The sequence below is a fragment of the Myotis lucifugus genome, unplaced genomic scaffold, assembly GCF_000147115.1.
Source record: "Myotis lucifugus unplaced genomic scaffold, Myoluc2.0 scaffold_235, whole genome shotgun sequence".
Classification (NCBI taxonomy): Eukaryota; Metazoa; Chordata; class Mammalia; order Chiroptera; family Vespertilionidae; genus Myotis; species Myotis lucifugus.
The window spans coordinates 994,590-1,057,338 of record NW_005871283.1 but is presented as its reverse complement, the minus strand read 5'-3'; the positions used below and the strand labels follow the sequence as shown (position 1 = coordinate 1,057,338).

General features: G+C 50.0%; 1 protein-coding gene across 6 annotated transcripts; it reads left to right on the top strand.

Annotated features, from left to right (window-relative positions):
- Positions 1 to 2,397: 2,397 nt before the first annotated feature.
- On the top strand, positions 2,398 to 36,821 carry JDP2 (Jun dimerization protein 2). 6 transcript variants are annotated; one of them, XM_023762167.1, is made up of 4 exons: positions 2,398 to 2,417; positions 7,657 to 7,880; positions 30,682 to 30,846; positions 35,664 to 36,821. In XM_023762167.1, exons 2-4 carry the CDS (start codon positions 7,680 to 7,682, stop codon positions 35,847 to 35,849), a joined length of 552 nt encoding a protein of 183 aa, XP_023617935.1. In that variant the 5' UTR covers positions 2,398 to 2,417; positions 7,657 to 7,679; the 3' UTR covers positions 35,850 to 36,821. The 6 variants fall into 6 exon arrangements, with proteins under 6 accessions (XP_023617935.1, XP_023617934.1, XP_023617933.1 ...); XM_023762166.1 differs by lacking the exon at positions 2,398 to 2,417 and adding an exon at positions 4,889 to 4,908; XM_023762165.1 differs by lacking the exon at positions 2,398 to 2,417 and adding an exon at positions 4,946 to 4,965.
- The last annotated feature ends 25,928 nt before the right edge of the window (positions 36,822 to 62,749 follow it).

Here is a 62,749-nt window from a genome sequence, read left to right as displayed (position 1 = left end):
GCCAGGACCCCAGACCTGGAGACCGGGAAGATGAGGAGGCCTTGGTTCTCTGCTGGGATGGCCGGGCCATGCGTGAGGCTGGAAATGAAGAGGCGGGTGGAAAGGAAATTAACTCGCCCTTTGGGTCAGCTGCACTTGCAAGGTTGCCTGATCCTGGCCCGGTGGGCAGACCTCCCTACTGGCATCGAGGGCATCAGGCTGTGTCCTGACCACATGTGCTTAATGCAGATGAGCCCAGGCCTGTCACTCAAAAAAGGGGCTTGCCGACCGAGGGTGCGTGCAGCCAAGTTGGTGGGCTCTCCTCAGGTTTGAGGAGCCTCAGAAACAGCAGCTTTGAGCCACGACTGGTGCCTGCTTGTCCTGGAAGGCCTTGCTGTGAATTGTGTTCACATATCTTCTCCCCAACCTCCCTTTCCTGAAGGTTTTTAAAAACACCTCCCATTGCTTTCATCTTTCCAGCAAATCTGGCTGCAGCTTGGAATGCTGCCTGATCTTCCTTTGCAGGTTTCTAGGGGAGAGTTTAGCCCGGTATCAGGTGTGAGCATGGCTCTGATTAACCCGAGGACCTGGGAAGAGAAGCAAGGTCTATTCTCGTGCCTCTGGCTGGTGAAGGTTGTGCCTTGTTTGAAACAGGGAGGACGGATTTCTCAAAGAGTCTTCTGTTCCCCTTCCACTTTGGCTTTGGTTCAGAGCTGCAGGCAGCTCCAGAATCTTCCTGAAGAGCTGGGTGCCGTGAGATTTGAAAGGCTGCTGGCAGGCATGGGTGTGGAGGCCTCTGACTTTTCTCCTACGTTGTTTGCAGCCACTTCTAAGGAGATGTGTCGATACGTGGTAATGGTGTCCCCTAGGGAAGGGTTTGGACCAGGATCTCCCCACTCACTCACTCACTGCCTAGCTTTTGCAGCCACCAGCGTCTGTCTCCCCCACCTGTTTGCAGGCTGTGTGGGCATCTTTTCCAACCTGCAGAACCCTTGGCAGGATGAGAAGGGCCAGGCGCTCCAGGCCTTGTTTGTCGTGGGTCTGCCGGTGTTGCAATGGGCTGTCTCTCTCACCAGGGTTTCTGTTTCCAGCTCTGCTCTGGAAGAGAGGGGTCAGTGCACACGCTAGGCTGGCCTGCTCTGTATTCATTCAGCCCCAGCTCAACTGGAGCACTCAGAGCCAGGGCTGAGGGCAGGCAACATTCTTTTCTGCTTTTCTGCTGCAGGATGCAGTTTGCTTTTTTCCATGCGAATGAATTATGTTTGAAACTGAAATGGGAGGAAGAGAAACATAGAGTGAGTGTGTATGAATATGCGTGTGTGTGTGTATGTGTGTGTGTGCATACCTATATAGGCAGGGGGAGAGCAGCAGACACATTATTTTTCCATTTTCCTTTAATTAAGGCTCTGTGGAGGTGTGTTTGAAAACAGAGGGTCTCCTATGCCTTTGAGGAGGGTGAGAACACTGTTTTGGCTGCGTCCCGGGCCATATGCAGCGTATGGTGGCCAATGAAACTGGGCCTGGCTCTTTCTGTTGCTTGTCTTGGCAGTCGGTTCCGTGGCTTGTGTTACCAGCTCTGGAACTTACGGGCTGCCAAGCTCCGTGTGCCTGTGTGTGTATGTGTGTGTGCACTCTGGTGCGTGTGTGTGGTTTGGCCTCTCGGTGCTCAGCGGAGACAAATGCCTTAGCGACCCAGGTTGGAATTTCGGCCTGTGTTTCTTTACACTCCTTGCTGGCTGTGGGAGGCCCGGCCAGAGCCCACCGTTCTGGGGCTTTTTTAAGTCTGTTTTCTTGCTGCAGCCCTTGGGGTTCCAGGCGTGGAGCTTCATTTCCAAAGCTTCAGCAGGGCCAGGGGCATTTTTAAAAAAAGGGGCCAAGGGATTTATCACACACTGTGTGTGTATGACTGTGCAATGTATCATGCTCTGAGCTCCTGCAGCCAAGGAACAGAGATGGGGCGAAGAGGGAGGAGAGGATAGAGGCTTGTCGGGTGGCGGTGCTTTCCCAGCTTCATCTTGCAGCTCGGGGTATGGATTCCTGGCGGAAGTAACTTCCTGTGTGTTTGCTGAACACCTACTACACCAGGCAGGGGAGACTGTGCCGACAGACAGGGCCTTGTTGAAAGCATTTCTCTGGCCTCCTGGGAGGAGCCTTTCCTGGGGAGAGGTTCCGGTTTCTTCCGCAGCTGGGATGCCTGTGCAGGGGTCATGCATGCCAGCGTGCCCATGCCTGGCAGCGGCTTCTGACCGCGATCACCCCTCTTTTTCTTCGTAGGCAGATCTGAGGAGCCACCCCTTCTAAGCAGGACAAGGATAGAGTAGGTAGAAGGACACAGAGGATGCTGGCCCCCTGCTCCTGCCAGCTGGTGGTGCCAGCGATCTATGCAGCTGTGTTCTGGAATGTAGGATGGAGGAGACCTTGGAGAAACTGGGGCAAAGGTCAAGTGCTGGGCCCGGGTTCTGCACCCTTGTACACAGCCCCGACCTGCCCCCTTTGTTTCTATTCTGCAGGAACCGACTGGGTACAGGATGGTCCTGGCCCCTGGGGGTTTAGAGCTGGAAAGTGGGGGAGCAGAGAGTCCTCTGGGGGGATCCCCTTCACGGCTGTAGGAAAAGGAGACCAGTGTTAGAAGTGACCTTGCGGGGTCGTCCAGCACGTGTGTCCTTCAGGAAGGAAGGCCCCTGTGGCTACACTGACTTCATACTCACGGGGGCAGGCACTGTTCCAGGTGCTTTCCAAGTTTTCACCACTTTCATCCTTACAGGGCCAATCACACTATGATTCCCACTTTACAGCTGAGGAAGGTGAGGCCCGGAGAGGTGAGGGAACTTGCCCCAGTCACACAGCGAGGGAGGGCAGAGCTAGTTTGTACATGGAGCTGACCTGGCTCCAAAGCTCCCACCCATAAGCTGTCTCACTCTCCTGCCTGTAGAGCTGGGACAGCCATCTGGAGAGGCCCTTTTCAGCTCGTCCTTGTTCTCAGGGGCTTTCTCCACCCATTTGCTCCTTGCCTTCTGCATCTCCAGGAGAGAGATCATCTCAGATAATTCCTTATCTCCAAGAACAAGTTTACTATTTAATTCTCCAAGATTCATGATAGTTATTACTATGTTCTGTGATCACTGGCCTGGCATCTTTCTGTACTGTCTCCCCTGTCCCTCCCCCCCCCCCCACACACACACACATACACAGTGTCCTCCTGGGAATCTTGCCACGCTCTGGCTCCCAAGACCACCCACCTGCTATTGGTGATTCCCAGGTACTAGCTACTGGCTCTCTCTCTCTCTCTCTCTCTCTCTCTCTCTCTATATATATATATATATATATGTATATATAAAATTTTTATTTTTTTAGAGGGAGAGAGATAGAAACATTGATGAGAAACATCATCGACCAGTTGCCTCCTGCACACCCCCTACTGGGGATCGAGCCCACTACTGGGGCACGTGCCCTGACCTGGAATCGAACCAGTGACCTCCTGGTTCATAGGTCAGCACTCAATCACTGAGCCACACCAGCCGGGCTGGCTACCTGCTCTTCCAACTCCACTAGTGCTCCTGGGGCCTGATCCTGTGGACTAACTCCCTCGCTCCTTGTCTGTCCTCACTCACCTCCGCTATTTCGAACCCTGCACTCACTTGCACACTCATTCCTGGCCCCTTATGCCCGCCTCGCTAGCTGTTTGCCTGGAGCGGAGCTGACCTTCTCAAAGAGGCCCAGGGACTTGAAAGCCTCCCTTAAACTTTTGTTTCTATGGACAGATCCTAACTTTCATGATGCAGATCCTAACTGTCTCTTAACCTGTCTTTTTTTTTTTTTTTTTTAAATCCATCTTTGCCATTCTAGATGAAATTCCAATTATTGGCACTTTCTCGTAAAAATTGACCCACCAAAGCAAGGCTGTTATTTGCAGATACTCCCATTTAAAAAATATGATATTTTATAGATTTACATACAGTGAAACAAGAGAAGAAAAGGGGGGGAAAACTCAAATTACCTGTATCTTTTTTTCCTCTCAGCTAAAAAAAATGATGTTTCATGTTAATATCTCCCAATAGGGTCCATTTTCTGGACTTGAAATGTTTTCTGGCTTTTCTGCTTATACAAGGCAGCACCCCTGACGGTGTGCCTACCATCCCTGAGGAAGTCAGAATAGAGAGATACCAATACCAGGTCTCCAGGTTCTTTCCCCGTCGATCCACACGCTCCCTGTTTCTCCGAAGCTGGCTTTTAGGGACCTGCATCAAATCACTCATGCTCTTGGGGGTCAGCAGCAGCTCTCGCGGTGACCTCCTGCACGCTTTCTGTCTTATTCATGCCTTGCTCGTCGGTCCCATCTTGATCTGTCCATTACCCAGTTTTTCTTCCTGGGCTCGTTTCCAAGTTATTCCTGGTCAGTGTCCCAAATTGCCAAAGTCTTCTTGGATTCTCAGCCTGTCTTTGGAGGCAGAAGCTTCATTTGCCAATTCTGGTCTTCTGCCAATGTATAGCACTTGCTCTTTATTTATGCATCCCAGTTACTAATGGAAACATGGAGGGTGTTTATCTGCCTTTTGGACCTCCTGGGCCCCGAAGGGGGGGAAAAAAAACTCTGGGTTCTTCCCCTAAAGCTTTTAGTGCCTAGTTCTCCCTTTCCTACTAAATTGTTTCCGTATGGAACAACCAGTTGGGAGATGATTTCACCTCTTGTCATCTTTCCTATGTCTTCCTTGAAGTGGGTGAATTCCTCCTGGCTGTTATTGGTTCCCCGCCACTGTCTCCCCCCCCATAGATCTCTAAATCACATCAAATTGTTTTATTTTTCATATCACCAAAGTGGCCTTGCAGCCTCGGATCATCAGCCAGCTCTTCCCAGTTAATGAGGATCCACTTATGAGAGGCAGGCGCTCCACCTCCTCCATCTCCTGCCGTTAGGATGACTTCTGGCTGGTGAATGTCAGCTGTTGTGGTTGTCTCCTAGGAATGGCATGTGTTAAGGACTTTGTGGTTTGTATCTGAGCAGTGAGGGGCGCCCTTGCGGGGGAAGGAAAGAGAGGGGCATTTTTTTATTTTTTTTTTTTGCTTCTGCAAAGGAAAGCCTGGAGCCTGATCCCCTGAGTGAGGCTTGTCATTGGGCTGGGTTCACAGGGAAGCAGGAATGGCAAGAATTTATGAGGCTGCTGCTCCCAGAGCGTGGTTACCCCTCTCGGAGGGGGGATTTCACAGTAGCAGATATTTTGGGACCATTTGTTAGTGTCTCATTTATACCATCTGTATGAAAATAAACAGAAGCTGCAGGCAGAGCCTATCATTCCCGGAACAGAGTGGGGTCTGGCTTCCATCTCTCAGAGATGGCTCAGGCAGGGAAACACACAGGAGCCTCGGGGTGTTTTTCTTGGGGTCCACTGTGGGAACGAATCATCGGGAGGTTGGTGACGAGCATCCAGACTTCCAGAGATAGATCCTGACCCCGCTCACTGAATTTTGTTCCACCGTGAGTTTTTCATTTGTTCCTTCCTTCATTCACTTATTTACAATTCACTAAGTCTTTGTTGATTATTTTTTTATGCCAGAAATGATGCTACGCGCTGGGGTCATGTGGGTCAACCAGCCATGACTGCTGCTTTCCCCCTGAAGTCACCCCTCCACTTGCTCAGTGCCCACGTGGCACGTTCTGCCACGCAGGAACGGGTCCTTCCAGTTCAGGGAGGTCCGGGGCTTCTGGCCACGGAGGGGATTTTGCTCTGTGTTTTTGCTGGAGTATGGCACCCCCGGCCCTTCTTAGGGGTTTGTATTCAACTGAAGCACCAGGCACAGAGCATTTTGCAGCCTCACACCTCCTGTCTGTGTTGACTAGCTCAATGAAGCATCTTTTGGGGGGTCAGTGACTCCTTGGGGCATCCGTTCAGGTCTAGAAAAGGGGGTTTTGTAGGGTTTTCTCCTCTTCGGAGAAGGAAAGGTGAGTTTCCTCTGCCAGTTTGGCTCAGGTAGCCTAAAACCAGCTCCTTCTGCCCGCCAGGCATCCTCCTGCCTCACAGGAATGAGTCCTTACACTGGCCCTTTTCTTGTTTTCCCTGGAGGAAGGCTGGGGAGCCGTGCAGCTCACCCACCGTGCCCTGGAGCAGCCTCCTGCTGTGGCACCCTGTGGGCCTCTGCATTGCAGACCCGGCTCCAGGGGGTGGAGGAGAGACTGTCTTCCTAATCCTGGACTCAAGTCCAGCTCAGGTTTAGGGAGGGTCACAGCACATTGATCAGTCGCATGTGAGGCATCTCAGGGGCCATTTCTATGTCTGGGCTCCCACCCAAACTGCCATGGGGTTATTCAGGGAACTTCCCAGACCTGGATCTTAATGGGAGGCAAAGTAGAGGGCCCTCTGTGCAGGAGAATGACCCTCCACTATGGGCTCGTGTCTGAACATCTATTAGAAGGTCATCCCTTCTGCATTAACTCTGGGAACCCAGGAGGAGGGAAAGGGCAGGATCTGAAATCCAGGGCCCAGGAGTTCAGCCCTGGCTCTTTCCCGTTCTAGCCGTGTGACCTTGGCAAGTCATTCACTCTCTCTGAGCTTCGCCTTCCTCATGCGCAAAATGGAGGATGTGGTTTAGATAAGCACAGGGCCTCCTCCAGCTCTGAGACTATAAGTTAATGAGAATGAGTCTCAGATCCTTTTCTGAGGTGGCCTGGGGGACACTGGGTGCTCAGGATGGGGAGAAAGGATGTGCCTTCTTGCTCATAGTTGGATGGATGGATGGTTAAGTGGATGAATGAATGAATGGTAGGAGCCCTGAAAGGGACCAGATAAGTCTGGCTTTATTGGATGACAAGCTTTCTGCACCGTCAGCTGTGCCTTGAAGTAACCACTTCTCACCCACAAGCTTCTCCCAGAAAAGAGAGGGAAGAAATAATTCTCACGCTGTTGACCTGTCTAACTTCTGTCTTTCTTTCATGCCTGAATCTGTCTTCCCTTGCAAACCTTTTGGGTCTGGCACAGCCGGAATACGTGTTTGCTTTGAGAAACAGGAGACCCTGGAGGACTTTGCTGGTACTGGGCTCCGCTGGGGAAAGCAGAGGCTAATTAATTGCATCTCCTGTGCCTCAATCTCCTCCTCATAGAGACCAGAGGCACACACTCACCTTTAACTTCGATTTGCTTCATTTCATATTCAGGGTGTCTTAACAAGTATGCAGAACGGGATGTGTGATTTGAGGGGAGGCACCGTGCCAGGCCCAAAATAGCTCCCTCTTAAACAGGTGCGAAGATGCTTGAGATTCCACTGTTTTAAACCACCCTCTTGGGAGGCAGTAGGTTGTGGTTTAAATCCCAGCTCTCACAGTTTCAACTGTGCACAGTCTTAAGTGAGTTATCTTCCTAAGCCCCGGCTTCTTCCTCTGTGTCATGGGCACTGCCCCCGTCCTATGGGGCTGGTAGGCGGACTATGCAGTGCCAAGCACATGGCGAATGCTGAATCAATGAGCCGATGGTTGGAGTAAGCATTACCTTAAGTGCCAAGGGAACCTTGATATGAATTAATGGATTAAGATTCCCTCTGTAACAAAATAAGGGCAGAGAGAGACACTGGGACGGGAAGGGGTGAGGGGGACATTAGTGAAAGACAGGATGAGGTCCTGGCAAGACATGGGGGCTTAAGCCCCTCATAGCACTTCTTCTGGCTGACAGCACGCGTCCTCTTCTCCAGGCTGGACTGCCACTCCTCCTGCTATGATGCCCGGGCAGATCCCGGACCCTTCCGTGACTGCGGGCTCTCTGCCAGGGCTCGGCCCCCTGACCGGACTCCCCAGCTCGGCCCTGACTGCAGAGGAGCTGAAATACGCTGACATCCGCAACATCGGGGCCATGATCGCCCCCTTGCATTTCCTGGAGGTGAAACTGGGCAAGAGGCCTCAACCTGTGAAAAGTGAGGTGAGTGAGCCTGGTTCTTCCGGGCAGAATCCAGGAGCAGGACGCCCGGGTTCGAGTCCCAGGACTAGCCCCACACCCGCTGTGTGACTTCGGCATTGCTGTTCGTCGTGGGGCCTGAGGACCAGTAGCATCCGTGCAACCCGGTGGCTTGTGAGAGATGCAGAGCCTCAGGCTCCACCCCAGACCTTCTGAAATAGAGTCTGCATTTTAGTAATTCCCCTGGGGAACTCATGGGCATGGTAAAGTTTGAGAGGTCCGGCGAGGACAGGATGTTGAACTTCTCTGATTCTTTGAGGGGCCAAGGGAAGAGTGATTAATAACAATAATGAATAATAATATATGGGGCCCAGCTGGAGTGACTCAGTTGTTGAACGTTGTCCCGTGCACCAAAAGGTTGCTGGTTCAATTCCTGCTCAGGGCACATACCTGGGTTGTAGGTTGTTTTTTTTTTGGTGTTTTTTTTAAAAAAAATATATATTTTATTGATTTTTTACAGAGAGGAAGGGAGAGGGATAGAGAGTTAGAAACATTGATGAGAGAGAAACATCAATCAGCTGTCTCTTGCACACCCCCTACTGGGGATGTGCCAGCAACCAAGGTACATGCCCTTGACCAGAATCGAATCTGGGACCCTTCAGTTCGCAGACCGACGCTCTATCCACGGAGCCAAACCGGTTAGGGCTGGGTTGTAGGTTTGATGCTCAGTCGGGGAGCATACAGAAGGCAACTTATTGATGTTTCTCACATTGATATTTCTCCCTCCCTCCCTCCCTCCCTCTCTCTAAGCATGTCCTTGGGTGAGGATGAGAAAAATAATAAAATAAAAAATGCAATGTCTTTAAAAATAATAATGGTAATAGTAATATATTGGCAGTCTCTCTGGGGTGTTGGAAGGACCAAGGGAGATCATGGAACTGTGCACATGCTTTGAAAAGCACACAAGAGAACACTAATATTGCGTTATCTTTAAAATTACCATTAGTCATGTCATTGCTCTAATACCCTTGGCCCCAGGCTGCAGCTGAATGTGGGAACTTGGAGGAAGGATGGTAAGGCCTTTCTTCTCAAGGAGCTGCCAGAGCTGGGCTTGGCCTCAGCCACCCATATCGTCTGCCTTAGATGTTTGCAGGGGACCCACACACAGAGCACTCCCTCCTCAGGTCCCTTGCAGCTGTAGCTCTCATGAGCCTCGCTTGCAGAAGAGCTGCTTTTCCCTGGGGGCTGGTGAGAAGCAGAAGTTCCCAGCACAGGTGAGCATTAGTGCTGGGAACGTCCCCAGCCCACTTTCCCAGGGCTTGCCATTTGGCCAAAGGCTTGAGAGAATAGCTGCCCACCTGGAAGGGAGAAGGAGCCAGTGGTGGGAGGGGAGAGGTGGCTGGGGACAGGTGTCGGGGACAGGACGGGGGAAGCAGCTGAGTATCAGGTGCTCAGCAGTTCTGATGAGGAGCATTCACAGGCAAAGGTACCCTGGAGGGGGCTCATGCTTTAGGATGGAGCTCGGAGGGCTGGACATTCCAAAGAGAGGGGCTCTTGCGTGGAAAAGGGTGTTTGGGTACCTGCAGGGGAGAGTTGGGTATGTTATGCAGCTACTGCTCGGCCCTCGCTCTCCCCAGGAATACCATAAAAACTGCAGAGAAGGGCTGCTGGGGGCTTGGCCAGGGGTGGCAAACTGGCCATTTTCATCCTGGATCTGGCTCTCAGATGTGTTTTGTTTGGCCTGCACAATGTTTTAAAAGAAACTTGAACCAACACGTCACTTAAAAAGTTGGATTTTAATCTTTGATTAAAACCGTGGAAGATCTGCTCACAGGTGCCCCGTTCTGGCCTGGCAACAGCTACACGGAACGCCGAGACCCCTCACTTCTTTCCTCTTTCCAGTTTGCCACAGGCCCCCACACCTCCCTATTATTCTTAATTTTTCTTCCACTGTTGGTTTTGCTTTTGTTACCACCAGCTGCCTTCATTTACTTAACTGCTTGGCCCCTATTGTAGACATTTGCACTTGAAACACCTAGATTAGGTGCATGATAGATGCCCACTAATGATTTCAAGATGAGCGTTGATGGTAATGACATTCTTGTGAATTAACGTTGTAGATCAATGTGCTGTCGATAGCACTTCTTGGCTTACTTAGAATTCTCCTTCTCCCACCACTGGCTCCTTCTCCCTTCATGGTGGGCAGCTATGCTGTCAGATGGGGACCTCAGGCCTTTGGCCAAATGGCAAGCAAGCCCTGGAAAAATGGGCTGGGGGTGTTCCCAGCACTAATGCTCACCTGCACTGGGGACTTCTGTTTTCTTTTCCGAGGGCCCTTGCCTTTGGTCCTTTGCTATTCACCTTCCCAGGCTCATATCTCGAAAGCACCAGTTTCTGGGGTCGTTCCACAGTATAATCACCCTTTAAACCAGTACCCGAGGCGCATCACTGGGCTGCTGAGGCTTCAGTGCTTATGAAAGCCTTAGTCAGGGGCTGGCCCACCAGAGACTTGCCTGGGAAGTGGAGTTACCACCTCTTCCCTCTACAAAAGGTGCTGGAGAAGCCTTCTTTTTTTGGTGGTGGCGGGGGGTGGGGGGTGGGGGGCTTTATTTGGGTTGAGTATTTTTACATTTCACAGCCTCCTCCAAATTGGTGACATGTGCTCTGTACCTGACAGTGACGTGCTGTCTTCACAGGTGCCCACAAACACGTGCCATCCGGGCCGTGAAGATAACAAGCCATTGCTGGGGCGCATTTGCATGCCTCTCCCTCCCGTCACCCTGCAGCATCGCTGGGGGTGGGGGTGGGGTGGGGGGTGGCGGGGAGGGGGAAGTAGACTGTGCTGGCAGGAAGTAAGGCCAGCCCTGCACTGGGAACTGACCTCCAAATGCTTCCTGAGTTAGACTCAAGGTGGGTGGGTGTTTGGGGTGCTGGTGCTGATTCTTAGAGCAACTAAAACATAAAGTGGTTGCAGAACCTCATGCCCCAAATACTTCTTTGCATATGGCAAACTGCCTTCGGTGGGTTTTCACACAGGCATCTTAAATTAGCAAAGTTCCTTGAATTATAAGATATCCCAGTTCACATTTATTAAGCATTGACTGTATACTAGGATCTGTGCTGTTTAACATGCGTGATCTCATTTATTCCCTTCCTGATCCATCCTGGTGACTGGGTTTTTCCCATGTTAGAAAAGAGGAATATGAGGTCCTAGGAGGAGGGGGTCAAGTCACTCAGGAAAGTGGCAACACTGGAGTCTGGGCTGATGACGAGGCTGCTGCTGCAATAGCCACGTCTCAGATGCACTGAGCCAAGCCCCAGGCCCGGTGCTGGGTGCTCTTTGTGAAATATCTCATTGAACTCGCACAAGAACCCTTGTAAGTAATTACTGTTACTGTTATCATTGTTATGCCCACATGATGGATGAGGTTAACAAGGCTTGGAGAGGGCGAAGGTCATGCAGCTGGAAAGCTAACTTCAGAGCCAAAGCTTTTTAACCTTATGCTGTGGCTGCCTCTCTATCAGGTTGAGGAAGGGGGTGGGGTGGAATGAACCCGGCCCGGAACATTGAATCATTTTGATGACATGGCCCAATTAGTGCTGAGTCTGGCAGTTCTGTGGCTGCATTGTCTCCCAGGCTTGGAGAGAGAGTGGGCCGAGCGGCCGTGCAGGCAGCCCTGTCAGAGCAGGGTCTTGGACTGTCCACCTCAGAGACCAGTAGTCTCTTGGGCCATGAGCAAATCCACGAAGCAGTTTGGTAAAAGAAAACTGGCTGAATTAAGTTAAACGATAGGTGTTTTGTGCTGATGTTATTACTATGTGGTTGACACATAATGCTAAACTGTTTTGGTGCCAACTGCTTGCCTGCAGTCCATTTGTCCAACAAATATTTGCTAAGCACACCTACTATGTGCCAGGCACTGGGAACTGAGCCATAAACAAAGTAGACAAGCTCCCCCGTCCTTTCTCTTGGAACTGTATAGTGTAGTGGGGGCATCCAGAAATAAAAGGTCATGTAGTAGTCAATATGGTAAAGAAAAATTAAGCAGACCAAGTGGGTGGTGAGTGGCCAGACTGCTGGTTTTTATGGCTGGCTAGGATCCGGGGATGCTATATTTTGGGTTATGGGATTTTTAGAGTGAGCGCATGCTTCTTTCTTGCCTTTTTTAAAAAATTGAATTTATTGGGGTAACATTGGTTAATGATATAGGTTTCAGGTGTACAGTTCTATAACACATCATCTGTATATTGTATTGTATGTTCACCACCCCATCAAGTCTCCTTCCATCACCATTTATCCCCTCTTTACCCTCTTCTACCTCCCTCTACCCACCTTTTCCTCTTCTTTCTTGTCTTTTTGTTCTTCTTTCCTTTCCAATATTCCTTCTCAAGACAGTTTTGCTCTCTGGCTTTCTCTAGAGCTTTTCTTTCTACACACTTTTCTTTCTACCGTTTCAGCTGGACTCCTTAACCAGTCCCTATTGGCCTGAAAATTGTGGTCCTTCCTGGGTCATCTATGAGTGGGCTGCTGTGGCTGCAGGGGCCACACCCTGCCTCTGGGCTTGGAATGCATTTTCAGTGTGGCTGGTGGGGGCAGGGGGCAGATGGGAAGGCCAGAAGTTCCACCCTTCCACACACAGATACAAACCAGGCACTTACTTAACCACCTGCTAGATGGGACCCCTCCCTCTCTGTGCCACTGCAGGGCTCTAGAGGGGTCTCAAGTTCAAGGGAAGTTGGACTGGATGACCTTTTAGGAAAGAGGCTGCAAACTGTCATTCCATGGGCAGGAGTCAGCCTACAGATGAATCTTGTTGGCCCTCACAGTGCTTTTTTTTTTTGCTTTTTTTGTTTTTTTAAATTGAATGAGTTGCTATATTTAAAAGCCAGGAAATGTGAACTTTTTGGCTTCTTTTAAAAAACCAGACTATCTGGCCACTCTAGGCCCACACCCTTATATGCAATGAAAGCTACCGCTGAGTACTAGATGCTCACTGTGTCAGCCTGCAGTCTTCAGTTTACCACAGACCCCACTGCTCCCTGTTGCCTTATACCCAGCCCACTTCACACTGTGTCACCAGCCTGCTTTTGAGTTTGAGTCCTGTTTGTAGGTCCCAAAGGTCGGGACTAGATCTGACGTTTCTTTTTATTTCTACCAGCCTGTGTGCGCTGCCTTGCATAGACTGTAGTTTTATATACAGGCTTGTTGTTTTGAACATGAATTAGCTGTGTCAGCTTGGCAAGCCACTGAAACGTCCTCTGCCTTGATTTCTATATCTCTCCATTCTTACCTCCAAGCATTGTCCATTTGCTTTTCTGTTTTTTGAACTTTAGCGACTTTAGGCAGAAAAAAAGAACACAATGAAGATCCAACCAACGATTCCCAAACTTGGCTGATCACCAAAACCGCTTGGGGAACTTCTCATAAATAAAAATGTCAGACCCTGCTCAGGCCCGTGGACTCAGAATGTCTGAGGGCAGTCCCGGGAACCGGTATGTTTCGGAAGCTCAGGGATGACCTTGTTCATTATACGTCTCCTCAGGCTCTTCTGATCCTTGTCAGGGCACATTCCGAGGGCCTCACCTTCAGGATTCTGTGCATTCCATCGCCGACTGCCCTTCCAGGTCCTCGTCGTCGTCTTCAGAGCCCGAGAGGAGACTTAGCTGTCTGTGGATTTCGCGCTGGTCATTTTCCAGCTTCTCCCAGGGACATTGAGAAAGTTTTCACCTTTGCATGAAACGTGAATTTGAATCTGGGGACGGTAGGGTGGCCCTGGAAGGTGTGCTCACTCTCAGCCACAGGTGGTTCTCCGGAGTTCATTCCGCCAAAAAGACCAAAATGTTCAGCATGTTTAGCCTGAGCAGAAAGAGTTGCCCCCAACCAGCTGATGTGCTGGGTAAATGCTGGCGTGCGCATGCTTGTGCTTTTAGTGATTTGACACATAAAGGCAGCCCGCTGAGATTTTGCAGCAAGCCTTGCATAATTGGTTTTTAATTTGCGGCTCTTCGGAGTGGCGCTGGCCTGCTTCCCCCTGACTCAGACGCTTTTTCTGTCTCCTGCTTGTTTGGCAGGGAGAGCCATCTGCCCCTCACTTGGAACAGAATCTCCTGACTCGTCTTTGAAATCCTGAATTTCCACTTTAATTCCGTCACTGTGTTAGCACATTTTAAGAAGCTGTTAGCTTTTCCCCCCCTTTGATAGTTTAATTCGGGGGTGGGGGGTGGGGGGGGGTGGAATGAGTGATAGCTCAGAGCAGCTCTGACTGTTTAACACTGCCCCCTGTGGAATTGCGTCTGATTTGAGTCCATGCCCTGAGCACCCTCAGGGGTTCTGAAGCTCTTATTTAACATCACAGGTTGGCCACACCTGCTGTCATCCTCGCATGGGGTCACCTTGGAGAGCTGATGGTGGGGATATGGCTGGACATGTATGTTCTTAGCAGAAATCAAATACCTCTGGAAAGTTCAGAGTCCTGGGCTGCCTTCTTAGATTCTCTGTCTTTAAGATGGGAGTAACATTAGTACCGACCTCTCAGTGTTGCTGTGATGATTAAATGAACGCAGGCGGGTAAAGGGTCTCACATAATGCCTGGCACTTGCTGAGATGCACAAGAAGTGTGAGATGTGATTATGATTTACTTTTCAAATGTGTCGATTATGCAAATTAGTGTTATAATTTATTCAAACACTGTTACTTGGGCTCTCATTTCCTGGAGGGCACTTTGCCCTTGGAGGTGCTGAGCGGCCTGAGTGTGTGGAGGGGTCCAGGTGTCATGGGAGCAGGACACCGTCCTGGCTTCTACCCAGAGGGACTGCTTCTGGGGCCTGGGAAGAGCTCTGGGCTCGGTTCCAGCTTCTGGGTTCAAAGTCTGGCTCCTTCGCTCACTCTCTGTGTGACCTTGGACAAGTCAGCTGGTCTTTCTGAGCATCTGTTTTTTCATCTGTGTGTGAGGATGAGTGACGACAGCGCAGTGCGTCTATAGCTTACTTTATTAAGACTGAGTCCGTTTGCAGTGAATGACATGACAAACTGTGACCGTCTCGGCCTTCCCAGTGTGTTGTGCCTGTAACCTGGGTTTCAGGAAAGTGAGCAGACCTTCCTGTTTCTGGTTGTTTATGCAGTTTAGATGCAGCCCAGTTGTCCTTTCCATCACGAACTGTAAATGAGAAGGCTCCTCTTCAGCCCTCTGGTTTCCCCTCAGCTGCCTCGTGTAACCTCTTATCTTGCTTCCCATGGTTTTAAGGTCATTGCTGGATTTCCAGAACCATCAGTTTTTGAAAAACATATATTTTTATTGATTTCAGAGAGGAAGGGAGGGGAAGAGAGAGCTAGAGACATCAATGATGAGAGAGAATCATTGATCGGTGGCCTCCTGTACGCCCCACATTGGGGATTGAGCCCATAACCCGGCCATGTGCCCTGACCGGGAACTGAACCATGATCTCCTGGTTCATAGGTCGATGCCCAACCTCTGAGCCACGCCGGCTGGGCAAGAACCATCCATTTTTTAACAGCACTACCAAGTGGCCTTTCCTGTCAATGTTGGTCACCTGACCTTGGTGTCTTCGGATCCACTGTCAACAAGGACTCAGGGTTGGGAAACTAACTGAGTCCTCTCACAGGGGACCTCCTCTGGCTGAACAACTCTGGAGCCGGCCAAGTCTCTTTCCCTTCTTCTGTGTCCAAAAGACACCAGACAGCCCTGGCTGGGTGGCTCAGTTGGTTGGAGCGTGTCCTGTGCACCAAAAGGTTGCGGTTCGATTTCTAATTAGGGTACATGCCTAGGTTGTGTGTTCGATCCCTGGTCAGGGTGCACAGCCGAGACAACTGATCAATGTTTCTCTCTCACATCAATGTTTCCCTTAAAAAGAAAAAATCAATAAAAACATATCCTCTGGTGAGGATTAACAACAACAAAACACAAAAAAATAAAAGACACAGATGACCTGGCCTGAGGCTAGAGCTCAGTGATTAGGAGGACATTAGAGCAGAGTAGGGCCGGCTGCAGAGGTGCTGGGAGTGAGGTCACAGGCCTCCTCTGGGTTTAGCGACCCCTTGAGGCTGCTCACATCCTGCCCTGTGCTGTTGCTCATTGTGCTCTGCTCAGTGGCTGGTCCCTTTACTAAGAACAGTGCATGTGCATGTTCTGGGTGACAAGCTCCTCTGGGGGATCTGCCTCCGTAGCCCTGCCCCTGCCTCCTCTCCCAACCACCACCAATAACAAACCTTGGCTCTTTGGAAGCCGTGTAGCAACGCAGGGCTGCTGCATCGGAACAGGTCAGCTCTGGAAAGGTTACTAGCCATTTGAGCTTCGGTTTCCTCCATTATAAAAGTGGGACGGGGGGAGCTAGACCCCTACCTGACAACAGATACAAAAATTAACTCAAAATGGATCAAAGACCTAATGTAAGAGCTAAAACTGCAAAACCCTTAGAAGGAAACCGCAATAAATCTTTGACCTTGGATTAGATATGACACCAAAAACACAAGCAACAAAATAAAAGATAGATACGTCGGACATCATCAACGTGAAAAACTTTGTGCTTTAAAGGACACAACGCAAAAAGACAGTCCACAGAATGCGAGAACATTTTTAAAAATATATTTTTATTGATTTTTTTACAGAGAGGAAGGGAGAGGGATAGAGAGTTAGAAACATCGATGAGAGAGAAACATCGATCAGCTGCCTCCTGCACGCCCCCTACTGGGGATGTGCCCGCAACCAAGGTACATGCCCTTGACCGGAATCGAACCTGGGACCCCTTGAGTCCACAGGCCAACGCTCTACCCACTGAGCCAAACCTGTCAGGGCGCAAGAACATTTTTTGCAGATGATAGATCTGATAAGGAACTAGTATCTAGAATATGTAAAGAACTATTGCAACTCAGTAATAGAAAGACAAATAGGCCAGTTAGAAAATAGGCAAAGTGTCTGAAAGGACATTTCTCCAAAGATATGCGAGTGGCTGAGAAGCACAGGAAGCGATGCCCAGCATCATTAGCCATCAAAGCAAATAAATCAAAACCACAGTGAGATTCCACGTCACACCCACGAGGGTGGCTGTAATAAGAAAGGACAGATAATCACAAGTGTTGGTGAGGATGGGAGAAGCGGTAACCCTCAAACTGCTGGCAGGAATGTCGAATGGTGCAACCACTTTGGGTCTGGCAGCTCTCCAACAGGCTAAACATAGACCCATACCATATGACAGCAGCTACACTCCCAGGTATGCAGCCAATAGAAAGGAGAACATGCTCACACAAAAACTTGTACACGAATGTTCACAGCCGTGTTATTCATAATCTCTCCAAAGTGGAAACAACCCAAATGTCCAACGAATGACGAATGGATAGATAAAATATGATATGTCCATACAATGGGATATTATTTGACCATAAAAAGGAATAAAGCACCGATCCACGCTACAACATGCTCGAACCTTGAAGACATTACGTTAAGTGAAAGAAGCCAGTCACAGAGGACCACATATTGCAGGATTCCACTGATGTGAGATGTCCAGAATACACAAACCCATAGAGACAGAAAGGAAAGCCAGTTCCCTGGTGCCGAGGGCTGGGGGAGATGGGAGAAGTTGTGTGTGTGTGTGGGGTGCAGCTAAAGGGTGTGGGGTGTTTTTGGAGGTGATGAAAATATTCTAAAAATGATGGCGGTGATAGCCACAACTTTGTGAATGTACTAAAAGCTGCTGAATTTTATAGGCAAAGTGTCTGAAAGCACTTTTCTCCAAAGATATGCGAATGGCTGAGAAGCACAGGCAGTGATGCTCGGCATCATTAGCCACCAAAGCAAAGCAAAGCAAAACCACAGTGATGAAGTGGGCGAATTGTATAGTATGTGGTATCTTAATAAAGCCAATTTTTTTTATTTTTAAAATATATTTTTACTGATTTCACAGAGGGAGAGATAGAAACATCAATGATGAGAGAGAATCATTGATCGACTGCCTTCTGCACACCCCACTCTGGGGATCAAGCCCGCAACCTAGGAATGTGCCCTGACCTGGAATCGAACCGTGACTTCCTGGTTCATAGGTCAACGCTCAACCACGGAGCCACACTGACCGGGCAAAGCTATTTTAGAAACAGGGAAGAACAATAGCTACCTCACAGAGGTGTGGGGAGGATTAAAAGGGATAATGTATGTAAGTCGCCCAGCATCTATGGGTGCTCCAGAATTAGTAGCTGTAGTTATTAAAAACCCCCTTTCCGGCCAACAGCAGTGGAAAAGTCAGCCTCTGGTTAGGGGCATTTTCTCCTCTTTCTTTTTATTGCTAGTGGCCATCTAGAAGCAATGAGAGCAATTTGGCAGGATTTTGTATGAAACTCAGGAGGAAATATGGAGTAATCCTGGCTACTCATTAAAGTCCCCTGGAGAGCAGTTAAAAAAATATTGACGTGGAGCCCAGAGATTCTGATTCAATTGGTCTGGGTGGGGCCGGCAGGTGGTTCTAGCCTGTAGCCATTGGTTGAAACCCCTGGTATAGTATAAACTGGTCCGTCTCTGAAGGAATGAGGATATCTGCATTCAGGATAGAAGGCTCATTTGAGCAATGCACTTTATGGTTTGCAAACTACTTTTATAGTAATGACCTCCTTTGATCTGTTCAATAACTCTATGGGGTAGGTGTTATTAGTTGTCAGGGAATCAAGGCTCAGAGAGATGAAGTAAGTTGCTAGGGTCTCATTTTTAAAGCATAATTTTATCTATTTGTTTTTGCTTTTTTAAGAAAGCAAAATCCACACACATGCTCATACCTATTAGTTATCAAACCTAACACCCTGGAGAGCACCGCCAAGGTGGCCTCTGGTGCCAGGTTGATCTATTTTGCACAGGCTTCTGAACAAAGCTCTTTCTGCTACTTCCCTTTAACTGAGGAGCATCCTGAGAGTGCAAGGCCAGGTGATAAAACATTATTTACATATACAGCCAAGTGCTGCTTAAGGAATGACGGGGGATACATTCTGAGAAATGCGTCGTTAGGCCATCTCGTCATTGTGCGAACATCATAGAGGGCACTTACACAAGCCTGGATGGTACAGCCTACTGCACACCTGGGCCATGTGGGATAGCCTATTGCTTCCAGGCTACAAGCCTGTACAGCATGTTTTTGTAGAAAACAACACAAGAGTAGGTCAAACGCGAAAGAAAACGAGGCAATCAAGACACAGTAAACACGTGGTGTATGAGGCTGCTGTCGGCATAACACCGCATACTCTTTTACAGCAAACTTTATAAGAAACATACACATTAAAATAATGATAAAAGGTATAGTAAATGCATACACTAGTAACATAGTCATTTATTACCATTATCAAATGTTGTGTACTATGCATAATTGTATGTGCTATATTTTTATACAACTGGCAGTACAATAGGTTTGTTTACACCAGCATCACCACAAACACCTGAGTAATGCTTTGTGCTGCAATGTTATGACGGCTATGACATCACTAGGCAATAGGAATATTTCAACTCCCACATAATGTTATTGGGCCACTGTCATAGATGCGATTCATCAATGACCAAAACGTTATACAATGCATGACTGTATATGTGTATACATATATACACATAGATATATGTATATATATACACACACACTGTTTGTAACTACTGATCTGTGTGTGCAAGGAAAACATAAGACAAATAATTTGGATTCTGAGACTGTCAGATATCTGCAACCATTCCCCATAACCTCTGAGTTAAAGGCATCAGCCACAACTCATTGTATTGATGATGGACTATAAGTATATAATACAACTGTGAGCCCCTTAATAAAATATGGCCTTTATCTATTTAATATATTATGGTATCATTTCAACAAGAGCCTTCTGCTGAAACCACTCTGAAATCCACTGGTTTACATCAGCACTACTCAGAGTGGGGTCCGCAGGCCAGTGGCACCAGCATCTGGGAGCGTGTCAGAAGTGCAGATTCTTGGGTCTGAAGCAGACTCTCCAGCAGTGTGCCCAGAAACCTGTGATGTAACAAGTCCTCCAGGCGACGCTGCATTTAGATGACCTGAACATCCCAGCTCTGACTGTGAATGATCGCCTCTGAGCATGGCTGCAAGGATCCAGCACCACATTTTTCTCCAAACCTATATCTCAGGCTCCCCGGAGGGACCCTCACACCATCAGATATTCATTAACGTGTGTGGTACCTGGATCTTTGTCAGGCACGGTTGCTCCAAGTCAGCAAACACTGACGCATTTCCAAAGCGGTTATTTCCAGGTTAGAGATCCTCCCTGCTGCCAGCATTCACACCCTAAGGGACTTCCTAATTAATTAAGCTGCCGCGTTAATCAGTAGGCCGGCTTCTCTTTTGTTAAAGAAGGGAGAATCAGACAGGCTGGTCTGATGCCAAAGGAGCCCCCATTTGCTGGGAGTTCTCAGCAGCTCTGGTCTAAGAACTGGGGGGCGGAGGGAGGGAGATTTCTGCTCTGTGCCTCCTCCTCCCCCCCAGCCTGCCTGGGTGCTCGGAAGCCCTTCCCCCATCTCTGAACTTTATGTGCATCCACTTCATTACATACATCATTCATGATGAAATCCTTTTTCCATCCTCCAAGCCAGGCATCCCTGGTTGTGAATCCGTCTGGCCACGTCACCTGGGTGGGCTTTTTACTGGTTCGGTACCCGCAAAGTAGAGGTCGCTGTTCTCAGCGATTTGTCTGTTATCTGTGCCTCGTGCCTGAAAGAAGTTGGCTGAACTCCGTCCGTTAGCTGCACAGCCTGCATACAGATTAAACGGAACTGCGTTGGTGGAGAATAATTACGCCAAGGACCTTGGCTTTCACCTTCACGCTGAAAGACAAATGACTTCCCAGGCTTTAATAGGATGGTGGGACTTGAAATATTCTTCCACGTTGGCTAACTCGGGGCTTTCAGAACATCCCTGTTCATAGGTATTCTTTGCAACAACCGCATTTTCATTGAATTATAAGTGGTCGTTTTGCAGGAGCTCCTGTCTCTGTCTGTCAGGTGGTTTTATTACTGTTTTGTGTGTGTGTTTGCCCCAGTGTAATCGAGGTGCATTACACTGCTTGTTTGTGTTATTGTTAAAGACTCAGTTTCGACTGTCTTATTAACTCTTTTTGAAAAGAAAGCAGATTTTTCCCTGAAGCCAGATACAGCCTGCTTTGTACCAGGCTTTTGGAGGTGGGGAGAGCCTTGTCAGGGCCACCGTTTTTTCCTTTTCTCATCTTTGGAAGCGATTGTCAACTGGGCAAGAAAATCGGTTGATTGCCTAGTGGGAAACGAAACCTCAACTAAACCATAAGTACAAAATGGGCCTGAAATAGACGTATTTCAACCAAAAAGAGCCATCGTTCTCCAAATAGCTTTTCTCCAGCAAAAGAACTTCCAGTTAATCACAGTCCCCTTTTCTCTTCAATGTTAGCTTTTCTGCCCGCGTCAGGGTGATTTTTCCTTGTCTCCTGGCCTCTACCTCACTTTTGCAGTAACAGTGTTTGCTCTGTCCTTAACAGGAGCGTCCGCCAATGGGTGTCACCCTGCCAGCGGCTTTGTGGGGCTTTGTTCCAAACACAATGCCATCTTTTCTCAGCAGTGGAGACCAGCGAGCTGTCCTCCAGTGCTTTCTGAGAGCGTGGCCTCTCCCTGTTCTGTTCCTGTAAACCAGCCCTGAACCCCAGCGGCCTATTGTCTTATGGGTTCTCTGAACCCTGGAGAAGGTTTTCACCGAGGGGGGTGGGCTGAGAAGGCCAAGGTCAATGCTGCATCCTGCTGAGATGTGAGCAGACAGAGAAGCCTTTCGGATGGATCCCCCTGTGGGCTCTGATGCCCAATGACAGCAGAGGCAGGCTTTCTGTTCATAAGGAAGGCGTTCCCTGCCTCTGCAGAAAGCAGTGTGCTCTGGTTGGTACCGTCACTGCCTGACCCAGGGACCTGGGCAGACTCACTCCCTTTCTCTGAACTCGAGTTCCCTGGGCTGCGGGTGCAGCAGGGACCTAGGATCTCTAGGTCTTCTCGGTCCCAGAACCTCAGGATAGAGCTTAGCGGACAGCCCTGCTGCTCCCCACCGCTTCCTGCAGATGCCAACTGCACCGCGCAGCTGCTTATCCACCTGCGCCCCCAGCCAGGGGAGCTGAGTGAATCATCTTGGCAGGTGGAGCCCTGGCCGCTGCCAGCTCTTGTTCAGAGCCTTCACCTGGTGGTTGGCTCGGCTGGTTTGAGGCTTTGAGTGAGCATGGCATCCAGTGTGTGGGTTTGTTTGTAGGTGACTGTGTTTGATTCGAGCCTGGCATCGGGGGCAGTTGTAGTGGAAAGGGCACCAGACTGGGAGGCAGGAGTCCTGGGTTTCATCCAGGTCACCAATTCTGTGGATCAGGCCTCCCTTTAGCAAAAGTTTATTGAACGTTACTGATGGCCACAAGCTTAGCAAGGTTCTGGGCACACAAAAAGTAGCAAGACACAGACTTTGCCCACATGGAACTCCCAGTTTAGTGGGGGAGGTAGGAGTTGAGTCTAGAATACAGCACAGTAGGGGCCAGTAAGCTCTAAGTTCTATGGGAGCCCAGAGCAGAGGGACACCTCCCTGGCCCTGGAGGGGATGAGCATCAAGGAGGGCTTCCTGTAGGTGGTGATGCTTGAGCTGAATGTACAGGTTTAGAGTAACTCAAGCGGACAGCAGGGGCAAAGGCATGAAGCTAGGGGAGTGTAGGGCAGAAAGAGGCTTAGCACTGCATGGAGTGTAGGGGAGCGAGAGACAGGAGGTGAGACCATAGCAGGAGGGACAAGTCATGAGGAACCTTGCTTGACTCATTAAGGAGCTTGGGCTTGAGGATAATGACCACCTTCCCTCCTCCCCCCCCCCCCCAGACCAATAACTGGATCAGAATGCCTTTGATGGAGGATGGTCCTGCAAGGTCAGGAGGTCGCCCAGGCAGTGGTGCAGGAAAGAGAGGAGGCCTGGAAAGAGAGGAGGCCTGGAAAGTAGTAATAGGGATGGAGAGTGGGGAGCAGTTCTGAGGAAGGTGTAGGATGGCCTGTATGGTCAGAATTGGAAATAAGGAGAGGGACAGGTGAGGAGTAGGCCCCGAGTTTCTAACTCCAGTGAATGGGTGGGCAGTACCAGTGGGGTGGAGAACAGAGACAAAGTCACCAATTGAAGATACAGACTTTGAGGGGCTGAGGGACATCCAAGTTGAATGTCCAACTGCCCAGTTGGATGTATGGGTCTGAAAATAAAATTAGGTTGGCATTGATGTGTAGGTGGCGATGGAAGCCACATGGAAACGATGATCCATAGGTGGTGCGTGAGGGAAGCAGCAGGCCAAGGAAAGGACTCTGGAAAAGGATCCCAGGCAAGAGACAGAAAGGAGAGGTCAGAGAAGTAGAAAATTCCAGGGAGAGGGGGTGATGCGCAGTCAGGTGGAGCCAGGAAGCCCAGGGGGTCGCACCAGCACTGTCCTTTGGACGTGGTCAAGAGGACTCAGGTCCTGTCCTCAAGTGTGAGCCGTGGAATAATCCTCTCCCTTCCCTGGACCTCAGTCTCCTCATCTGTAAAATCTAGAGGTTGGCCCGGGGGCTTGCCAAGAGCGCCTCTCTGGCTCTGAAGTGACTATTTCTGAAACCTCTTAAAAGGGGGGAGGCGTTGCTAAGCCAACCCTACCTCTGAAGAGTGAATGAATGAAAACCCAGGGATGTCAGAGTTGGGTCGGAGATTTTAGTCCAGCCCACCCATTGGAAGGAAGCATGATGCAATGGAGTGGAATCCCTGTCGTTTCCCAGCTGGGTGACCTAGGGCAGACACTTCACCTTGGGGATGGAGAGTAAAATGAGATCCCTATTACCCATCTTGCAGAGGTGCTTGAAGGTTAGTGAGAAGTGGAAGCCATTGTGTTTATTACCGATGAGCCTCAGGACAGGAGAGAGGAGCTGAGTGGCCCGAGGTCATGAGGAAGAGAGCACCATGGTGGCTAGAACCAGGTGTCTGATGACCAACCCCTGTGGGGTTGCTTGCCAAGGGTCATCAATTAGCAGCCCGCAGATGTGTTTTGTTTGGCTCACTCAGTGTCCCTTTCAAAATGGAATTCGTTGCCAACATTAAAAATTGGGAGTTAACTTAAAAATCCACATTTTCAGCTAGTCTTGAAAACTTGAGAGATTTGACAACACTGAGTCTGCATTGCCCTAGGGCTGGTGGAGAGGCCATGGCCCCATCTAGCCCTACTCCCTGCTAATGGTTACTTCCTTGGCCCTTGGAGGTGCAGCTTTAGGCTGACCATTTGTCTTGACGTTTCCCTTATGGCCCTGTCTTGTGTTCACAGAAACTGTCCAGTATTTCACAGCTGAAGTCAAGACCTCGGCATTAGGAGCAGCAGGGCCTGGCTAGAGAAGATGGGAGAGAGAGGAGGGCAGAGTCTCCAACAGCTCAGCCCCAGGGGAGATGCTGGTTGGGAGGGCCTGGCCCCTGTGGGTTGCAGGGGGTCAGCAGGGGTATTGGACAAGGGCCCTGGGGTTTCCTCATTCCTCCTGCAGGGGTGGGAGGAGGCAGAGGGATTCATGGACCCAGGCTAGCTGGCATGCCCAGTGATGTCTTGTCCCTGGCCTGCCCTACTTTTTTGTTGGTCGGGTGGGGTGGGGGGGACGGTGCAGGGGAGTGGGGAGGGACTGCCCAGAGCAGCCTGTTTATATGGGGGAATGTCTGGTATGTTTGGTATTTGGGTGTTTACTTCCCAGGGTGCTCATGGGTCCCTGGTGTTGAAATCTGTCTCCTTCATGCAGGGGGAGGGACCCAGTGGGCCTGGCCAGGGCTGGATTTAGAAGCCTCAGAGCTGTTACTCCAGGTCTGCTCGACAGCCCTCATCCCTGACGCACCGCCAGCTGCTTCCCCTGGCTCAGGTGTCCTTTTATGCCAGATTCTGCCCAGGGAGCTGGAGGCTGGGTGTACCCCAGGCAGCACTCTCTCTGCCTCCCTGTCTCACCTGGGAAGGCAGGCAGGGAAGCTGAACCCTTCCTGTGTCCCAGGCTGCAGGCCTCCTTGCAAACCTGTGCAGCAGCGCTCGGGGCCTTCCTCATGCAGGTGAGGAATGGAGGCTCGGAGAGGCTGAGAGACTTGCCCAGGAGCACACAGCCAGTCCGAAGCAGGGCGGCTGGGGGATGCAGGCCTCTTAGATCCTAACGCCCATGCTGCCAGCCCTGACGCTGTGAGTCTCAGGAGAGCCTGGCTCTCTGCGCATGCTAGTTTCGGTCCGAGAGAAGCCTTCCAGACCTTCGCTGCTCTGGTCAGTGCTTTGGCTTTGACCCCCCCTCCCCTGTTTCTGCTTGTCGCCAGCTTTATTGCTCTTTTCTCTACTGCTTTGTCCATATGACAGTTTCTGTATGTTCAGTGCCTCAGGTTAAACAGTACCACTGCCTTTTCTCGTCTCATCTATTTGTGGGTCCCACAAGATACATTTTTGGAAAGGCTTATGAAATGTCAGAATTCAAGTCACATCTGCACAACTGGTGCCACCGTGTGACAGTCACGTGGCCTGCAGATGGGCCCGGGAAACGGCCCCGGTGAGGGTGAGGGTGAGGCAGGAGCGGAGCGGCGCGGCCCCTCCTTGAAACCACTTCGCTTCCGTGCTACACATTCACTGTTAGTTGTGCAGTAAATAGTTTTTATTTGAAAAGACCCAAATCGGGAAAAACACAAAATGGTCATCGCCCTCAGATGGAGCTGAAAGGGTGGGGGGCCTGCTACCAGGTGTGGGGGCTCACACAGACCACCTGCCCTGCGAGGAGCAGGAGGCCTCAGGCCCTGGGGCCCGGAGGCTGTTACCTTCCAGGCAACCTTGATTTCTGTAGTTTCCTCATCTGCGAAGGTGGGGAGGAGACTGTCCTGGGTGGTTTACTGAGGCCAGTTAGCCCACTGGACTCCGAACCCAGGTACTGGATTCCTGCTGAGGTGCCCTCCTCTCCTGTCCAGAAGCCCTTCTGCGCCCAGGCTGCCGCTTTCCAGCTGTTCCAGAAGCTGGCTGCTGGGTAGCAGTGGTTCTCCCCCGGCTCACTGGGGACCGCCTTCTACTCCTCCATTTTCACCCGGCATCACGTGACTTCACCAGGGGGGCCCTGGTGTCCTGGCATCTTCCAGTGGCAAGAGGCAGGCACCTCCTCAGACTCCCTCCAGGCAGAGGTTTTCTGGGTAGAGTCAGGGGTGTGTGTGCACCATGGACCCCACGGACGGGAAGCTCAGCCAGGCCTCTCCAGGGGTGGAATTGGAGGACCAGGAGAGGTTCTGTGTCTGTGTGTGCTTCCTGTCTGTCCGCGCAGTCTGTCTGTACCACTGGCCTCTGCCTGTGTCTCTGTGTGTGTCTCGGGGGCTCTGCCTCTTTGTCTTTCTCTTTGTCTCTGTTTTCTGTGTTTCTTTCCTCTCTGTCTCCGTCTTCACCTTTCCCAGTCTGTAGCTTGGGTGAGGCAAGTAAGATGCCCAGGGCATGGCATTTAAGGAGGCACTCACTCTTGGCTGCTGACCCTGTTCCTGCATGAGCCCCAGAGTTGAGTGCTTCCTTAAATGTGTGTCCCTGGCACCTTGCTTGCCTCGTCCTGGTCCAGGCCCTGTTTTTCTCTGTCACCCCGCCTTCTCTTTGCCTCTCTGACTCCCTCCTAGAGCTGAGTGCGTGTGTCTCTCTTGTCACATGGTCTCTAGTCTCTGCTCAGCTCCAGCATCTTTTTTTTTTTTTTTAATATTTTATTGATTTTTTACAGAGAGGAAGGGAGAGAGAGATAGAGAGTTAGAAACATCGATGAGAGAGAAACATCGATCAGCTGCCTCCTGCACATCTCCTACTGGGGATGTGCCCGCAACCCAAGTACATGCCCTTGACCGGAATCAAACCTGGGACCTTTCAGTCCGCAGGCCGACGCTCTATCCACTGAGCCAAACCGGTTTCGGCAGCTCCAGCATCTTGATCTTCCTGCTCCTCTGGGCACATGGCTGAGGTGGCTTGCTCCCCAGTCCGGCAGTTCAATTTTAAATTTCCTGGAGGCAAATGCAGCCCAGCTCGGGTCAGCCACTCACCCCTTGTCCAGTCAGCTGTGTCCAGGGGCTTGAGAACAGGCTCCCTGAGGTGGGACGGCTCAGCAGGAGGCCCTCTTGGCATGGATCCCCAAGTCCCTCACAGCTTTGCCCCAGGTTTGCCTGGGAATTGTAGAAAAACAGAGCCAGAACTAAGTTTGAGAACAGAAAAGATAGGCTCCCCTCCATCCCCTAACCCCCATCTCTTGGTTCTTTAAATGTATTGAATGTCAAGTTGCCTCCTCCTCAGGCAGCCTGGTTCTTCCAGCTGCATCTGCAGAAGAAACTGTCACCTCCCGTTCTGGGTTCCAGTTTTAGATGCCTGAACTGTGTGATGAGAACAGTCTGCTGTCTCTCACCCACTCACGTCCCAAATGCTTTAATCCAGGGAGCGGCAGGAGGAGGGGCAGCAGCCTTGACTCTGGGGATGAAAGAGGGCTTGAGGAGGGCTGGGGGGTCTCCAAACGGTCCCATTTGGGGCGTGAAGACCACACAGGCCCAGGCAAAAGGAGCCAGAGTCAGCCCGTGGGGATGGAGAAGGCTGAGGGGCACCGCCCAGTGCCATATATCTGGTGGGGCCTCAGCAGCTGTTTTCTCCAGTTCTCTGGGTGGCTCTTAAACAGCAGCAGGAGGATTTGGGGGGAGATGCAGCAGTGCCAATCGGGAAGGTGTGGTGATGGAGCGTTGGGGTCATTTCTTGCCTCATTGGGAGGATGTCAGCCAAGGTGGGGCGTGGATGCAGAAAGGCCTGGGGATGACCTTGGAAGCTCGTGCCAAGTGGCTGTGGAACTGGAGGCTTTGGGCTTCGGTGCACAGCCTGGATACCTTGAGGACCTGCTCAGGCTTAGAGCATTCCTGCCACAGCCACCAGGGCCCTGTACCCTGAGTCTAGGCTCTGCCTTCAGCCAATGTGCTTCTGAGAAGACGGGACCCAATCCCTAAGCTTTGCTGGCCACCTGCAGACAGAGAGGCTATCCCAGCAGAGAAGGCTCCTATGGGCCCTGGGGAAAAGGTTATGCAGATACCAAAACAGGCCATAAGTTACTTTTTATATGATAGAATCCAAACCTGTGTCATTTTTCTCCATAATCCTTTGTTCATTCATTCATTCGACTGACATTTGCTGAGCTCCTACTAAGTGCCATGCTTTGTGCCAGGTGCTGGGGATGCCGAGGTCCCCAGCGGGGAAGTCAGGTCCTACGTAATCAGAGAATTATGGTGGGAGAGGATAGACCCCTACAGCAGGGCACTCAGAGTGCTGTTGCAGCACAGCCAGGGCCGTTAATTCTATCCGGAGTCCAAGGAGCCTTCCTAGAGGAGGTGACATTTGCTCTTGAAGGTTGAGTAAGAGTTTTCCAAACGGGAAAGGAAGGCCATCTCAGGAGGGCCTGGCTAGCTTGCAGAAAGATGAGAGGTTTGGGGCAGAGGGTGATGGCAGGAGGGGATCACTGTGGCTGGAGGAGCGGGTAGAGCAGCCCTCTGTCTGGGCATCAGCCTGGCCCGGTTGATTTCTTAAACTTCCAGCGTTCGGCCCTCGTTGAGCCTGCTGCTCGAGCGGCTTCTGTTCGCCCCCAACTTGATGTAGGATGAGGCCCTGCACTGGGGTGGGGTAGGAAGCTGGGTCTTGGAGGACAGAGGTTGTGTCTCCTAGGAAACGGCTGCTCTGCCAGAACCCAGGGTGTTCTTGGGGGGCGGGGGAGGGGCCCGGAGCCCAGCAGCGCTCAGGTTGCACACATCACCTTAGCAGTTTGTGGGCAAACCCTCTTGGCCGAGGGGAGATTGCACCGCCTGCCACTTCCTCCAGTTCCTTCCCTCTGCCTGTCGTCACGGTTACCTCTGCTTTGTTGGGGGTGAGGTTGAGGTTGGGCGGAATCAATTTTGTCCAGGTTTCTATTTTCCCAGATGCGGGTCAGCCAGAGGAGCTGTCACTTCTGGTTCTGTTTCAAAGGAGGCTGAGGGGCTGGGAGGTGCGTGGGTGCGGCCGTGTTGACAAGGCACCTCTCCAGCCAGCCTCCCAGGCGGAGTGGGAGTGGGGCAGAGAGGAGCTCAGAGGTGGTGGAGAAAGAGAAGGGGCTGCCCTGCCAGGGGCTGTGATAATGGCCTTGGGTGCTGGTCTTCGGCCCAGGCCCTGGGTCCTGACCTCCCAGAGCATGCTGGGAGTGCATGGAGAGAAGCTGTTTATTTTCCTGGCCCAAAGCCCTTTCGGCTGAGACCTTGTTCCAGGTCTCAGGCTGCCAGAATCACCCCCACTGGCTCGAGAAGTGAGACAGTTGGCAAGCCCAGAGCAATCCATGACCTCTCTAATGGCCTCTGACCCTAGGCTGTCCCCACACCACCTGGGCGTGTGTCCTCCAGATTCTCCTGCAGGTAACGGACCACGAGAGGCATCACATCAAAGTGATCCTGATGGGCTGAGCCAGTGGGCAAGAGCAGGAAGGTTGAAGTCACAGAAATCCGAGTTGGAATGCCGACGGCGCCATTCCCTAGATCAGTGGTCGGCAAACTCATTAGTCAGCAGCGCCAAATATCAACAGTACAACGATTGAAATTTCTTTTGAGAGCCAAATTTTTTAAACTTAAACTATATAGGTAGGTACATTGTTATTAACTTAAGTAGGGTACTCTTAAGGCTTAGGAAGAGCCACACTCAAGGGGCCAAAGAGCCGCATGTGGCTCGCGAGCCGCAGTTTGCCGACCACGGTCCTAGATGAATGGCCTTGGATATATTGAACTGCTGAGCCTCAGTATCTCCATCTGTTCAATGGGACAATAATAGGGCCTTCATCATCAGACATTTTGAGAATTATGTGGCCTATATTTAAAGCATTTAGCAAAGTAGGCAGCAAGCAGCAGCTCTCATTATTATTAACTAGAAGCCCAGCACACAGAATCATGCGTGAGCCACCACCTCCTCGAGCCGCCCCCGCCCTCCAGCGCCATGCCAGCCGCTGCTCGCGGTGGTGGTGGTGGGGAGAAGGGACCGAGAGGTGCTCAATGCACCGCATGGTGACCGGTCGTTTGGTCCTCCTGGTCATCACGGACACTGGCTTCTTTTATATATAGATGACACAAGAGCTGCCGCTTTGACTGAAAGCCAGTGTTGGTGGGCAGGGTTTCCTCCTTCCCATGTCCTGGGCCCTCTTTCATGCCGTGGTGCATTTCCTAACGTGTCCTGGGGGGAAGTAAGTCCAGAGGCTCGGGAGGCCCTTCTGCCTGTGTCCTGTGCAGGGCACTTTAGGGAGCCTTGGGACCCTGGGATACAGGTGGGTGTCCTGGGGGAGAACATGCAGGTAAGAGAGTTAGAGCCAGGCGAGGAGGTTGGGAGACTGTTTAGTTGACAAGGAGATAAACCCAAGTGTTTGGAAGGACCAAGAGGGAGGAAGAAGGTACCTCAGGGAGGTGAGGGCAGAATGCAAAAGCTGCGCCCACGCCCAAGGTGGTTTTGAAGGAAATGCCTGAGAACTGCTGGCCTGGAAAATAGTGCCCAGAGGGCTTGGGCTGGGCAGGAGAGCAGACCATCACCATTGGATGCTACCTCTGTGTGAGGAGACTCCCAGGTTCGGACCTCCTGAACTCTGGCCGAACCCAGGCAGCCCTGCCCGCCTGGCACCCTGACTCCCCCCAGGGGTGCCCACCTGCTCCGAGAGGGTCCTCGGGCTGGCTGGGCAGTATTTCCATGTCACCAGCTGAGAGGCCAGGGAGCTGGCAGACAGGGACGGCTCCCTCACTGCTGAGACGTGAGTTAGGAAGCGGATTGTCCATCTGTCTGTCTGTGTGGCAGGAGGGAAGCTCTGCTCCAGGCCTGTCTCAGTGTCTAATCAGTGGCTCTCGGCCCTCACAGCTAGACGAGGAAGAGGAGCGGAGGAAAAGGCGCCGGGAAAAGAACAAAGTGGCGGCAGCCCGATGCCGGAACAAGAAGAAGGAGCGGACGGAGTTTCTGCAGCGGGTGAGCAGGGCAGCTGGCCGGGCAGGGAGGGGGCTGTGTGGATCAAAAGACGTCATCAAACGCTGCAGGAATCGATGAGTACCTGCTCTCCCCGGCCCCCGTCTGATGCCCCATCCTGAATCAAGACAGCTAAGGGCAGCCTGCAGCAGCTCCAGCCCAGCCCACCCAGATCCCTGGGGGGCCAGAGAAGGTGGGAGCAGCCACGCTCCCTCCACTGAGGTTAGACCCTGGTGCTGACGGACCCAGTTGGCCCAGGACTGGTACTGCCCATTTTGGTACCCTGGTGGCTACCAAAGTTGTCTAGGGTGGGTGCTGGTGAAGTTGGTGATAACACCATGCACATGGGCCGTGGACACAGCACCTGGGCAGAGAAAAGCTCCTCCCTTAGCTGCAGGAGGCTCTTCCAGCTCTGCCCCCAGCTGGCTGGCCTCTGCTCCTGCCCCCGGGGACCAGAGTTCAGCTCTGATGCAAAGGCCAGAGGAGGGCTGCCTTTCCTCTCGGCCCTCAGAGCAGGCCCCTGCCCTTTCACTGGAACGTACCAAGCAGGCGATTGTTCTTTCTCTGCTGAGTCCCATCAGAGAGGCCTTTCCTGATTCTCAGAAATGGCAGATGGCAGTGAAGGAACGTGACCAGAGTCCAGGCCAGTGATCTCCAGCCCGCCCCGCCCCCCCCCAGGCCCCAAGCCCTTCTTCATTTCTAAATAATAAGGGTAACAATATATAATGATAACAGCATGGGCCAGGCTCTCTTCTACAGTATGCAACCATGAACAGTAGTTGCTAATTTTTGTAAAGTTGGTCACTGTGCTAACTGCTGTGTGTCTATTATCTCATTTTATTGGCAGAATAACTATGAGATACATGCCTTCATGATTCTCTTTCTGCAGATGGGGAAACTAAGGCATGGCAAGGTTAAAAACTTGCCCAGGTCCCTCAGCAACTAAGTGGTAGAACTGAGACTCGAGCCCAAGTTAACTTCAAAGTATTTGTTCTTAACACTCTGCTATACTGGCTCTACTGCATTCATTCATTTGTGCATTCATTTAGTTGTTTGTTTATTCTTTTACTCATCCACTGATTTGTTGACAAGTCTTTTTAAAAAATATATTTTTATTGATTTCAGAGAGGAAGGGATTGGGAAAGAGAGAGAGAAATATCAATGATGAGAGAATCATTGATTGGGTGCCTCCTGCACACCTCCCACTGGGGAATCAAGCCCACAACCTGCAACCCTGGGCATCTGCCCTGACTGAGAATTGAACTGTGACCTCCTGGTTTATAGGTCGACGCTCAATCACTGAGCCATGCCGGCTGGACAAGTATTTTTAAGAATGTACCAGGTGCCCAGCACTGTGCTATGTACACTGGGGGATATACATGCAGGAGCAGACATGGTCCTTCTTGTGGGAGCTGCAGAGAGAAAGCCAGGTTGGCCAACAAAATGCCACGGCGTCCCTGTGATAAACGCATGTGTGAAGCAAGGCGCCACACACCTGCTTGGTCTTTCCATGTGATGCAGATGTTCGCACATAAGGCTGGGTTGACATACATTCATTTTAAGGAGGTGGATCTGTGCACAATACTGAACGCTGCATGTTGGACACTGACCCTTATGTGTCCATTTTTAAAAATTTATTTTATTTTTTATTGATTTCAGAGGGGAAGGGAGGAGAGATAGAAACATCAATAATGAGAGAGAATCATTGATTAGTTGCCTCCTGCACGCCCCCTACTGGGGATCAAACCTATAACCTGGGCATGTGCCCTGACAGGGAATTGAACCGTGACCTCCTTGTTCATAGGTTGACGCTCAACCGCTGAGCCACACCATCTGGGTTGCGTAACTTCCACTCACTGTACCTACAACCTATTCCCTTCTCTGTCCTTCCCCATTACTCTCCAGAACAGCCCCTCCCCCAGGCTCACAGGCAGCTCTCGTCCCTGTCTCTCATTCTCCAAGACCTGCCAAGCTTTCCTGGAAATCCTCCTCCTCTTCTCCCCCTTCTCTTGCTTCCTGTTCTGTTGCTCACCGCTTAGAGTAAAATTCCTTAAGCCTCCCTAACCCTTCGGTTTACAAAGTGCCTTTCCCACGCGAGTCCAGGATCATCACCTTTTTTAAAAAATATTTTTTTTATTGATTTTTCACAGAGGAAGGGAGAGGGATAGAGAGCCAGAAACATCGATGAGAGAGGAACATCGATCAGCTGCCTCCTGCACACCCCCCACTGGGGATGTGCCCGCAACCTAGGTACATGCCCTTGACCGGAATCGAACCCGGGACCCTTCAGTCCGCAGGCCGACGCTCTATCCACTGAGCCAAACCGGTTAGGGCAGGATCATCACCTTTTTACCGATGAGATAACCAGGGCTCGGAGAAGTTAAGAAACTTGCTGTGGACTCTTATTTGAAATCCTAAAGCTTTTTTCAGGCTGGCTCCACGCCACCTTCCCAGCTTTCTACGTACCCCACTCCGTCCTAAAATGACCTATGGTCATGATGGGCGACTTTATCTCCTAACCACATCGTAAGCGTTTCCATGTCTGTGTCCTCGTTCACTCGGGGCTCCCTTCCTGCAATCCCTCACTCCCACCAACCTTCTCTACTCAACCAGAGAGTCCACTGGTTTTTCAAACCCAGCCTCAGACCTGGCCGTTCAGTCCCCTCGGAAGGTCTCCCAGACGCAGCCTGGCTGACGGGCACATAGTGGGCTCTGCCCTACTGTGTGGATTCTTCTTCCCCTCAGAGTGGAAGCCATACGAGAGCCGTGTTGGGGGCTCACGGGCTGGGTTTCTCCAGAGCCCTCCTTGTGCTCACAGGTCCTCAGCAGATGCTCATGGGTGGGTGGGGCAGAGGCTCAGAATGACCCAGAGTCAGAGCCTGGCCTGGGGAGAGCCAGATGGTCAGCGGGTTTGTGAGATTCCCAAGGTCAGGAGCTCCTCAGACTCAGGGAGCCAGTGGCTAAGATGCGCACCTCCCGGCCCCAGACTGACGAGTCAGGGCCTCATGGTTTCACGTGGGGTCGCTCCTGGCCCTCAGAGGTGGACTTCTCTCGGGATTCCGAGAACAGTGGCCCAGGCCAGCCCCCCTGTGGCACCTCATCCTGTTGAACTAAAAACCACCATAGCTGAGTTTTAATATTTTCCCACTGAGCAATTTTCCCCCTTTCTGTGAAGCCGTTCTCCCTCAGCATCTAGTCACGAGGACCGCACGTCTCAGCAGTCCCGAGGTCCCTGGACGCTGACGCTGCCCCCTCAGAGACGAGCACAAGGCACAGCTTAGTCAGACCGGCTGGTGTGGGGAAGACAGCGCCCGGGGGGTGTGCGCCACCCCCCCCCCCCCAGGTGGAGGGCAGTCATGGGCCTGAGCCAGGGCCACATGGCCTGTTGTCACACACACAGTTGCAACCGCAGCTTGTTCTCTGTCTAATACAGGTTGCTCAACCTCAGCACTGTTGACACTTGGGACAAGACAGTTCTTTCTGTGGGGCCACCCTGGGCACTGCAGGGCAGGCGTTCAGGAGCGCCCTTGGCTCCCAGCACGAGGTGCCAGGAGCAGCCCCCTCGCCAGTTGTGACAACCGAAAACATTGTCAGATGTCTCCTGGGAGGCAAAATTGCTCCTGGTTGAGAACTGCTGGCCTAAAACTTTGCCGGCCAAAGTTGAATAAATTCCAGCTCCCAGACTGGTTATAAGTTTTTAGACTCAGTCCAAGGAAAATCATTAAGGAGCTTTTCTGTTTTATTGTTTTGCTCCCCGAGGCTTTAATTGGTATGCCCCTCACTATCCACACGATAAACATACAAATCCCCAGATCAAACCAACATTCTTTCCTTTCCCTGGAGCCGCTCCAACTGCGCTGGAAGGTCATTGGACATCTCTCCTGAGGTCTAGTGGAAACCTCACTTTGGGTCAAGAAGAATGACTGTTATTGCCTCTCAATGGGCAAAGCTTCTAGATAACACGGTAGGAAGAGGCCGTTCAAACAATTATAGGCTAGTAACCAGGAAGCACGTGTTGTAGAAGGAATTACACGACCATCTTGTTCTTTCCAGAGGCCGGAATTTCCGCAGCATGCATCTGTCACCCCTCAAAGCACTTGGCCATTTCCCTGCCACCCAGGGGCCACCTCTGTGGACCCTCTGTGCACCTGTTCTAGGCCCACTCGGCCTCCAGTCTTCTCCCACCTTTTGTTTCTTGTGCAAAAGCCCCGAAGCAGGAGAGTGTTGGGCCTATTTGAATAACAGTAAGGAAGCCACTGTGTTTGTAGAGGACTGAGTGAGGGCAGAGAGGTGGGACATGAGCCAGGCTGGCCCAGGCAGAGCCTGCCTGGGTTCATCTCCCTGGGGACACAGGGCAGTGTCACAGCGTGTCGGACGCTGCTTGCAGAAAGTCACTTATCCCAGGGGCTGAGGAGCAGGTTCTGTGCTTCCTCCAGTGGGAACCTGGCGGACAGAAAGCAGGGAAATGTTGCCCTAGCCGGTTTGGCTCAGTGGATAGAGCGTTGGCCTGCGGACCAAAGGGTCCTGGGTTCGATTCTGGTCAAGGGCAACTTTGGTTGCAGGCTCCTTCCCGGCCTGGGCTCTGGTTGGGGCTCGTGCAGGAGGCCACCAATTGATGTGTTTCTCTCACATCGATGTTTCTCTCTGTCTTTCTCTCTCTCTTCCACTCTCCCTAAAAATCAATGGAAAAATATCCTCGGGTGAGGATTAGAGAAAGCAGGGAGATGCTAGCCTTACTCCTCCTCAAAGGCAGAGCCTGTCCCCAGAGCCGGTCCCCAGCCTGTGAAAGCTGACCGCCATGTCTCTGTGTTTGCGCACAGGAATCTGAGCGGCTGGAGCTCATGAACGCGGAGCTGAAAACCCAGATCGAGGAGCTGAAGCAGGAGCGGCAGCAGCTCATCCTGATGCTCAACCGGCATCGCCCCACCTGCATCGTCAGGACCGACAGCGTTAAGACCCCCGACTCAGAAGGCAACCCACTGCTGGAGCAGCTGGAGAAGAAGTGACCATGGGCTGGGAGGAGGAAGAGGAGGAGGAGGAGGAGATGGGGAAAGGGAGGAGGAGGAGGGTCCCAGAGGGCTCGTCCTTGCTGCATGAAAAACTCTTCAATGAGGCTCAGCACAGCCAGCATCAGCCCGGCTTTTTTGTGAAACTCCGATCAGCCACACCAGGGGAAGAAACCCAGGCTGATGAAACCCAGGACCAAGCGCTGAGACCAAAGTAGTCCTGAGGGGGGCCTGTTCTGCCTGGGGCCAGGCTTGCAGGAGGCAGGACAGAGGCTCTGGGCCGGAGAGACGCCCAACCAGGCAGCTGTGGGCACTTCTCCGGCCTCTCCGCCAGGGCACCCACCCAAAGGACCTCCGAGCAGCCAGGAAAAGCCATGAGTTGCAACCAAAATTCGGCTGAGGATGGAACTCAGAGTGAAACTGCAATCTGCCTGCCCCCAGCCCTGACCCTGACCCTGATCCCAAGGCAAGGCTGGAGAAGGGCACAGTGCCAGGCCCTGCTGTACCCACCCACCGTGGTCCAGCTCGGTCCTGCCCGGAGTGGCAGCCGGGGCGCACCCTCGCCGGCCCTGCTGGAGTTGCTGTGGGCACGAGGCGCGGGCGCCCTTCCAAAGCACATACTCACTGAATGTTTACAGACTGGCTGTCCTGGCAGGGCTTTCAACTGCACATGTTTTTTTATACTTTCTTTTGTTTTGTTTTTTTAATATTTTTTACAAAAAAAAGATTTTATACAAGCAATATATAAATGGATTTCTATAATCACTCGATGTGATACAGTATAAATATGCTATGGTTTGTTTGTTACGAACAGATATTCAGCAGTTATGGCCGTTGCGTGTAACTCCTAAGTACTGTAGTCTCTGGGTGTTGGGGGTGGCAGGGGTGGGGGTGGGGTGCATTTCCATCCTGGTAAACCCTTCATAGTACTCAGTCCTGTATCGCTCAGTAAACATTACTCTTACTTACCCAGCTGTCTCTTGTGGTGTCTGCCTAGGGGGTGGGGTGCAGGGCATGCTCAGTGGGCCTCCCGGCGTGGGGTGTACCAGAATGTTTGGAATATCTGCTGTAGGCCCCTTGGTTTTCACAGCAGCCCTCCCAGGTAAGTGTTGATGTGCCCATTTTACAGATGAGGAAGTCGAGGCTCAGAGAAGTTAATGAAACCTGCAGTACTTCGTTTATTCACTCCACAAATGTTCACTGAGTGCCTCCACGTGTGCCAGGCACCCTGCAAGGCACAGGGCGGTCACTGGGGAATAAAACAAACCTAGGGCCAGCGTCGGTAGAGCTTCCAGTCCTGAGCTAAATCCTGGGCTTGCTCCATACATGGTCTCAGTTCATCTTCACAACAGTCGTGCCAGGGAGCAGCAATGGCCGCCATTCGCAGGTGACGAATTAGAGGCCCTGGGAGATGAAGTTGCCGCCACCATTTGTTGACTTACAGTGTGACATATATGGTCTCATTTACTTCTCCCAACGCATGAACTAGGCATCACTGCTCCATTTTACAAATGACTGAACTGAGAGGGCAAGTGACGTATCCAGGGTCACCCAGCTAGCGAGGGGCAGAGCTGGTGTCTGAACTCTGCCTCCAAGATCCCATGACTCTCCATTTGTCGCCAACTGACTGTGTGGTTTTCCCCGTGGCTGGATGTCTCATCTGATTAGAACAGGAAGCCTGTGAGGCCACGGTTTTACAGATTTAGTTTCCGGAAGGGCTGGATAGAGTTTCAGGCTATGTCATGTTCACGGAGTGAACCAGTGACCCAGGGAAACGCGTGCCTGACCCAGAAGACAGGGTGTGGATAACTCAGCCAGGTCCTCACCTCCGCAGCTGAATGCATGTCTCCGAAAATCGAGGATGGCTCGGTGTGGTAGGCAATCATTGCCATCAACTCAGCACACAACAGTTCACCAGGCACTTCATGCGTGTTATCTCATTTCCAATCACAGCCCTGTGAGGTAGCCTTGGAAGCAGGGCCTGGTCAGCTCACTGTCAGCTGTGGCAGCCACGGTAAATCCTCAGGATGATAAATCCTTTGACAGTTTTCAAGCTGTGAGAAAAACAAAGATGTAGACTTACAAGGGTCCCTCAAGTGACCTGGTAGAAGTTTCTGCCGCCTGCCCCTGGTCCTATGCTTGGATGCTGCGAGCCTGTACCTCCAGGATAGGGCCCTCCTCGCCTCTGCAGATGGGCTGCCTGCCAGGATCAGTGCTGTGCTGGGCCGAGGCCTGCCCTTGGTGTTGCTTCCTCACCAGGACCGCCACTCCCTGGGGGTAGCCAGAAGTCACAATCACAGTCTTCCTCATAAGAGCTAACGTTTGCATGTGTTCTGTGTCCCTGGCACTTAAATTTTATTATTATTACTAGGGGCCTGGTGCACGAAGATTCGTGCACTGGGGGTGGGTCCCTCAGCCCGACCTGCACCCTCTCCAATCTGGGTGCCCTCAGGGGAGCCCTATCCAATCCGGGAGTTTCTGTCTGTCTTTGCAATCATATGAGCAAATTGTCTGAGACCCCCAACACAGTTTGGTTTGTTGCTCACAGAATAATAGAGGCATTTTTTTTTTCTTTGCTTCATTGGTGGAGATTTCCTGGAAGTTTTAGGATATCTTCCCTTTAATTTTTCCTAGATACTCTGATTTTACTTATGTCTCTCACCTTTGCCTTCCCTCCATCCCCCACCGCAACAGTAACTTGCTCCAGGCTCACTTTGCTCTAGTGTCTAGGTCTAGGAGATCCGTCTGCCACCAGAACTACGATTCCCAGCATTCCTGGTGCTCCCTGCACTCTTGGTTTTCCCTTCCTGCTCTGTCTCTCTTCCATGGCCTCCCACTCTGCCAAGTCCTCCAAGCTGCCAGCTTTCCCTCTCTGCTCTCCATCTGGCGGCTTGGGGAGCCAAGTTCCCCAAGTCACTCCACTCTGTCGGCTCTCCTGCTCTGCTTTCCGCCCGGTGCCGGTGTATGCAAATTAACCCACCATCTTTGTTGGGTTAATTTGCATACCCACTCCTGATTGGCTGGTGAGTGTAGTGCAGGGACAGTCAATTTACATGTTTCTCTTTTATTATATAGGATTGCTTTTTAGAGGGAGAGAGAAACATCAATGAGAGAGCAAACATCAGTGGGTTGCCTCCTTCACGCCCCCTACTGAGGATCAAGTCAGCAACCCAGGCATGTGCCCTGAATGGGAATTGAACTGGTGACCTTTCAGTACATGGGACAACGCCCAACCAACTGAGCCAACTGAGCCATGCCAGCCAGGGCTGTGCCTGTCCCTTTAGGTGTGTTACTGCAGCCGGTCCATATGACCTTGCTGGGAGGTAGGTGCCATCATCTCCATGTTACAGATGAGACAACAGAGGCACAGAAAAGAAGGCACTTGACCAAGGTCACAGTCCTACTGGGTGGCAGAGCCTGGCTGTTCTTACAGTCTGACTCCAGGTGTACAAACACAAGGGCCGGGCCTCACCCTTTGGGGAAAGCTCCGTGTTTGTGGTGTGACCTCCATTACGGTGAAACTTGTGGGGGGAAACATTGAGAATTCCCAACTCTCAGATACCCATCTCCAAATGGACATAAGAAGACATACTTTAAAGGTAAATGGGTTCAAAGCCAATATTCTGCTGACTAGCCATGAGCCTCACTTTTATCTGAAAGGTGGGATGTAACCCAAGCCTTGTTTATGGGGTTGTCAGGCTCAAGTGAGGAACGCATAGGATATTGCCTTGTGAAATACAAAACTCCATAAGATGGTAATTTCTTGTCCTCTGTTAGTGTGGACAGTTCTTGATATTGACCACACAGTACAGATTATGCAAATATCTTTTATTCTCTAAATACCTTTTATTCTCTAAAGGTGGCTGCAGACAGAGTGTGTGTTCTGGCCATGAGTCCGGTTCCCACGGTGATGAGTGCCTGGGATCCAAGACTCCTGGGTTTGTTTGGCTCCTGATTGGCCACAACTAGCTTTGTTGGGCTCATCATTCTTTCCGTGAGCCTCCCTACGCCCTCCCGCCGGGTGTCCTCTGTGCTGAGTGGCCATGAAAATCAACTGTGCAACGTGAGAAGGATAAAGCTTAGTAGCAATCAGATGGGCAGACACTAGTACATATTGGCCAGGATACGGATTAAAGAGACCGCACATGCAGTGCCTGTGGGAAACTGGTGTGACTATCCTGTCAGGCAATTTGGCAATAACCAGTGATGCTAAAGCTAAGTGCATCCTTTGACCTAGCAATTCCCCTTCTCAGTACATACCTTGGAGGAACTCGAGCCTAGGGGCACAAGGCAATGGACAAGAATGTTCGCTGATGCTTTGTTTGTAATAAAGAGAAATTGGAAACAACCTAAATAGCTAGAAACAGAAGAGCAGATAAACAAACTGTGTTTTCATAAAACCGAGTATTACTCAGCAGTTAAAAAGAATGAACCAGGGCTACAGGTATCAATGTGGACAGATCTCAGAAACAATGCCGAGCTGGAATGAAGGGGGCAAACTGAAGAGGGACAGAGGCAAGTGTACCATTTATGGAATCTTCCTAAACATGTAAACTGGTATTTTACTGTTGATGGGTACAAACAGATCTGAGTACTAGAGGTAGAAAAGCTTGTCCAGGAATGCTCTAAATAGCAAAATGGGAGAGGCTCCTGGGGGTGGGAGAAGGGGAAGTGGGGAGGCATCTGCAAAGGTAAGGAGGACACTGGGTTTCAACTGTATGTGCAACGTTTCATTTCATTCATGTCTAATCTGAATCAAATTAGAATAATGTTAGAATTTGTCAGAGGTGGGTGATGTGCTCACAGACATGGGTTATCGTCTCTCCAGACTTCTCTGAATGTTCGGTATTTTTCATAATAAAAGAGAACAAGCCACAACACAAATAGAAGGTTTTGTTTTTCCACACGTTCCTTAGCCAGCTCAGGGGAAAAACGCAAAATCTGAAATTACGGGGGAGTTGCAGCAGAGGGTCTTTGAACTGATGCAAATTTAATTCTATGCCTAGAGGGAGAGAGGATTCAAAGAGTGTGGCTTGTTGAGCTGGTCCCGGGATGAGGACACCTTGGGGAATGTTATCTGCTCATGTCAGTGGATCCTGGTCCGTGCACTCAACATACTGAGCAATTGAAAGCGTATTCGAGGCTAATTTCGATCTACATTTTTTTTCGTTCACATGCTGACTTTTTAACCCAACCTCTATGTAAAATGCAATCCACTGCACATTTAAGGCTAAAAGCAAAGCAAAAGGGAAGTGTTTAAATGACATGAATCAAGTTTTCACAGGTAAATTCATGTCCTCTTGCTGCTGTAACAAATTACCACAGATATAATGGTTTAAAACAACACAAATTTTAATAGGGTAGAGTTCTGGAGGTCAGGAGTCTAAAATGGATGTCACTGGGTTAAAATCAAGGTGTCAGCAAGCCTGTGTACCTTTTGCAGGCTCTCAAAGAGAAACCATTTCCATATATATATATATATTATTGATTTCAGAGAGGAAGGGAGAGGGAGGAAGAGAGAGATAGAAACATCAATGATGAGAGAATCATTGATCGGCTGCCTCCTGCACGCCCCCCACTGAGGATCGAGCCCACAACCCAGGCATGTGCCCTTGACCAGAATTGAACCTGGGCCCCTTCAGTCCCGCGGCTGACGTTCTATCCACTGAGCCAAACCGACCAGGGCGAGAATCCATTTTCTTGCCTTTTCCGGCTTATGGGGGCTGCCCACATTCCGTGGCTGGTGGCCCCTTCCATCTTCCAAGCCAGCAATGGCTGGTTGTGTCTTTCTCACTTCATGTGGCTCTGACAGTGAGTCTTCTGCCTTCCCCCTTCCATCTTTTAAGGACCCTTGTGATTATATTGGGCCCACCTGGATACGACAGGATACTCTTATTTTAAGGCTGTGGTTCTCAACCTTGGCTGCACATTAGAATCACCTGGGAATCTTTTTAAAATCCTGATTTCTGGGCCTCATCCTCCGGAAATTCTGTTTCTTCGTTACTAATGTTGTGGCCCCACCCCGACGGCCCGTTGCCAGGGCATGCACCGCTTTCTTCTCAGCCATCTTGTCCTTGACCGTCTCAGGGGACCAAGAGGCTGCCCTGGGTGGTGGCCGTGTCCTTGGGGAGCCTTTCCTACTTGGTGCCCGTCGCAGTCCCTCCATCCCAGCTTGTCTCATCCTTCCTGTGAGAAGAAACCCTGACAACCGGCCCCAGGCCTCACTGCAGATGCAAGCTCCCCAAGGCTCCCAACTGCTTTCTCGCCGGCCCTCCTTATGGTGGTGTGTACAGCCCACATGTGAAGGGGGTTAGTATTCTCCGTCGCTGCCTTTCTTTGCTTGGACTGAAGGCTGAGTCTATGAAGCCAGATTTGCATAACACTGCCTGGGAGGAACCCTCCTCTGGGCCCAGGGACCTGAGCCTCTGAACCCCCTGCCTTCCTAGGGTGCAGAACAGCGTTTCGGGGAAGCTCTGTTCCTCTTTGAAGGCAGAGGGGAAACCAGAAGAGACTTCCCTCAGAGGCATTCCCTTCAAGTAGCAGAGCCTTTGCATTTCTAAGGAGCTTCCAGCTCACACTCTAGGGCAGTGGTTCTCAACCTTCCTAATGCCGTGACCCTTTAATACAGTTCCTCATGCTGTGGTGACCCCCAATTTCATTGTGACAAATTGAACATAATTAAAGCATAGTGATTAATCACAATAACAATATGTAATTATATATGTGTTTTCCAATGGTCTTAGGCGACCCCTGTGAAAGGGTCGTTCGACCCCCAAAGGGGTCGCGACCCACAGGTTGAGAACCGCTGCGAGGCTTCCCTTCCTTCATTAGAGTAGAGGGGAGTCCAAGGTCACAACTGTCTCATGAAATGAGAAGCATTCAGCTTCTCAGGGAACTGATTTTCGGGGCCTGGTCGGTACTCCATTCGGCGTCAGGGCGGTGGGGGTGCAGGCACTTGGCCTCCACCCCGACCGGGCTCCCCACCAAGAGCAGATGAGTCTCGCGGGTCCCCTGGAGTCCACAGTCTCTATTCCTGCCACATACTGGACTGTGCCTCTTTAATTCGGTCTTGCAAAAAAGGGGTTTCTTTTATCACAAACTATAGGTAAACAATAGGATTTACTAAATCAGTTACATACATGCAAAAACTGTTTACCAGTACAACACATAGGTGTGCATGTCACTTTGCTGACAATTCCTCCTCTCTAGGAGTAATCTAGCCCGGCCAGGAGGACTAAACGGAGTCATTCCCGCTCACCCTCATCTTCTTTCCATAAACATTTACTTGAAAAATACAAAAGTGATTAAAATAGTCTATAATGAAGAGGCTAAGTCCTGGCTTGTTTGGCTCAGTGGTTGGAGCACTGGCTTCACACTGACGGGTCTCAGGTTCAATTCTGGTTAAGGGCACGTGTGGGTTCCATCCCCAGCCCGGTCAGGGGTGCGTATGGGAGGCAACACCAATGTGTCTTTCTCATCTCTCTCTCCCTCTCTCTCTCCCTCCATCTCCTCTCCCTCCCTCCCACTCTCTCTAAAAATCAATGGAAAAAATATTCTTGGGTGAGGATTAACAAACAAACAAACAAACAAACAAAAAGAATAAGCCACAGATTGGGAGAAAATATTTGCCAAACAAATATTTGAAAAAGGGCATATAGCCAAAATATACAAGGAACTCTAAAAACTCAACAATAAGAACACAAACAACCCAATTAAAAATGAACAAAAGATCTAAACTGGCACCTCATCAAGGAAGATATACTGATGGGAGATAAACATATAAAAAAATGCTCAACTGCATATGTCATCAGGGAATGGCAAATTGAAACAATAATGAGCCCCAGCTGGTTTTGCTCAGTGGCTAGAGCGTCGGCCTGCAAACTGAAGGGTCCCGGGTTCGATTCCAGTCAAGGGCATGTACCCAGGCTGTGAGCTCCATCCCCAGTAGGAAGCATGCAGGAGGCAGCCAATCAATGATTCTCTCTCATCATTGATGTTTCTATCTCTCCCTCTCTCTGCCTTCCTCTCTGAAATTAATAAAAGCATATTTAAAAAAAAAGAAACAATAATGAGATAGCACACACCCATCAGAACAGCCAAATCCAAAACACTGACCACATCAAATTCTGGTGAGGATCTGGAGCAACAAGAACGGTCATTCTTTGCTGGTTGGAATGCAAAATGGTACAAGCTCTTTGGAAAACAGTTTGGCAGTTTCTTACAAAGCTAAACATATATTATACAATCTAGCCATCACACTCCTTAGTTTTTACCCAAATGAGTTGAAAACTTATGTCCTCCAAAAGTTGATAGCACTTTTATTCACAATTGCCAAAAATGGGAAATAACCAAGATGTCCTTCAGTGGGTAAGCAGATAAACAGACTGTGGTACACTCAGACAATGAAATGTTTAGCAATAAAAATGAGCCATCAACCCATGAAAAGACATGGAGGAACCTTAACAAAGTGAAAGAAGCCAATGTGAAAAGGCTTCCTAGTGTGTATATGGTTTCAATTATATGACTTTATGGAAAAGGCAAAATTATAGAGACAGTAAAAAGATCAGTGGTTGCCAAGGATTCAGGGAGGTGGGAGGGAGAGATACATGAGGGCACAGGGGATTGTTAGGGTGGTATAACTATTCTGTGTGATACTGTAGTGGTGTATATGTGACATTATACATTTGTTAAAACCCATAGTGCTGCCAGCGTGGTTCAGTGGTTGAGCGTTGACCTATGAACCAGGAGGTCATGGTTTGATTCCTGGTCAGGGCTCAGGCCTGGGTTGTGGACTTGATCCCCAGTAGGGGGCATGCAGGAAGCAGCCAATCAATGATTCTCTCTCAACATTGATGTTTCTATCTCTCCCTCTCCCTTCCTCTCTAAAAATCAATAAAAATATGTTTTTTTTTAAAAAAAAACCCATAGTACTATACAACATAAAGAGTGATCCTTAATGTAAACTGAACTTTAGTTAATAATATCAGTATTGGTTCATCAATTGTAACAAATGCACCACACTCATGCAAAATATTAATAGTGGGGGAAAGTGTTGAGGAGGGCGTGTAGGGGGTAGAAGATGGAGTTTATGGAAAGTTTGTACTTCTGACTAAATTTTTCTGTAAGATTAAAATTGCTCTAAACAATAAAACCTATTCATTTTTTAAAAGATCTATAATACTGTCTTTTGTTTAAATCACATAAAGTGAAAAGTAAACATTCCAGCCCATTTCATTTTCCACAGTACACATCCCCGATAGCCATTATTTATAATTTGATGTGTGTGTCTCCTGATTTTTTTCTTAGTTTCTACAAATCTATCTATCTATCTATCTATCATCTATATCTCTGGCATCAGATGTGCAGAGCCGGCATGGCCATGGGTGAACCTGCAGTTCCCTCGAACTCAGGCCCCTGTTCCCCATACTCAGCCCCATATTGGGCGCCATATATGCCACACCAGCACAGCTAGGTTTGGTGAGCCTGAGAGGGGGGCAGTGAAGGATTAAGAAAAGACAGACAAGAGAAGAAAGCTGGGTCTGGGTGGGACACTGCCCTTTCTGATGGAGAGACAGCGCCACAGCCTGCAAGCCAAGTCTTTATTTTATAGCCAGATTCCACGAGGTAAAGTAAGGGCGTGGTCAAGATGTTTACAATGTTCTCGCAGGTATCGCATCTACTCAATTACATGCACCTGATCAAACTTTGTTTACTTGCTGCACCTCCTGCAGCCTATATCACTTAGCTATGTGGGACCACAGGTTTGGACCATAAGGTCAAGCTTACAACTATAGCCTTTGGCTATAATTGTGCTGGGACTTACACGTGGCTTTGCTACGAGAGGATCATGCCCTCTCATCAGTCCCAGGCTTGAACATGTCCAAACGCTGTAGCTGCTCTCCACAATCACACATTTAATAAAATAGAGATGAGAAGCATTTTCTCAAACTATTGAGATTTTGTTTCCTGGCAATTGTCAGTTTGGTTCAAGCAAAGTCAAACAAATTCTCTTAAAAAGAAAAGAAGAAATCATGTTTTATATACTACTTTGCAACTTGTTTACTTCACTTACGTTATGGGCTGTACACGTGTCATTTATTTCAGTAAATCGGCTGGTGCCACTCCCAGGCCCGCTGCAATCAACCCTCACAGCATGGCCTGCTGTAGAGCCATCTCTATTAAACCACTAGGTTATTCCTGCCCTGCCCCCCACTGCTGCTATAAACCTAGCCACTGCGAGCGTCTGCAGATATATGCCTTCAGGTCCTCACACGTTGTTTCTGTGGCATACACCCCTCAAATGAAGATGTGGCTAGTTCTCTTCCTTTTGCTCTTCTTGCTCTGTCTTTTGTGTCTTCTTTTCCTGTGTTTTAGGAGGATGGGGACTCCCTGTGAGGCACTGCTCTGCTCAGACACTCACATTCCTGGTAGGGTTTGGATGTTCTCCCCTCACCTCCCCTAATGTGCCTCCCCTCCAGCTCTCTGCACCAGCGCAGTACCCACTGGCCTCCCGTTTTCTGTGTCTTGATTCTCTTACCCTCTTCCTCCAAATTGGAAGGAATGTGATTACTCTTCTTTGGGGTCAGGACTCTGCACAAAGAAAGGGATCATTTCTCTAAAGCAAGTCTTATTTTAAAGAGGACTGTGATCTGATAGGACATACACTCACAGGTGTAAGCCTAGGAAACAAAAAAAATCTACTTTAGGTCCTGATTTAGGTGCGGTAACAAACTCCCAATCTCAATGGCTCAACTTAGAAGACCCTGACTCCCATCTTCTAAAGTTCAAATGGCTGCAGAGTGGGCTCCCCAGTGCCGTCCCTCCCAGGGAGCCAGGCTCCTTCCACATTGTGCCTCTTCTTCTCTAGGGTTGAGTTCTCTCCACTCAGCCAGCCTATGTGGAAAGAGAGAGCGGACAGGGGTTTTTATGGCCAAGCTTGAGTATGTAGTAGGTTATGGTGGCATGTTTTTCCCTCACCCGAGGATATTTTTCCATTGATTTTTAGAGAGCGTAAAAGGGAGAGGGAATGACAGGGAGAAACATTGATAGGAGAGAGGCACATCGATTGGTTGCCTCAGAGCAGGGTGCCCCGACCTGTGTAACAAATTATCCCCAAAGTCAACAGTTTAAACTGTATTATACATGATCTCAATGACTTTTACTTATTTTATGTGCCTGTCTATTTGTATTTTCCAATTTTTCTAAGATGAAGATTTGTGTGTTACTTTGTCACCAGATAAAAGGTAATTATTATATAAATAAATATTATTCTAAAAATCAAGATAATAATTATAAAAATAGTACAAAAATCCAATTCCTGGCCATTTGAACTTAGCTCAGTGGATAGAGCGTCGGCCTGCGGACTGAAGGGTCCCGGGTTCGATTCCGGTCAGGGGCATGTACCTTGGTTGCAGGCACATCCCCAGTAGGGAGTGTGCAGGAGGCAGCTGATCAATGTTTCTCTCTCATCGATGTTTTTAACTCTCTATCCCTCTCCCTTCCCGCTGTAAGAAAATCAATAAAATATATTTTTAAAAAAATCCGATTCCTCCATATGTGTGAGAGCTGCATAAAGTGAGCAGGCAAGGAGGGACCAGCTGAGCAGCAGGTGCTGCTCATTCAGCTTGAGCCTGGATGACGCTTGAACTCTGGGGAGCCCCCTCTGCTCTTGTTAGTTCCCCAACCTCAGGGAGAGCCCAGGTGACCGGCTTCCCAGGGTGACTGAGCCTTCGATCCTCTGCGGCGAGAACCGCCATCGCGCTTGATGTGGTCAGATCATTCTCTCTACCTGGACTCTTCCCCGTGGTGAATGGAAAACACCTGTCTGCTAGGAAGACTTCTCCCTGATGACTCCCCACCCTCTCGATTTCACAGCCACCTACTCAGGAACAAAGCCCTGTTTCCGTTTATCAGAACCGTGTTGAGGGGTGGCTTTCTCTGGGCCAGGCAGCCCAGGTACCTGCTCCTTTCCCCCTTTTGTCTGCCAGGCTCCGGGCTGAGCTTCACGGCTAGAGGCTGTAGCCAAGGGCACAGGTCCCAGGTGCCAACACACACACACACACACACACACACACACACACACCGACACTTCCCAGCAGGTGATTTTGGCCAAGTCACTTAAACACTCAGCCTTAGTTTCTTCTTCTGTAGAATGGGGCTAAAACCCTTCATATCTGCTGTCACTCATTCAGAGCACAGCACATAATGGGAGCCCTGTAGCTATTATGCATTGGGATCATGAAGTTAGACAGATCCTCCTTTCACGGAGCTTACAGCTTAGTGGGGAAGATGGACACTGAATATATAATTAGAGATGTAATGAGTGACTTTTTAAAAAAAAGGAGTGGAATTCAATGAACCCACAGGTAGGATTTTTCAGATGACCATTTCTTCCGGTGAAGAAACTGGAGCCCCCAAATATTAAGTGCCTTTCTCTAGGCCACATTCTTAGCTGAGTGGTAGAGCTGGATCCAAGCTTGATCTGTGTCACACCATGCCCTTGCACTCAAGGTCACACGGTGACATTCCTGAGCTGAAGGCACTTTACCTTAGTGGGCCCCTCCCTCCATTAAAAAAATATATACATAAATCATATTTTTACAACCGCATGGGCATAGACAAAGGTAACCAAAGCTGGGGTATATTCGTATTTTCCTTCTGATATTAGAAGAAATTAAAACATTTTCATGGTCTGCTGAAAGTATCATGGGCCCGGCCACTGTGCACACTACTTATCACAGGAAGCTGGATCTGATATGATTCTGGCCGCCCAAGGAGCTTCCAGTCCAGGGGAAGAGATAGGAAAACAAAGCAACTGATATGAGTCATGATAATCCTAGTGTGGATGTGCTGAGTGCTGCTTATCTCATGTAAGTCTTTCAACAATCCAAGAATTTGTAAATTATATCCTTTCTCACTTGGCAAGCAAGAAAACTGAGGCCTAGAGGGTTGACATCGCTCGCCCACCGTGATGGACTTGGCAGGGACAGGGGCAGGACTCAGATCCTGGTCTTCGGACCCACGTGACTGGCTTCTTCCCTGGCTGGGCTGCCTCCCAACTGCAGCGGAGAAGGCAGGACGGAATACCTGTTGCAGCAGAGGCATGAGCAAAACGCTCCGCCCTAACTCTCCCTGCCCGCGGAGCAGGTGGGCGCCTGGGTGTGCTGAGCTCTCCGGAGACGTTGCCTCTGATCACCAGGGTCCAGACGTCCGCAACTGCCAGGAAAGGAGAACTCTTCTTTCCTCTCCCTCTGCACCCCGCTCCCCCAGCTTGGCTAGGCTCGAGCATGACTGAGAAGCACCATTTGAGCTGTGAGTGTGACCACGTGGATCTGAGAGAGCAGACCACGTTCACTGGAAATGTTTCCTGGGCATGACTGGGATGGAGAGTCAGGGTGGGGAACCCTCCAGGCTGTACCTGGGAGCCAATAATGGTCACCCAGATAGCAAGGGAAGATGCCAGTGCCAGGGCTCCTGGTGGCCTTCCCTGGTGTGGCATTCAAGGCCATCCCCTTAGCTCCCTCCTGCTCTGTCTCCTCTCATCCTACGCTCTCACCAGACTGAACAGCAGATGTTTCCCCCCACACTGTTCCAACATTTCCTCCTTGGCCCTATCCTGAAATGCCCGGGATTGTGTGACTTGCCCAAGGACACACAATTAGAAAGTGATAGAGTTGATTCACAACCAGACTTGTCTCACTACAAAGCACAGGCCAAAGAGAATTTCCTTAGGGGATCAGCCGTGTGCCATCTGGTCCGGTGAATGAAACAAGTCTTGCTTATCAATCCAGGTGGTGGTTGCCCCCTCTTCTCACCTGGTGAACAGTGTCTTTTTAAAGACCCAACTCAAGCGCCACCGCACTTTCAGGTGTGTTTTTTTTTTTTAAGGTTTGAAGCTCATTCAACAATGATGGAGGGGGTCGGAAAGTAAGGATGCTGATGTGTGGGTTTTTTTAGGGGGAAGACACGGTCACACCTGGAGATAAAGCAGCAGTGCCTGTGACTGCTGCCTGGATTCCCCCCATTCTGGAAGCGCCTCTGTCGCTGGTAAAAGCACGATGTGCTGGTGTGTACGCAGGAAGTGGTAGCCCCGTCCACCTTGTCACTCCTTCACACCTTCCGTGTGACTCATTTTGATGAAATTCAACGAACTTGCACCTGGTCATTCAGTAGAGTCTTTTTTTTTAACTAAAAGGCTCCACAACGCCTCTCCCCCCAGATTTCAGGAAGCTTAGACCCAGGTTGAGGAGACCCATCAGAGTGGCCAGCGGACCTCAGGGGTCACTGCTCCTGCCCGGTCACCCGTCCCAGTGCCAGTCCCATCACCCCTTTGCTGGGTGCAGTGGAGACTGACCGTTGAGAAGCTCACAGGTGAGCAAGTGAGAGACACTTAGACAAATAATGCCATAAATATATTTTTGTTGCAGTTGGGTTTTTAAAAGTGGATCACCAAAGTGTGTATGCTGACTGATGTCAGTTTCCCAAACCAAAAAATATGTAAATGTATATCTGTATGTGTTTATCGAAATATTCATCTATTTCTACATATCTCCAGAAGAATACTCATTACCATGTTAACTAATGGCAGCTTTCTCTGGGTGGTGAGATTATCACAGTTTGATTGACATGTTTTTCTGCATTGTCCAAATTTCCGACACTTACCATGCGTTAGTTACATGATCTGAAGAACGAATTCAAAAAGAAAGCCTAGCCTAGCCGATTTGGCTCAGTGGATAGAGCGTCGGCCTGTGGACTGACCGGTCCTGGGTTTGATTCCGGTCAAGGACACATGCCTGGGTTGCGGGCTTGGTCCCCAGTGGGGGGCGTGCAGGAGGCAGCCCGTCCTTGATGTTTCTGTCTCTCTCTCCCTCTCCCTTCCTCTCTGAAATCAATAAAAATATATTTTTAAAAAGCCCAGTCTCCTTTCAATAGCTGAGGTCCCAAGTCTAGGGGATGCTCCTTGAGTGATGGAGGAGGCCCTTTCTCATTTCTCCTGTCCATCTCCTGTCCCTGGAACGTGATTCCAGGAAGAACCTCAGAGGGAACTCTGCCTTCTCTGACCAATGTCTTTGCTGCCCCCTGGTGGTCATTTGAGACCTCAGCAGGTCCAATGGCCCAGCCTTTCTTAGAGGGCAGTGGTTTCTACTTTAGATTTACCCTCAAGTCCCATTTCTTAGAACTGTGTCTCTCCCCACCCCCGAAGTTAAGCATCCTTTCAAACTCTGAGGGTTGCTCCAGTGTGCACTTCTTTAAAGCTCTGGAAGAGATGGCATTCTTGTAAAAACCAAAGCCCCTCAGTCTGGATTTCACCGCCAGAGTTCTGTCACGGGAGGGCTCGGAGGAGCTCTGGGTTGCTCACCTGCTGCTCTTTCACAGTTGACTGAAGCAGCATTTGGTTTTTGTCAGCATCATTACTGCCAAAGCCACCAGCACACCTGCTGGGACGCAAAAGGACGGCTTCTCACGGCCCGAGAGTGCTGCTCTGAGCCCTCACAGAATCACAATCAGTAATGGCAGTTCCAGGGCCCCCGGCCTGGGCGACGCCTTGAGACCGTGTGGCTTTAAGCAAATCGTGTCACTTCTCTGTTCCTCCCTCGGTAACACGGGAGTCGGAGCCGTGCCTGTCTGGATTTAAACCCCGCTCTATCACTTATCCGCCGTTCACCTTGGACATGTTGCTTAACTTCTCTGTGGCTGTTTCCTCATCTGTCAAATTGGGGGGAAACAGGGCCTAATTCACAGAGCTGTGAGGATGGAATGAATTAATATGTGTGACTATTAGAACAGTGCCTGGGACATAATTAGTTATCAATATATATTCATTATTATTGTTACTGTTACTAGCTACCCAAGCATATTATTAGTCAAGTGTCATTCTAAGAATGCATGTCATTAGAAGTAAGAAATTTAGTATTTGATAAACTTTTGATGTCTTAGGAACCACTCTAGGTACTATTTCTTTTTTTTAAAGTATATTTTATTGATTTTTTACAGAGAGGAATAGAGATCTAGAAACATCAATGAGAGAGAAACATCGATCAGCTGCCTCTTGCACACCCCCTACTGGGGATGTGCCCGCAACCAAGGTACATACCCTTGACCGGAAACGAACCCGGGACCCTTCAATCCACAGGCCGACGCTCTATCCACTGAGCCAAACCGGTTAGGGCTAGGTACTATTTCTTGAATACTCACGGCAACCCTTCAAGGAAGGTGTTATCTTCATTTTACAAATGAGGACACTAAGATTCAGAGAGGTTAAGTAACTCACCCAAGATCACACAGCTAGGAAATATGGAACCAGAGTTTGACCCCATTGGTTTGGCTCTAGAACCTCTGTTCCTTCTTGTCTGTTTGTTGACTGCTACTCCTAAGGTTAGGTTGCTCTGACTAATATTTTTTTTCCTGGAATACTTTATCCCCCGCTCTTACTTGTTTATAAGTTCGATTGAAGCCAGTTGCTGTAACAGATAAACCCAAATCTCCCTGGCTTTACACAATAGAACTTTATTTCCCACGGATGCAGTAATTTATAAGGACATTCCCATTTCGTGGGCAGGCTTTCCCAGGTGATTCAGAAACCTAGACTCCTTCTACCTTGTGGTTCTGTTCTGCCCTGGGGCTTTGGAGTCCTCTGCATTTAGCTGGTAAGTGGACCAGGCCAGGAAGTGGTACCTATCGACTCTGTCCATATTCCATTAACTTAAAGCTCAGTCACATGGTCACACCTAGCTGCAAGGGAGGCTGGGAAATCTAGTCTTGCTCTGTGTCCAGGAGGCAAAGAAAATTTGACCTTCAAGCCAGTCTCTGACACAAATGGCTTATGTCTTAAACAGTCTTGAGATTTGAGTTTAATTTTTAATTCTTCTGATAAGAAATCCTGACCCCTGGGGTCTGGATTGGTTGCCCCTCCTCTGTACCACCTATCTTGTGGCATCCAGTGCTTGCAATTATAATTATTTGCTCATCCCCCCTCCCGCCCCCATTATTCTGGGGGCTGCATTAGGGCCGGGTTTATGCCAGTCTGGGTCAGTGAGGAATTCCCAGCTTACACAGAGCCTGGCACACAGTAGGTGCTCAATAATTGCTGAATGGTGTCTGGGGCAAATGACTGAGGGGCAAATGACTGAGGGGCAGAGGAAGTGGTTGGGAGGGGTCTCTTGTCCTCCCACTTCCCGGCGACATCACCAAGTTTCAGAATCACGGATGGCTAGTCCCGGAACAGGGCTAGAAAGCCCGCTGAGGTTGAGGTTGGGGCGTCTGTTCTTTAAGAGTGGAACTGAGATGCTGAGTGTGGTCACAGGCTGTCTGGGCCTCTGCACCTGCCCTAGGAGGACGCCACGCAGTCTGTTCTAGCACATGTGCCCACCAGGGCTGGCTTCGAATCAGGAAACAAGCTGCCACCGTATCGATAAACGATGCAACACATGTATTTGTTTCCAGTTTATATCCTGTCCACTTCCCAAAAGCCTTTGCAGTGGCTCACAAACTGAACGCGGTAAGAAAGAAACTTGCTAACAGGGGAGAAACAGTTAAGGTGATATTAGGTCATTGAAAATCTGGTGACTCCAGGCAACAAGATAAGTGTTCGGGCCTTACAAGCCAAGTCTTTTGCTCTGGGACAATATTCGTGTTGTTTATTTTTAAAATATCGATCTCTTTTTGGCCTTCTTTCCCTCGTCCTGTGCCTGGGTGACTGGTATTCATGACTTCCGGCCTGTAGCTGAGGTCGGGAGTGAGGAGGCGACTACAATCAGCTCATGGCCTTTCTGTTCAGGGTTCCGGGCCCCTTTTCAGCTCCAACACTAGAGCTCATCCCTGCTCCTCTCCCCTTTCTACAAATCCCCTGCCGCAGCCTGACATTAAGATGAAGGTAGTATCTACCCACGAACAAAAGCATGGCCCCAATATCTCATAACTGTCCTTACGTGATACAAGAATAAGCCTTGTGTTAACAGTCTGGCACAGTGATGAGGCGAGAATCCCAGCCTGACGCCTCTGGTTGGGGACCTTGGCAAGTCACATCGCGGTTCTGAGACTCCACCGTCTCATCTGTGAAATGGGAGAACTGAACAAGTGACCCTGGTTCAGTGGATGTGAGAATTCGCCATGACACAAAATGCCCTCGGAGGGCAGCATGTCACAGCAGGAGTATCGGCTGCTACTGTCAGGATCAGCTGGTGGTGGGGCCCTGAGCCTGGGACAGGTGGGGAGAGGGGACTAGAAGGGCAGGGTCACTTGGCTGGGGCCTCTTCCTGGAGAGGAGGCCAGGGGACTCCCACGATGCCCCAGGGGAAGGTGAGCTGGGGGGTGGGGAGGAAAACCAGTGCCCCTCTGACTTTGCCCTTCATAAGGCATATAGATCACAGGGACCCCCAGGTCGCTTCTAGGACGGGGGGTGAGAGTGGGGGGGGGGGATTCAGAGTCTCTTCTCTGGGCCCCGGCTCCTGGGGGCAGGGTGGGCAGGAGGCAGCTTGGGGCCTAGGCTGAAGCAACCCTGGAGCCAGTGATTCTGGGGGAGAAGGGAGAGCCCGGAGGCAAACAGAGAACCCATGACCTCAGCAAGATTTGTACTCCAGAACCTTCTCTGGCCCACACAGGCCAATGCTGTGCTGATTCAGAAAAGGGAAGGGAAAAAACCCCTCGGTTCCGAAGGAGCAAATTTGCAGTAAGTTTTAAGAAGAACCAACGCCAAGCTGAGCGGGAGAAGGGGTTTCCCCCAAACTCTCCCTCCACAGGCTCAGCAAGTGCAAAGATGTTGAGAAAGTGCTGGGAGGTGAGCCCAGAGGGAGGGGGCGGGGCAGCTGGGGATGAGGCATCCACCACCCGGCCCTCCAAGGCCCCTTCCGGGCAAGCTTCCTGGATGCCACCCTGGGGTGTCAGAAAGAGACCTCTCTGCCCTGCAGTGCCATACGCCCACCACTGCAGGAAAACAACAGAGATGTTTACCAAGAAGGAACAAAATCCCCGTAATCTTATCACCCTATCACATCACCTGCTTTCATTTTTCTGGGCTTCCTCCCAGCCCCATCTTCATAGTTTAATCATAGCGCCGCTGCCCTGATGATATTCACTTTTTTTTCTTTCTTTCTTAACATCATGTGATGTTGGGCAAGTTTCAGTTTCCTCACCTGCAAAGTGGGATCCTCATAGCACCCACCTCACAGAGGGGCATGAGCCCTTGAATGACATCAAGTGCATGGCACATAGTAGGTGCATAGTAAACAGAGGCTGCGGCGATTATTTCTGGAAACTTCTCTCTGGTTTTTTTCATTATAAGTTCTTCTGCACCATTAGAATTTTTTTAAAATTTTTTTTTATTGATTTCAGAGAGGAAGGGAGAGGGAGAGAGAGATAGAAACATTAATGATGAGAGAGCATCATCAATCGGCTGCCTCCTATATGCCCCACACTGGGGATCGAGCCCACAACCCAGGCATGTGCCTTGACCGATAATTGAACCCTGACCTCCTGGTTCATAGGTCAATGCTCTATCAATGAGCCACGCCGCTCAGGCTTCACTGTTAGAATTTTTTAGCCTTTTATATGTATAAATGTGGTAAAGAAAACTGGAACTACTTATTTTAAAAGGAGTCTGGTCACAGCAAACTATCACGTATGATTAGCCTCTAAAGATTTGCATCCACAGGTGTGCATGTGCCCCACTCTTCTGCAACTAGGGGACCCAGTCCCTGTCCATACGCTCATTTTGACCTGAGAAGATGCTGCTGTAAGGCATGTAGATCATAGGGACCCCCAGGTCGCCTCTGGGATAGGGGGTGAGAGTGGGAGGAGGATTCAGAGTCTCTTCTCTGGGCCCAGGCTCCTGGGGGCAGGGTGGGCAGGAGGCAGCTTGGGGCCTAGGCTGAAGCAACCCGGGAGCCAGTGATTCTGGGGGAGGAGGGAGAGTCTGGAAACAAGCAGAGAAGCCCTAGACCAGGGGTGGGCAACCTTTTTGTGAGTGCGTGCCAAAAGCAGCAAAATCTCTGACTCAAAATTCTTCTGCGTGCCAACCCTAATTTTTTGAGAACATGTTACGCCTACTTGATATCTCTTAAGGTGTACGTATGTGAAGAACCTTGAAGAAATAATAAAATTCATTCGCGCGACAAAAACACAGTATATGATGATGAAAAATACATTTATTTTTTAATGTATACATGTACACTGATAGTCCAACAGAAAACTTTATGACTCCGTTTGATATTATCAGTGGGATTTTTGCTGCTGCATCACTGATGACAGAGATTTTACATCAGGTTTATATTTCGTGACCTTCAGAGATATGCACGAGCTACTACTTTCATCCGTCAGGCTACTCCTATTACGAGACTTAACAAAATTCATCAGTGAGAACAAAGATTCACAAGCGTATGTGGATGAAAACGTGGAGAGTAACGCTGTTGCAAAGTTTTTTTAAACAGAAGAAATTTTCTGGAATGGTATTCCAAGTCCTCAATAGTTCGTTTTCGATACTTCTCTCTGGTACTCCTGTCTCTAATAGCTTTTTTTCAATGTTTTCCAAGTCTACTCTAAGGTCAATAAATTTCTGCTTCCAAATTGAGCTACTCTGAAATTCAATCAACTGCATTTCAAAGTCAGCCATGTCTATGGTCTTTAAGATAACTTGTTATGTAAAATTATTTATTTATCTAAGATGCACCTACACTGAATTTATCTGAAAAATAAAAAAGTCGATATTAAGAAAAAAATTGTAAATGGAAGATTATAAGAGAGGGTTTCGCGTGCCAGCAAAAGTTACTGGCGTGCCATGTTTGGCACGCGTGCCAGGGGTTGCCCACCCCCTGCCCTAGACCTTAGCAAGATTTGTATTCCAGAACCTTCTTTGGCCCACACAGGCCAATGCTGTGCTGATTCAGAAAAGGGAAGGGGAAAACCCTTCCAAGCCTTGTAATTTAACAGAGTGGGCACATGTATCAGCTACTACTGTCATGACCAGCTGGTGGGGGCGGGGGGGACAGGCCCTGAGCCTGGGACAGGCGGGGAGAGGGGACTAGAAGGGCAGGGTCACTTGGCTGGGGCCTCTTCCTGGAGAGAGGGCCAGGGGACTCCCACGATGCCCCAGGGGAAGGGCTGGGAGTGAGGTGAGGCCTGGGTCTCATACAGCTGAGGCTTTTTCGGGAGGCAGGCCATGCTAATGTCGCCTTTCTTCAAATATGGATTCCACCGCCCCCTGTGGGGATCTGGTCATGAGAACCGCAGCCCCTAGGAATCTCTGCTCCGTTGCCCACTCACTATGGGTTCTTGGAGAGGTGAACTTTGTCCTTGGTGCAGAGAAAGCAAAGCGCTGGGCTCTTCATCACACGGCAGGGAGCGGGCCGCGGTGGGAAGTTGATAAGTGGTGCATCTCTGCACAGGCGAGAGGCTGAGCTGGGACGCAGGCAGCTCTTTTTGATGTAAAGTGTGTCTTTGGCGGGTTTCCCAGGACTGGTGTCTATTACAGGTGTCCCTGCTGCCCTATCCAGCCCACTGAATGGGGGGGGGGGGGGAACAGGCATATCTGGGAGGCTAATGGGAAAAAGAAAACAATATACAGATACTGGATGTAAGACCCAGGATGATCAACCAGGCAATGCCCGTCTCCTCTCGGGGACTCAGTGCTCCCATCACTGAGATTCCGTCTGCGAAAATGACCGGAGCTAAACTGTTCTTGGTTCTGGAGCGGACACTGTACAGGGCGCTGGGCATTTGCTCTCAAGACTTGTCGCTTGATGTAACACCTCTTCACTTCTCACACTCTGAGTGGGGGGCCTTCAGCAGGGCAGAGGCAGCAGTTTGGTCCAGGGCTTCATCATTGCAATTCACGGAAAGACATCTCTGTGCCTAGATTGCCCAGGGCACGGCTGGGAACGCCAACGCTGACCGTGACAGCGCCCCGCCTGTGGGGACTCACCATCAGTTCCGGAGAAGAGATTGACAATGACAGTGCTGCGGGTCACCAAGTGCACCAAGAGCAAAATCTCAGGCAGCGTTCCAAACAGCTCCGTGATGTACATGCTGGGAATACCCTCATTTCTCAGGTGCTGAACCATAAAATAATTTGCCCAAAGTCACAGGGCCAGCAAGTGGTGCACCTGTGATGCAGTTTTGTCTGTCTAACTCTAGATGATCACCACCCCCACTTTTTTTTTTTAAGTTATACTAAAACTTCCTTGATTTCATTTAACACAACTTCAAATTAAGCCTGTGCAGAGATGGACATAGAGATGGCTCAAATCTCAGCTTAAAGGGTTTGCTTTTGTCTTATTCCTCGGAGTAGAGTTTCAAGGCCCTTCCAACTTACCGTCATCTGACACCTCGAGATTTCATCTGCAGGCACAGGAAGTAAGGGCATCATCAGTATTCAAAGAGCCAGCTGCACGAGCCGGCAGGAGCCCAGTGTGACAGTCACTGTACAGTCGTGAGGGGTGAATGATCGCTTTATTTCTTTGTCTCAAATGTCAGTGCCGTTCCTTCTTCTGACCTCCTCCCTTCTCCCTTTCCTTCGATGTCTTCTCCTTCTCCTCGTCCTGCCCCGTCTTTCTCCTCTTCCTCTCCCTCTTCTTCTATAAAGTATCAAGGTATTGGAAAAGATCTAGGACCTCTGTTCTCATTTCTCTTCATACATTCAACTAATGGAGGTTGATGGATTTCTAGTCCCACAGCAGTTCAAATGGTCCCATGATATCATTGATGGGATTTATTTGACACTAGAGGCCTGATGCACGAAATTCATGCAAGGGCCTCGGCCCCCCACTGCCATGGCGGCCACCTCTGCCGAAGTCCCCACCAACTGCCACCATGGCCAGGGGCCTCTGCTACCTCTGCCTTGGCCCCCGCTGGCTGCAGCTTTGTCCGGAAGGAAGGACGTCTGGAAGGATGTCTGGTCTAATTAGCATATTATGCTTTTATTATTATAGATTATCATAGGAAGTTTGGTAACAGCAGTAGAGGCTGCAGTTTTAAAATTTCCAGTGCTGCAGAACCCTGTGCCATAATGTCGGTGAGGATCCCAGATGTAGCTGGGACAGCACAGATGTTTCTTGGACCACCTGGGATATGGTCCCAGGTGTGTGAAACCACCAAAAGTGGGAGGCCTTCTGCGTTTACAAAGCCCATGATGCCACAGGAAGCATCCAGACAGTCCACTGTAGCTCATTCTGCAATGAGGAGACTGCAGAGAGCGGGCAAGTTGCATCCTCGGAGCCCATGCTCTTAGCCAATGCACCACCGCATTGCATTTTCATCTTGAAACATTTCACAATGAGACCATTGCGAAAGGAATCATGTCACATAGACATTACATTCTAAAGAAGTTCCAAGGGGGGTGGGGGTGGGTAAAAAAAATCATAGATTCTCAGTTTCAAAAATCCACCCAAGCTTCCTTACAGTAGATCAAGCATCTTCAGCCCATAGATGAGGCAAGTGAGGCTGGACCAAGGTCACGCAGAAGTAGGGCCCTCAAGGTCACACAGAAGTAGGACCAAGTCCCTGGTGACTGAGGCTCAGTTCTTGGCTCTCTCGGCCACACCACACTATGTACCTCTCTACAGCAAAGTAGGCGTGGAGACGGAAGATTTCATTGAGGACTGTGCCCTGGACCTGGAGGAATGGATAGGGTGTGGGTGGCTTGGAGGCGGGGCAGGCCTCCTAAAGCCATCTGAGGCTCCTTGCTGACTTTCCTTTCTGAACCGTTAGCTCCTTTCATGTTGGCATTTACCTCCTCTGCCTTCTTTCAGAGGCCCTGGTGCGGGGCTGGCCTGGCATCCTGGGAGCTGGATGAGACCTGCTCCACATCCTCTCGAGAGAATGGACTCCTGGCTTTAAGATACTTGCCAAAGCATATGCAGTGAATAGAAGCTCAGCTTACATTTCCTTCGTGCTTCCTTCTTTATTTCCCATGGAAGACACCTTTGAGAGTGTGCCCAGCCACAGTCTGAGAATTACCCAGCCCCGCCCGCCTTAGGAATGGGCCCTGGCAGCTCTGTGTATATGAGCCAGCCTAGACTGCAGTGAGTGGCTGAGTGACACAGGGCGGACCCCAACTCTAACTGGGCCCATTAGAGCCTCTCTCCCAGTTTGGAATTTCAACTTTGTGGAGCTCCTTCGATGGTTTTTGAACTGAGGCAACGTTAGCTCAGGAGCGGGGAGATGTCCATCTGCAGACACGGAGAAGGCCAGTGCAGGGAAGGAGGGAGATGAAGTCGAGGCTCAGAGGCTACAGCAGCGAGAAACCCCAAGACCCCAGGGAGAGACCCCGAGAAGCCCATCGCCCTGTGCTTGGGGGGCCCCTGCTCCGAGGAGGACTTCACCTCTTTCGAAGGCCCCCCCTCCAGTCACCCGAGGAGGACAGTCTGTTGCCTGGAACCCTTACCTACTCTGATGTTATCGAGTTTCTGCAGAAGGAGCTCGCTCAGCCAGGTCTCTGACGGAGCCACCAGGGGAAGTCCTTGGTTGTGCTTTGTGCTGGAAGAACCACAGTCCCAAAGGGGGTGGGGGGTGGGGGCAGGTTGTTGAAGGGGAACTTTCTTCTCTGTCTTGAAGGGAGACTCATGGCCTGATGTTTGCAATTTGACCCAAGCTCCAGAAGGAGCCAGACTCTGAAGAAGACATTAGTTCTTGTGTGTGTGTGTGTGTGTGTGTGTGTGTGTGTGTGTGTGTGTCGAGGTTTTTAGTCGGTCGTCTTCACAGTGGCATGAATGGGAGAGGAGAGGCCCCGTGGTCAGTTGTGTGAGGTCCTGAGGAGCAGAGATGAAATAAGACCTGCCCGCCTCGCAGTGAGTAAGGTGGACACGTGGATAGAATTTCATGACAACGAGCTGTAAACGTCATGATAAAGAAAGGCACAACCTGGGGGTCTCAGAATGTGTCCCAGCCAGGACAAAAACGGAGTGGAGGCCTACAGGGCGAGCAGGAGCTGGCCGGCCAGAAGGGGTACGGGACAATCCAGAGGAAGCGGCAAGAATAGAAGAGCAGAGTTGAGAAAGAGACTAGTGGCTGCCGAGAAGCCCGAGTGGCTGAAGCAGCTGGAGCGTGACGTTTGCCTCCTGGTTCTGGTAAGAGAGTTTGCCAGGAGGGAGAGTGGCCACGTCAGGGCTGGGGCTTTGTCCTATAGACCTGTGATCCCCAAACCTCTGCTTGCTCTCCATCTGTTAAATTTTTCTGAGCGCCCAAGAAATATTTTATGTGTATATTTACAACATAAGTATATAGCATATGTACAATTGTTTACGAAGCAGTATTGTACTGGTATTCTTGTACCGATATGTTAAATATTAACTTTTGAAAAATAAGTACACACTGAAATTTTAAAATATTCTTTGCACCCACACGGAGGCGTGCCCACGGAGAATTGTTCTGTGGGTATGACCAGGAGCCCTCGACAGCCTGGGTATCATCCCCCTTGTCAGAATCAGCCAGGCGTGTCCAGTGTCCTGAACTGACCGTCTCTGGGCTGGTGATTCAGATCAGAAAACCTCAGGAGCCGGCCTGGGTTCTGTGCTGCCTCAGCCTAGACTTCTAGAAATCTCTGTGCCTGGTGATTTGGGAGTACAGTCTCCCAGTGAAATACATAAGCATTTCCTTAAGAGAAATAGACATGTGCTAAACATATTGTCTCTTAACCTGGGAGAGAATCATTGATGGGCTGTCTCCCGCACACCCCACACTGGGGATGGAGCCCACAACCTGGGCATGTGCCCTGACCAGGAACAAACCGTGACCTCCGGGTTCATAGGTCAACGCTCAACCACTGAGCCACACCCGCCAGGCTGCAGCACCATTTTAATGGCTGCATAGTTCTCTATTATGCTGTTGTCACTCTAGTCAGTCTCCTTTCATGTGCTGAATTGGACGTTTGCTCGTCAGCTTAGGAACTCCTATTTCCACACTTTTTTCGATACCATAGAGAATATTTTAGTCTTCAGAAATACACGAGAGACTCTGGTCTGTGGGTGACCTCTCCCCCCATTATCAGCTATGCTACGAGGCAGCTCCTTACTTAAACATATTTCTTTGCATTTGTCACGTCGATGGGAATTGGGGAAGAGTGGGATAGTTGGTGGTTCTCTTAGCTGGAGAGCATGCTCAATTTCGGCAGCCTTGCCTCTTTGTGTAACAGTCTTTTTGTGCAATTCTTTGGTATTTTAATGCACAGTGTCTATAATGATTAATTTTGTGTACCAACTTGACTAGGCCCTGGGCGCCCAGATATTTTTTTTAAATATATTTTATTGATTTTTTACAGAGAGGAAGGGAGAGGGATAGAGAGTTAGAAACATCGATGAGAGAGAAACATCCATCAGCTGCCTCCTGCATACCCCCCACTGGGGATGTGCCTGCAACCAAGGTACATGCCCTTGACTGGAATCAAACCCGGGACCCTTGAGTCCGCAGGCTGACACTCCATCCACTGAGCCAAACCAGTCAGGGCCCAGATATTTTTTTATGTGTTTTTTGTTTGTTTAATAAAGAATAAAGGGCAGGAGACTAAAAAAAGCCTCACCATTCTATTGAATATTAACTAAGCATTTATTATGTGTCAAGCTCTCTACAAGCACTGGGGACACAGTGATGAATAAGACTTAGTCCCTACCATTAAGCAACTCAGTCCATGGGGGAGACAGGAGCATGAACAAGTCATTGCAATAGGGTGTGATGAGGGTGGGGACCCAGATATTTGATCCAACATTATTGCGGGTGTCTTTGTGAGGGTATCTGGCTGAGTGTAACATGTTCGTTGATGGGCTGATTAAAGCAGATTGCCCTCCTGTCAAGAGTTTAGTTAAGCTAGCCCATGGTATTGCTGCCTTGACATCCATTTAGAAAGTACAATACAATGTATTGGGCCAAGTAACCTTAAAACGACACTAGCCCCTCATGCAAACGCATGCCCTAGATCA

Coding starts and splice junctions, on each gene's coding strand:
- JDP2 (XM_023762167.1), top strand. CDS start 7,680: ATGATGCCCGGGCAGATCCCGGACCCTTCCGTGACTGCGGGCTCTCTG. Junction 7,881..30,681: donor CTCAACCTGTGAAAAGTGAG/GTGAGTGAGCCT, acceptor TCTGTGTGGCAG/GAGGGAAGCTCTGCTCCAGG. Junction 30,847..35,663: donor GGACGGAGTTTCTGCAGCGG/GTGAGCAGGGCA, acceptor GTTTGCGCACAG/GAATCTGAGCGGCTGGAGCT.